Source organism: Protomyctophum parallelum (genome assembly GCF_964188405.1).
Source record: "Protomyctophum parallelum genome assembly, chromosome: 15".
Lineage (NCBI taxonomy): Eukaryota > Metazoa > Chordata > Actinopteri > Myctophiformes > Myctophidae > Protomyctophum > Protomyctophum parallelum.
In genome coordinates this window covers 45082740-45143687 of record NC_139710.1, presented here as the reverse complement: position 1 = coordinate 45143687, position 60948 = coordinate 45082740, and the positions used below count along the sequence as shown (strand labels likewise).

At 41.6% G+C, this 60948-nt stretch overlaps 3 protein-coding genes across 10 annotated transcripts; all 3 read right to left on the bottom strand.

Annotated features, from left to right (window-relative positions):
• Positions 1 to 252: 252 nt before the first annotated feature.
• On the bottom strand, positions 253 to 14975 carry anapc5 (anaphase promoting complex subunit 5). The gene is made up of 17 exons (XM_083784624.1): positions 14464 to 14975; positions 14247 to 14326; positions 12806 to 12912; positions 11055 to 11298; positions 10584 to 10650; positions 10246 to 10347; positions 9804 to 9994; positions 8323 to 8404; positions 7932 to 8024; positions 7642 to 7823; positions 6553 to 6688; positions 6284 to 6358; positions 5573 to 5694; positions 5035 to 5142; positions 4730 to 4877; positions 1856 to 2018; positions 253 to 1225 (listed from the first exon to the last, which is right to left on the bottom strand). Exons 1-17 carry the CDS (start codon positions 14659 to 14661, stop codon positions 1014 to 1016), a joined length of 2310 nt encoding a protein of 769 aa, XP_083640750.1. The 5' UTR covers positions 14662 to 14975; the 3' UTR covers positions 253 to 1013.
• A 5098-nt stretch (positions 14976 to 20073) lies between these two features.
• On the bottom strand, positions 20074 to 32410 carry rnf34a (ring finger protein 34a). Of its 5 annotated transcripts, none has more exons than XM_083784637.1 (8): positions 32278 to 32410; positions 30786 to 31004; positions 27944 to 28333; positions 26221 to 26283; positions 24976 to 25177; positions 24273 to 24302; positions 23512 to 23577; positions 20074 to 22271 (listed from the first exon to the last, which is right to left on the bottom strand). In XM_083784637.1, the coding sequence occupies exons 1-8, from the start codon at positions 32281 to 32283 to the stop codon at positions 22081 to 22083; spliced, it is 1167 nt and encodes a 388-aa protein (XP_083640763.1). In that variant the 5' UTR covers positions 32284 to 32410; the 3' UTR covers positions 20074 to 22080. The 5 variants fall into 5 exon arrangements, with proteins under 5 accessions (XP_083640763.1, XP_083640764.1, XP_083640767.1 ...); XM_083784638.1 differs by having other exon boundaries at positions 20074 to 22268; XM_083784641.1 differs by having other exon boundaries at positions 27944 to 28240.
• A 12448-nt stretch (positions 32411 to 44858) lies between these two features.
• On the bottom strand, positions 44859 to 59070 carry kdm2ba (lysine (K)-specific demethylase 2Ba). 4 transcript variants are annotated; one of them, XM_083783750.1, is made up of 11 exons: positions 58855 to 59069; positions 54344 to 54568; positions 53887 to 54030; positions 52775 to 52861; positions 51950 to 52237; positions 48521 to 49332; positions 48075 to 48241; positions 47567 to 47728; positions 46421 to 46639; positions 46215 to 46300; positions 44859 to 46042 (listed from the first exon to the last, which is right to left on the bottom strand). In XM_083783750.1, exons 1-11 carry the CDS (start codon positions 58906 to 58908, stop codon positions 46037 to 46039), a joined length of 2250 nt encoding a protein of 749 aa, XP_083639876.1. In that variant the 5' UTR covers positions 58909 to 59069; the 3' UTR covers positions 44859 to 46036. The 4 variants fall into 4 exon arrangements, with proteins under 4 accessions (XP_083639876.1, XP_083639875.1, XP_083639874.1 ...); XM_083783749.1 differs by having other exon boundaries at positions 44859 to 46300; positions 51950 to 52228; positions 58855 to 59070; XM_083783748.1 differs by having other exon boundaries at positions 44859 to 46300; positions 54344 to 54565; positions 58855 to 59070.
• Positions 59071 to 60948: the final 1878 nt, after the last annotated feature.

Genomic DNA, 60948 nt, shown 5'->3' with positions numbered 1-60948 from the left:
CAACCTAGGTCTATCAATCAAGTTCCTCCATGATCTGAGACAACAGATCTATTCTGGTAGCATTAGAAAGTCTGTGATAATTGGATTATTGAGTCGACCTGAAATTCAAGGGGAAGAGTTCTAGAAATGTCCCCAGGCCTAATAAGAATGTAATGTAGTTCTGACAGTATTCAGAAGAAATATGGAACAACAGGGGAGCTATGATGTGATGAATCACCTCGGTATAATGTATTGTACACTTTATTGGTGCATTACAAAAAGGGGGGGGGGGGGGGGGGGGAAGCTATTTTACAAGAGTGCCAAAATTGCTTATTGAAGAATAAACCACAAGGTTTCCGTTTCATGAAGTCCAGAATCATAGAGCACCGAAGTCTGACGTCAATATCAGTAGAGGGCGCAAATCCAGACTATCATATATGAGTGACTGACTGTCGCAAACGATACAGAGACACCGCCCTGACAATAACGCAGAGACAGCTCGTTTATTTTTGGACCACAATGCTTATATGAAACGATTTTAAGATGACCACATGTTATTCTCCATAGAGAAATTACTTCCGTGAACCAGGGATAACCAGGGGATGAGCGAGTGAGGTCAGGACTTCGGCGCTCTATAGTGAGCCAAGTTGAAAATATGCCATTTTTGCATAGTGACTTTGTCCAACAACATCTTTTCACCATAGCATTAGACTTTTAGCAGCCTTTTCTTCAGAGGATTGGTATGACAAAAGAAAAAATTTACAATATATTATTCAGCTCTTGAGCAGTCCGCAAATGTAATAGTTTGTTTAACCACGCAAGTCTGACACAGTCACATGACGAAAATAGCCAATGCACACATGTCATGTGAAGTGAGTTTGAAGATCTGCTAATTTCACTGTGCAACACTGGCGTACACCGTGTACTGAATAAATTAAGCATATAGGCCAAGGCTAGATTTGTTTCACCTATAACGACATGCCCAATATAGGGATACCAGGGTTAATGTGGTTAAACCTGTGACGAAGGAACAGCTACAGTCGCATGGCAACCGTAGCTCCTGGTGACTGCAGTTCCAGGTCCAGCAGGCGGAACAGCATGGCACGTTTGTTACGCTGCGGCGTTTGTCCCAAGGCGTGGTAGAGCCGAGCCTGCAGGTAGTATACGTCACGGAGACGCTCCTTACAGTTCAACATGGAGAAATATGACACAGCCTCGTCCAATGTCTCGACTGCCAAACTCAGAGCTGGAAGAACAAAAATAAAACCATGCTGTTCATGTTGTTTAAAGGGATTTGCCCTTCGGGATAAGACATTGAATAGTAACTGGAAGGTGATGCAAGAATAGATGGTTGATGTGCAATACTGGACCCAAAATGGGAATCAACCCAAAGGCATTGTGGTTGTTGTTAGTGTTTACTTAATGACATACGTTCGTAGTCTGTTTGAAAATAAAATGCTTTTAAACAATACAATACTTCTGACAAATTTCCATAATTACAGAATTATTACACCATATAGAACCGGTGCAACAGGTTTCCTGAAAGATTGCACAATGCAGCTCATTCTTTGAGGGGGGGAGAACAAGCATAGTGTAGGATACATAGTAGGAAAGGTATACTGTATGCTGTTTGGTCACTTTGAATGTGACCAAACACAATGGTGTCCAATAAATTGTGTCCAATAAATGTGTCCAATAAATTGGCAAATATATTGTGACCAGGAGCATTGAGTTACCCGACATCACAGAGACATTTTGATATTGGCAGCATATCCTTTTGATTGGTTAATGATAGCTATGTGATAGATAATTGTGCTTGCTTAATGATAGCTATAAGATAGGAATCTGTATTTGGCAAAGCGCCTATGGCTGTTACCTGCTTGACCTTGTCCATTTGGCCTGAACCCAGCCATTGCCATCTGACAGCGGGCTGCCAGCAGGAGAGCTCGGCCCTTGTCCATGACTGCTCCGTGTGCCAGAATCGGCTCCATGGCTTCATGTAAGACACTCAGAGCCTGTTCAGGTACTCCCAACCTCAGCTACAGAGAAGACCATAAACAACAATGTAAAACAAGAAATGATCACATAGTGATATTTGTCAGGTGAAAGAAGCACTGGTTTCTTTATTTAGTAAGGAACACTCCTCTCAACTGGCCGGTCTCGATTATAACATTACGTCACATAACATTGAGTGTCTCTAAAGATTTCTGCTACCTGCTTCCTGTTACCCGTTTCCTGGTCATGTGACCCGAGTAACCAATACATGACAGCAGCGAGTGCGGCAGCCAATCAGGACTAGAACCTCAGTATGACTCATTACTTGCGCAAGCAGAGCGCGCAAGTAATAGTTTCGCCCGGCTCGTATGCACCGTCCCAGCCAACCCGCCACCTTTGATGCGTATGCACCGTCCCAGCAAATTGTGCCTGATTTGCTGGGACCAGATTACATGGTGTGTATATGTATAACTAACTCTCAATGATGACGTAAGAAATATGTGGATTAAAGGACCCAATGCCAGTGTAATTGGTTTTCTATGGTGAAGTAATGACGATATGTTTTAGTGTTGGGAGGATTAAAGTTAATGCTCCTGTGTATACATGTATGTAATCTGGCACCACTGCCGTATCAGGCACAGTTTGCTGGGACAGTTTGCTGGGACGGTGCATACGCATCAAAAGTGGCAGGTTGGCTGGGACTGCGTACGGCGCAAAGTAACCACAGTATACCGCTAATCAACTTACAAATTACATATACATATATACATAGTATATATGTATAGCTCTCAATGATGACGTAAGAAATATGTGGATTAAAGGATCCAATGCCAGAGTGTAATTGGTTTTCGATGGTGACGTAATGACGATATGTTTTAGTGTTGGGAGGATTAAAGGTAATGCTCCTGTGTATACATGTATGTAATCTGGCACCACTACCGTATCAGGCAGTTTGCTGGGACGGTGCATACGCATCAAAAGTGGCGGGTTGACTGGGACTGCGCACGGCGCAAAGTAACCACAGTATACCGATAATTAACTTGTAAATTACACATAGATATATGTATAGCTCTCAATGATGACGTAAGAAATATGTGGATTAAAGTACCCAATGCCAGAGTGTAATTGGTTTTCGATGGTGACGTAATAACGATATGTTTTAGCGTTGGGAGGATTAAAGGTAATGCTCCTGTGTATACATGTATGTAATCTGGCACCACTGCCGTATCAGGCACAATTTGCTGGGACGGTGCATGCGCATCAAAAGTGGCGGGTTGGCTGGGACGTGTGTACGGCGCAAAGTAACCACAGTATACCGCTAATCAATTTACAAATGACATATATACTATGTATATATGTATAGCTCTCAATGATGACGTAAGACATATGTGGATTAAAGGTATTATGACATTATTTATAACATAATTTTAACAACATTAAAAGTCTTGGCCATGGTCCTTCAAACGTGTCTAAAAAGTTTGAACACTCAACTCCACTCCAGTATTTCTTGCCAGGAGTTTTTGTGTATGTGTAATCTGCATCCTGAGAAGCCATGGAAAAACACATTATTTTAGCCTGTAGATGTCGGTAATTCCCCCTTTCCTGTCAACCCAAGATGCGCTTCTTTGACAACTTAGTAGGAACGTCACCGTCAAAAATAAAAGAGTCATCTAGGCCATTTGGTATCCAGTGTAAGGACTTGTGTTGATTGACACAGCCAACAACAGAGCAGATTGATTTTTCTCTAGAAGCCATTATTAGTAAGTATTACAAAGAAACAAAGTCGCGGTCACAATAAGGAAGCGGAGAGGAGAGGGGCGGAGAAGAGAGGGTAGGCAGGGAGCAGAGGGGAGGGGGCGGAGGTTTAGCAGGGATCTACGTATATGCCTGCCGTCCAACCAGATGAGACATTTTTGCATAATTATTCACAAAAGTCCAGACAGCAGAGAATACACTGAATGTTCAAACTTCGTTTTTTTTTTGGTGAAATTGATGTCAAGAAAAGCCAAAAAAGCCAAAAAATCTACAAAAATGTGTTTTAAACAATCACAATCCCTTTAAAGGACCCAATGCCAGAGTGTAATTGGTTTTCGACGGTGACGTAATGACGATATGTTCTAGTCTTGGGAGGCACTGATTGACATATACGTCACCATCCAAAGTCGTCACTTACGTATTCATTACAGCATTATGTTTCTGAAGTGTATAAAAACAATTACCATTGTTTCATTCTGGCACCACTGCCGTATCAGGCACAAGTAGTCATTACTGAGATTTGACAGTTTGTAGCGGTCGAAAGTACTTGCGTGCTCTGCTTGCGCACTAGTAGGCCATTTATGGCCTACTAGTGTGCAACAAGCAAGTATGCACTCGACAGAGTGCAGTTCTAGTTTATGACTAGGTTTATGACAAAAAATACTATTTGCATGTATGTGTGGGAACAATAATAGAATGGGCAGCTCAACGGTACAAAATTAGCCTGGCATTGCCAGACTGATCACATGGAATCACAAACAGGTTCTCCATCGTGGGGAACTTGTGAGTGACCCCACGTGATGATTCACAAGCAATGCCAGGCTAGTAGATAATATCACTAACAGCAGGTTAGGATAATTCAGAAACCCAGAAAATGAGTCAGAAACACACTGGAATATGTTAGTTCAGGATCTGGAAACACAGTAACCCCGATAACAGCCATCCAATAATAAAGATAGTTATGGTAGTTAGACAATAAAGATGCCTGTCTGTGACTGACTTGAGTGAAGGCCAAGTGGAGAATTGTCTCTGAAGCCAGAGCCTGCAGATGGTGCTGTCTAGCCAAAGCCAACGCCTTCAACAGGAGGGGGAGGGCTGTGGAGAAGCCAGAAGACTCCCAGTGGAGCGCAGCAGTAGAAAGCATCACCCTGCAGGAGAGCGCAAACAAAACAAATCAAAGACAACAAGGCAAAGACGAATCACTTACACACTCAATATATTAAAACCCTCAAATCGAATCAGAAAGTCAGAATACACCTATACACCAATACATTTGATGCAAGATAAAGTCTCCTATCCTCTTACCTGATAATCATTTCTGTACATTTTGTCCTCTCACAATGTACTTGTAGCCTCTGTAAAATGCTGTAGGCTTCAGTGGTCCTGTTAAGGGCCTTCAGAACTTGAGCTTTCCTGTTTGACAAAAACAAACACTATTACAAATAGAGCACACATACTTGAAATTATGACACAGCCATCATTACTGATGTGGATTGATGATTTAGGTTATTTTGTGTGTCCAATTATTCTTAATTATTTCTCAGCTTGAGTATTTCATCTACAGATAATGTTCAACTGAATATGAATACTCACAAGATGCATAAAAGACAGTAGCATAAAATCAACAGTGAGTTAGATGGCTTTTCAATGTGGTAAAATAAGCATACAGTTGACGCAAAATTGACCTAGATTCTTGGCCGTTTATTTCGGCACATTTGTGGTTTGAGCCAGATGATGTGGGGCAGATGCAAATTTACTAATCTAAGATTGCATTAAAGGATTTACAGTACAAGTTAACATCTCTCCTCTTTAGGCTATATTTGTATTGGCTAGACAAATATACCTGTACAATCCTTCAGAGTTGTTTAAGGCAGCGATGGCAGTGACCTGCGGCTCTGCCAAGTGGTATTTCCCATCGTTCATGAGTCTTTCAAACTGGATTTTCAGCTCACACAACATCCAAAGCTGTTTAAGACAAAAAACATCATTGTTGCATCAACAGCACTTTTGTGCACAATATCCTTTCAAGTGCACTTCAATTCAAATTTCAGATTAATCATTAATAGTGGTTCATCCCCAGTGTTAATCCCTCTTTTCATCCCCAGCGTTAATCCCACTTTTTATTTTATGCAAACAGAAATGCTGCTACAGAACTATATATAGTACTTTGAAGTCGACTCCTGGCTGGACCCTGAAGACAACTGAAAAGAGGAATTTCCCCGTTTTCACAAAATAAGAGACATAATTATCAAAGTCTGATCAAGACTATATAATACCCAGCACACTCACACAGTCACAGTCTCACTCTCACAGTTACAGAAGACTGGGCACTCCTTGTGAAGATCCCTAGATTAATTTTTAACATGCCATTTGTTGGACATCATTTCAACGCTTTGTTTTTAATGACATAAAACCCACATTGGATGTTTTCAACGTTAATGCTGCCTGAATGAAAAGAAAAAACGTTTTCAGCACATATCTGACCAGGGAGGAGCGGTACATCAAACTGGGCAGTAGTTCTAAGCTCTATCATCATAACATTGAAGGAACTCACCTTGGCATGTTGCGTGTGAGGAGGAAACTGTTCCTTTAGGTGTTTAAGAACCTCTGACACAGCGCCATACAGGCCCTGTCAACAGAACAGCCACACGGACAAAACAAGGCTTACTCTCTAGGGCCAACACTGGAACTCAGCCCAGGGGCTGGAAAGGAGAACTGATCAATGTTGATTACCTTGCAGCAAGGCAGGGGCACACAGACTAATGGGGGTATTGTAAGAGCAGGACAGGAACAAGACAAATGAGATTAAATCAGACGGGCTACCTGCTCGGCATGCAGCTCAGCCAGGTGGCAAAGCGCCACAGCAAAGGCCTCCGTGTTGTTCTGCTGGACGCCAAAGTTGACTGGCTCCAGACTGCTCATGTTCAGAAGGAGCTGAGCCTGTTGCTGAGCCATGGTGCTGCACGAGACAGGTGATGGAATAGGATGAACAATGTGAACCAGCGCAAAGTCAGAGAATATTGTTCAGTTATTATTATCCAGTTGGCCACTCGTACGGTTCACTGGAGCTCAACATACAAATAAAAACATGCTCACTGGTGATTCATAGCCAGTCTAGTGGAGTTGGCTGTCCTATGATAAGCATGTTGACAATTTCCAAATATGATGCAATCTGATTTGGTTTTTCACAATAACCCTTCCACATAAATGTGGAAAACATAAAAATAAAATATAGATTATGAGCTTTGCATTACACTTTTGGTTGATAGCAACGACTGGCATCAAGGTAATGTCTTCTTGGTACCATATATATATATACTGGCTTCCGGTCAACTATAGTTGATTTTAAAATTATTTTACCTCCTTTAATCCGTACTGCGAACTACATCACAAAGGATGATCGGGCCTTAGCCATCCGAGCACCAAAGCTCTGGAATGAGCTTCCAGAATAAATTTGCCTCACTGACTCCCTCACACGTTTTAAATCCCTATTAAAAACCCATTTGTTTCAAAAAGCATTCCTATTAATAACAGTTTTTGTTTTTCCCTGCCTTTTACTGATCTTGTGTTATCTTGATTAGTTTAATGTTTGGGTATTTCTTGTTAATTACGTTCATTATGATAGATCATGTCACTTATTTGTTTTTCTATTTTTCTATTGTGAAATTTTCTTATTATTATTCCTGTGCAGCACTTTGTGGCTCATGCCTAGAAAGAAAGGTGCTATATAAATAAAGTTATTATTATTATTATATAAGGAAATTATTATTAACCAATAAAGTATAAAATACACTTTAGAATGGACAAATGAATCACAAATTAACACCTGCTGGGAAAGATATGAACTGTAAAATACCAATGGATGCCAATGAAGAACCACTGTCTCGGCAAGGCAAGGAAAGGGACACTGACCTCTTGCCGTACATCCTCCATATGGAGGTAGTCTGGGCTAGGCTGATCTCTATCAGCTCTGAAAGACTGTGCTTCCAGTGCAGGATATCTGTGTCCTTCAGTAGGTCCATCAGCTCATGGGCTGTCTTGCCCTGTACCGCCCCCTGCTGGACCAATGACTGAATCCCCAGAGAGGCCAAGTACTAGAGAAGAGAGAGCATAGAGAAGTGTGGGTGGTGGTGTTGCATTTAGGGAGTACAAACTGCCACTGTCCTGAACTGGTGCCGTCTGAATGCTCATGCTTGTCTTACCGGAAGACAGAAATGTGCAGCCATTTTCACAGAATCCTCAGTTAACACTGAGCTGTCAGATCCTTTCATCTGTTCTAGTGTGTAGAGCCAACTCTGAGGCATGACAGCCGGAAAGAAAGAAAATAGTATAGGGAAAACAGTTGTAGACAGAGAAGAGACACACATTAAAAAAAAAAAACGTATTCTTAAATAACGTATTTATTTGACCTTTATTTAATTAGCAGAAAATGTAGTTGAGATTAAAAGTCTCCTTTCCAAGGGAGCCCTAGGTCCCAGCAGGCAGCAGTGCAATTAAAACACACAGGGAAGAAGCAACACAATAAAAGCTAAGAATAAATCAAATGAAAGTAACAAAATTAAACAATAATTAAGACTAAGAGGATCAATTTACCAGACAGTGCTGCAAGCACACATGATCGTTGGACTCCTGGGCGATGCGGATAGCCTCTTGTAGAGCCAGGCCAGCTTGCTGACTACAGAGGTGAAGAAACAAAACTGTATCAGTCACATTTGAACCTGAACGGCCAAGAGACAGAGGCTGACTAGTTAGTAACTTTAACCCATTCTGACCGGGCACCCATTTTGGTGTTAGCATCATGTTATGCTTTAGCTATTTAAAAATAGCAGATCTACAAGCTCATATCGCGCCACCGAGTGGCGCGATACGAGCTTGTAGGTCTGCTATTTTCGAAAAATCGAAGAGCGACTGACATTTTTAGAATCTGATCTCAGGTCAGAATGGGTTCATCAGACCAGTGTGTGTCCGGCGGAAACCTCATATGAATCTGATCTCAGGTCAGAATGGATTAAAGATGCTGGATCTAGCCTATGCACCAGCAGGGGTTGCCACGATCCATCAAACGGAGGGCGGTAGATATAAACCATATATATAGGTATATAATGTAAACTCTGCCATGGAGCCACTGGGAAAAGCACCAAAGCTTTGAACTGAATCTAAGAATGCTGCACCACAGGTGTACCCGCAACAGCTAGGGATGTTAACAATTACCGGTAATCGAAAATGGATTAATCGCCTTCAAGAAATTCTTCAATTAAACTTGAATTCATTAGGCGGTATTCTGTGAATGTAATGTTATCGTATCTTGGCCAATGAAAAAAAGACTACCACACCTTGGTAGTTGGTAGCCACAGAAACGTCTCTGCTTTTACATTTGACAGATTGCACATTTAATTGTATTCCTCATAAAATATGCCATTGCCTGGGTCTGTATCCCAAATGGTCTAATAAATATTTGATTAAGGAAAATAATATGCCTTTTGTATTCTGTATATCAGTAAAATGACATTATTGAGGGAAAATAAGATTCTCAGATAAAAAATAAAAAAGAACGTTGCTCATCATCAACTAAACAGTTGATACCAGAGCGATAAGGTTATCAATAATGAATTAATCGATCATTTGCATCCCTACGGCAGCATTCTGACCTCAGTAAATGCACACGCATTTGTCTCTACAAACATACCCATGCATGTGAAAGGGAGAGTTCAACAGGTCTATTGCTGAGTTCTCACCAAGAGCAACAAAGCAATAAGACATTTACAATGGAAGACAATAGTCCATCTTGAACTGGCCTCAATATTTTTGGCACTCCACTGATAGGGTGAAGGATCAATCAATTGTGTTGCACTGTTTCCCCTTCACTCTCCTCAAATTATTTACCGGTTTGCAATGTCTTCAGCAACTCTTAAATGGCGATTCTGCTGCAATATAGATGGGTACGCGTGGCCGTTTTGCAGTTAGTCTCCAAAATGTGAACACAGCATTTCAGTGTAACATTGACAATAAAGTCTAATCCAAATTACAAATCATCTATTATTCTAGATGAGTATAAATGCTTTCATTATACTCACTAGTGGCCAAAGCGACAGTGCAGACTGGCTAGGTTGAGGGCAGCGTAGCGAAGGCTCCTGCCATAACCCTCATCACCATTGCTCTTTCCCTCACTGCCAGACAGGATGAGGCGGTCAAAGTAATGCAGGAGACTGTGTGTGGAAATGTAGATGTCCTGAACTCGTATGCTGTTCAAGTAGTTCAGGTAATGCTGAGGCAGAGATACAAGGCACAAAGCATCCAATTAAAGACAAACATTTGCCTCTCAGGGTTATCACTTAAACCTACTCAATGACATTTGCAATAAGGATGTTTTTAGTTTTGTTTTTCTGCAGGACAGCAAAGAGAAAATGGATGGTGAGCATAGGAGTAATGAGAGGAAATCCAGTTTGGAAAGTAACAAGCAAACGCTGACAGCTTGTTTATACAGACTATTTAGTTTGTAGATGAGTGGACTCTCACCGCTTCGGCAAAGTCTGGGTTAAATTTCAGCATGTTGTTGAGCTCATCCTGTAAGGCTGCTGGCTTTAGAGATTTGTTCTCATCATTCTTCAGAAGATAGGCCTGGGGAGAAGGGATGATTGAAATCAATGCCAAATACCACTCATTGCTACTGTAAAAAGTCTGTTTGCTCAACAGAACATAGATCATACAGTTTCATCAGTAATTTACAGTACATAAAATGTACAATGCTTTAGTCTCGACATCATCATAGCAAAGTTATAGAACTCCGGTACTGTATTGCAACAGGTGGGGCAGATTGGGTTAAAATGACAAACGATGTGTTGACCCTTGCTTACCTGCCTCGCAAGAAAATACTCTGCTTGTTTTTGTGAAAGGGGACCTCTACTTGGTGCATCATCAGTTCTAAAATGCAGAAGAACAATAATAAAAAGTAAAAAAAATGTAGCATATGGTGTGAACTTTCATCTTGAATTGCAATTTGCAAAAAAAAAAAAAAAAAACATTGACTAATAAAAAAGTCTGTTGCTCTCCCCAGGTTGGCGTGTGTAGAGCCCAGGATTACATTAGTCAATACTGGGTAAGGAAAAAGGGTTACACAAATCGAGGGATAAAAAATAAAAAAGGGAGTTTCAAACCTATTGGGTACTTCTAAACTGCAATGCATGCTCCTTTCGACATTCAAACTTTTCCCCCCCTCGGAACGTCATGTGAAATAACTAAATTTTGGGTTGAAACAGGTCTTAAGTAGTTAGATGTCAACAGCAGATGATAAATATAAATAATGGCAAAAATAGAAAATTGCCAACCGAAGTTCTGACTCATGCAGCGGTGTGTCTGGTTCCTCCTTCTTTATCCGGTCCCCTATGGTGTCCTCATTACCAGTGAGTTCCATGTCTGCGTCATCTGCAAACAATGGCGGTGGCAACTCCACCTGGCATTTAGGCTTGCTGTAGTGGCTGAGGTAGTACTGCTGCAAGGACTTGTAGAGCTTGTACACTTGGCTGAAGGACAGTTTATTGTAGGCAAGAAGCATATGCCTCATAAAAAGACCTAAAACAAAGGATTGGAGAATCATTAGCTTATTGCCTTCATACAATCTGAACCTTTGTAATTTGAAGGATCCTCAGTTAAATAATGGCCACGGACCCCCATTTGATACGATCTCTCTCTGGGAGTCCAATCTACACTGTAAAAATCTTCAGTGTTCATTTAAATTTGGGTTATGGAACCATAAACTAAAGCAGGGGTGGGCAACTTTGAAGATGGAGGGCCACTAAATTTCCACACTCACTCCAGAGGGCCACTACTGTCGTAGCAAAAAATAGCTGATCTACAAGCTCAAAACGCGTTGCAGTGTGACGCGTTTTGAGCTTGTAGATCTGCTATTTTTGCTATATATTTTTTGTAATGTTTTTTTTTGTGGCTTTCGCCTTTATTTTATATTTTTTTATGGAGGGACAGACAGTAGGCTGACAGGAAATGGGGAGAGAGATGGGGGAGTGACATGCAGTAAAGGCCGAACCCGCGGCACACTGCCAGACTGGATTACCAGCCAAGGTGCCTGGACCGCTGAGCCACAGCCCAGGCCTATTTTTGGAGTGGTTCAACCACTCCTACAACCAGCAATGTCCGTGCGTATCTATGTAGCCCGTGCGTATCTATGCATCAGTGGTCATGAGCACGAGTATGTGACTTATTAGTACCAGTAGGGGGCGCCAGAAACGGAGAGGGATAGTGATGTGCCTGCTGCCTGCTAATGAGAGAGAGAGAGAGAGAGAGAGGTGGGAGGGGGGGGAATTGCACCACTCAGTTCACAGGGGTGTGATTTTTTTATATTTTTATTTAAATCCTGAATTTCTTTTGCCTATTTTTGAATTGGAATCCTGAAAAGTAACATTTATTTAATTTCAAATGCATTTAGTTATAGTTATGATGACTTTATGAACTAAATAGAAATACATTGGACATAAAAAGACAGACTGAAACTGTAATTAAAGCGGGTCATGTTGGCAAATACAACATATCAGTATTCTGATATTAACCTGTGGGCCGCATTAAGTGTTGGTAGGAGCCGCATGTGGCCCGCGGGCCGCCAGTCGCCCATGTATGAACTAAAGGGTTTATTTTATTCCTCACTAATAGTATAAATCATTTAGCTAGCGAAACCTTAGAACGCTCTCAAGGACCCTGTACCCTACATTGAGAACGGTAACCGGAAGGCTCACGCCCGAAACACACTTTCCCCAATTTCTTCCGCAAACCGCTCACACTGAGCGGTTCTTGTATTGGTTTTATTGATAAGGTTAGGAATAAGTTTAAGGTTAGGCATAGTTTTACTGAGGTTAAGTTTAAGAATAAAGTTAGGTTTTGCCATACTTTTACTGAGGTTAGGAATAAGGTTAGGTTTAGGCATAGTTTTACTGAGGTTACGATAAGAAATTAATGGTGGGGACCATTCCGAGGTCATCGGATTTGACCCGGGGTGAGCATTCCTGTATTCTTGAGAACTAGCGTTTTAGTACACACAATGTATGAGACAGGTTTCCTGAATACTCACCAACAACACTGGTTTTGTAAGCCTCAGATTCAAAAGCATTGTAAGGTGTGGGGAGGGTGGAAAAGAAACACTCCATGTGAAGAACTCCATCTGTCATTTCCTGTAGCCTTTAACAAATGAAACCAAAAGTTATACAAGTCAAAACGACTGACAGCTGTCACTAGCCCCTTTCGGAACCCTAGTTTACCTTTTCTGAAGTTTGGACAAAGGTAACCCTAGGGTCCCTGTCCGGTTATTCCACTCTCCATGGGATGCAGATTTACATACTCTCTATCACGGAGAGCGGGCGGCGCCGCTTGAATGTTGGTGAGATGTTTCAAAGATACATAACGTGGCTATAGTAGACAACGAAAACGTGGGCGAAACTGCATTAACCGCCGATGCCGTTAAGTATTTTTAATCTTTTTCTTACGTTTTGGCTCTGAAATTTTCTCTTCCTCACTTCCTTGACTTCCCATTGTACCGCCTCCCACACCAGAGTAGGGTGGTCGGTGCGAGGCAGTAGGGACACGCAGCTAGCCAGTCGCCGCTCGGGAGGCGGTACAATGGGAAGTTAATAAAGAAGTCAAGGAAGAGAGAGAATTTCAGAGAAGCCAAAACTTGGCATTGGCGGTTAATGCAGTTTCGCCCACGTTTCCGTTGTCTCCTATAGCCGCGTTATGCATCTTTGAAACATCTCACCAACACTCAAACGGCGACGCCGCTCTCCGTGAAAGAGAGTATGTAAATCTGCATCCCATGGAGTCGAATAACCGATCAGGGACCCTAGGGTTACCTTCGTCCAAACTTCAGAAAAGGTAAACTAGGGTGCCGAAAGGGGCTAAGCGGTCACCTGAGATCGATTGATTTATTAACAGTTTGCAGAATTACAGTACAGCTCAATACAACTGTTAATACACTTGTTTACAATAGGGCCCACCATTTTCAATTCATCAAAACAATTAGAGACGTACAAATATACAGAACTATATAGTCAAAACAGGAAATCATCATAGAGGTAAAAAGGGAAAAGAAACATATATAGTGAGGGGGGAAAGGGGTGGGTGGGGGATTCAGATTTTACGGGGGCCAGTTTCTAATTGCAGCCATCCGTAGGTGCGCTTTGAGGGCGGTTTTGAAGGAGTCAAGGGATTTGCATGTCTTAATGACTGTTGGTAGGGCGTTCCACATTTTGGTGGCATAGGAGCAAAATTAATTTAGTCCCTCGTTTGTGCCGAATCTGGGTTGCACATTAGTTGAACTCCCTCTAGTGTTGTGGGTGTGGACTTTGTTGACATTAAGATGGTATTTAGACAGGTACATGGGTATATTGGTGGTGATGCAGATGATGTATATGGTCTGGTCTGTCTGTAAAAATGGGCCAATGGCTAATTCAACATGTAAAAAATAGAGAATAAAGCGAAAGAAATCTGCAATACTACAGTATCGCCACAGTTTATACCTGTATTTGACGGCATATGCAGTTTGAGGGCAACAATCTTCTACAGTCTTCATAAACTGCCCTAGACTCAAGTCTGGTCCCTATGATGACAGAGCAAGGTGAACACAACTTATGAGACATTCATGCTCAACAGAGGTTGAACATTATGCAATTAACATATTTGGGCTAGCAATTCCACAGATTTTTAAAACAATATTAGAGAGCATAAGTAACTAACCTGTTGTAGAGGCAAAATTAGTTTGTTAAGTCGCCTTCTTTCTGGCAGAGCAATTTTAGATGTGGCCATCTCAGACAGCAAGGCGAGGACAGAGATTTTATACGGCGTCACCCAATCTTTGATGCCAAACACATTGGCGTGAACGACACCGTTCGTCATCATTGGGTTGAAATACAAGCTTTCGTGCACACTCGCCATTATTTCAAGAGCTGTTTCAGGTCAACCTGGCCTTGGCTGTAGGGAATTAGCTGCAGTCTGTCTATCAACAGCTAAACAGTCAGCTAACGTTAGCTTAGCTATCGTAGTAGCTGCCAGCCGTCCATGACAATGTGATGTGACAGAAAGCCGGCAAAACCTCAGTGACTGATGCACGCTGACGCTACCTTGCAAACGAACTGTGCAGCAGCAGGCACTTTTACAACTTTTCACGTAGAAGAATTGGGACTATGTATGTTAATGTTTACATACACCAGTATTTTTTTCTGTTACACTTCGCTTCAAACCGCCCTCCTCCTGTCCACTGAAACATACGTCATTGACCGTCACCACGGCGCGGCGGCGCCAGGCGTCACATCGAACACAGATTACTCGATGAATCTTCTCTCAAATTCTCAATGTGAGAAATGTTTGAATTTACAGTCATATTTTATTTTAAGAGGACCACATTGGATATAGTTGTTTTGTCATGTCGTTTTTGTTGTTTATTTATATTTTGTATGTATTTTACATGTAATAATAATAATAATAATAATAATAATAATGCTAGACAGCTGTGTGTGTGTGTGTGTGTGTGTGTGTGTGTGTGTGTGTGTGTGTGTGTGTGTGTGTGTGTGTGTGTGTGTGTGTGTGTGTGCGTGTGTGCGTGCGTGTGTGCGTGTGTGTGTGTGTGTGTGTGTGTGTGTGTGTGTGTGTGTGTGCGTGTGTGCGTGTGTGCGTGTGTGTGTGTGTGTGTGTGTGTGTGTGTGTGTGTGTGTGTGTGTGTGTGTGCGCGCGCGTGTGCGTGCGTGTGTCAAAACAAAGAAAATCTTGACTGATTGAAAAAGTTATTAACAGATTGCACTTGCAGCAAGGTAGGCCTACAGGTCAATACAAAAACTTCTAAGAGGATAAAACCAGAAAAAGCACTATAAAGACTTGTTTACTCTAGAGTCCTCTATTTTCAATTGAAAATATTTGAAGACATATAGATAAATAATAAACACATCTATGCAAAATCATCACATACACAGTAGGCTATAGAAAAATATAGGAGGGGGACTTTTACTCTTTTACAGGGGCCAGTTTAGAATTGCAAACGCCTGTAGTAGTGGGGTTCTGTCTCCATGTTAAATTTAGTTGTCATTTACAACTCATGTAAAAGTTTCACTTTCAGTACTAATTTGAAGGTGAGGGTCTATATAGAATCATTTTGGTTCGAGTGGCAATCACCAAAATAAAATAATTGGCCTCTAGGGGGCGTAGTCAGGTGCCAACCCCCATCAGCCCTACCAAAGTATGTAAACTGTTGTAACTTTTGATTAAATTATCCAATCTGAACATATGAGATATGTATGGATTCACAATCAGGAGTAGCAGTTGGTACTTAAACCTTATTACACGTATAATATTTGTTTCCACCCAGTATTGGTGTATATCCACAAAAATAGCAGGAAAAACGAGCTAAAAACTAGTAGTGGGGTCCCTAGACACACCGTCATTTACAACTCAACAAAAGTTTAACTTTCACTTCTAATTTGTAGATAATGACCTATAGAACAATTTTAGTTCGAGTGGCAAGTCTGCAAATTAAAAAAATATATATTTTTGCCAAATTTCCAAAATGGCCAAAATCGGAATTATGTTTATTTGAAAAATGTCTTAATTTTCTTATAATGCTGTTTTTTCTTTGTTTTTCTTGCTATATCAAGTCAATCTTGTGTGAGGAATCAACTGGATTTCAAATATTAATGTTTTGAATAATCTGATATAGAAACAAAATAAAGATGGCTGCCAATGTACATTGAACTACATTACGCCTAACTTCTATCCTGTTGAACCTAGAATGGTGATGTTGGTGCCTATATGTTATCATGAATGACTAATTGTATAAAAACAAAATACATATAATAGGACAATATATAATATTTCACACAAATGAGACAATGCAGTACATATGTGGGGAACTAAAGTTAGATATTGGAATATAATACACCACTCCTGTGTTATATTTGTTTATTTTATTTTATTAGTTATACTATGTACTGCCACTATAGGGGGCAGAGTAGCAGGTGTGTCTTAATTGTTCAGACTTGGTAGCTTGTTAGTTATAAGACTAAGCATACTGCAGAAGAGCATGAGCTGCACTGATTGCTCTCTTGTGGTATTGATATTTTGAAGGTAAGCAAAAAAGTTAAACATGTCATGAAGGATCCTAAAGTGTTTTTTATGAATATGGATAGTCATGTGGGATAAGTGGCCAAAGTACTACATCCCAATAGTATGAGCTAGCCTCAACCAAAGTAGCCTGTAGCTATAGCACAGGCTAAAACTATAGCTACAGTATAGCAATTATGCTGAGGAAGAAATTGTGTTTTCATTATTATTACAATGGAAAATGTGAATGTAGAGCTACATGCACTGCTGACTGTTTTCTTGTATTAATATGTTGAGGCAAACTGTTAAATACAAAAGTTATAGAATAATATAGTAATTCATGATATGACCCTAACAGAAAACTAAACCTGTATAAAGTATTTGTCTGTTATGGCTGGGACAACGAAATGGCAGATGTGCATTTTGTGCCAAAAGCAAACTGAGGAAAGACTTGTTTGCCCTCTTGCAAATCCAGTTGCCAGTCGTAGAGAGCATCATAGGCCTTGCAAGTCAGTTCAGAGCAATTGACACTTCTCCCCACCCAGATGTAGAACTTTCAGATGCAGAATCCATGAAGCTAAATCGTGCATCCTGGCATACAACTTGTCCGCATCTTTACAGGGCAACAGCACTTGACAGTGCAAAAAAAAAGGCATTCTGGAGGTGCTGTGGCATTGGCAAGAAGATCATGCCGGACTGGTGCACCTGTTAATCTTAATAAATGTCTCTTTTGTGGTGAAGAAACATATGCAGCAGACCATTCATTCCAGAAGGTAGAACTCACCCAAGAGATAAACGACAAGGCAGTTGCGCTGGGAGAAGACCGTATCGTGGCACTCCATGACTATCCATATTCATAAAAAGCACTTAAGAATCCTTCATGACATGTTTAACTTTTTTGCTTACCTTCAAAATATCAATACCACAAGAGAGCAATCAGTGCAGCACATGCTCTTCTGCAGTATGCTTAGTCTTATAACTAACAAGCTACCAAGTCTGAACAATTAAGACACACCTGCTACTCTGCCCCCTATAGTGGCAGTACATAGTATAACTAATAAAATAAAATAAACAAATATAACACAGGAGTGGTGTATTATATTCCAATATCTAACTTTAGTTCCCCACATATGTACTGCATTGTCTCATTTGTGTGAAATATTATATATTGTCCTATTATATGTATTTTGTTTTTATACAATTAGTCATTCATGATAACATAGGCATAGGCACCAACATCACCATTCTATAGATTCAACAGGATAGAAGTTAGGCGTAATGTAGTAATTCAATGTACATTGGCAGCCATCTTTATTTTGTTTCTATATCAGATTATTCAAAACATTAATATTTGAAATCCAGTTGATTCCTCACACAGGATTGACTTGATATAGCAAGAAAAACAAAGAAAAAACAGCAATATAAGAAAATTAAGACATTTTTCAAATAAACATAATTCAGATTTTGGCCATTTTGGAAATTTGGCAAAAATATATATTTTTTTAATTTGTAGACTTGCCACTCGAACTAAAATTGTTCTATAGGTCATTATCTACAAATTAGAAGTGAAAGTTAAACTTTTGTTGAGTTGTAAATGACGGTGTGTCTAGGTCCACTACTAGTTTTTAGCTCATTTTTCCTGCTATTTTTGTGGATATACACCAATACTGGGTGGAAACAAATATTATATGTGTAATAATATTTAAGTACCAACTGCTACTCCTGATTGTGAATCCATACATATCTCATATGTTCAGATTGGATAATTTAATCAAAAGTTACAACAGTTTACATACTTTGGTAGGGCTGATGGGGGTTGGCACCTGACTACGCCCCCTAGAGGCCAATTATTTTATTTTGGTGATTGCCACTCGAACCAAAATGGTTCTATAGACCCTCACCTTCAAATTAGTACTGAAAGTGAAACTTTTACATGAGTTGTAAATGACAACTAAATTTAACATGGAGACGGAACCCCACTATAGTGCACACAGCGTGTGTACAAATGTCAATTATGTGACAAAACCAATTGTAACCTCAGTCGTAGAATGCAGATGGATGATGGATACCGGTAGGCCTATATGTAATTAATGTAAACAAATATCATAATTAGAAATGAAATATCCAGAATTTTATTTCAAAAACTATAATGACATTAAATGGTAAAATATGATTTCATAATCCTCAATGACACCCTTTTTATTATTTTACACCTTTTGTTTGTGAAATGAGTGTGTTTGAGAACTTTTTCTAAGAACTCCGACATTAACTTATAGATGATTTATTTTGCATTTATTCAATTAAGCTATTTAGTAATGAATATTTGACACAGGTATCGTATCAAACAAACCTGGGTCAAATATTTGCTAATACTTAACGTTGGTGGTTTGCTTTAGCTCACTGCAGTGCCAAATGGTTGGGTTTTGCCACATAGGGCAAAAAATATGAACAATAGGAACAATTACAGGAAAACATTTGAAGTTAATTTACTATATGACTGACAGCCTACACTACCTGACTTGTTATCCTGATGTGGTAAACCCACCCCATCTGGCTATCTGTATATTTAAACAAACACCAAGAACCTAATGCAAATAAGTTTGCTTCTGTTTAAATAATACCACAATAGATGTTATTTGTGTATATTTTGGCCCCTTGGGGGCAGGTGTTGTAAATGGTAAATGGTACATTTATATAGCGCCTTTATCCAAGGCGCTTTACAGAGATTATGCATTACATTCACCCATTCATACACCAATGGCAGCTGAAACCATGCAAGGCACCAACTAGCACATCGGGAGCAATTAGGGGTTCAGTGTCTTGCTCAAGGACACTTCGACAGTAACTCTGGGGGAGCCCGGGTTCGAACTGGCAACCTCTTAAGGTTACCATCCAGACACTCCACCCCTGAGCCACCACCGCCGCTGTAATAGCCCTGATATCACCTCAGTGAATGTGGTAACATTGTTTATATTTGTAAATCTAAAACCAAGTGCTGGTATTATGTCATTAAAAAAAATCCTTTGTACCACAATATATTACTATAAATAGTATTATATGAGAAATGGTTCCCTTTCTGAATGTAATTAGTGAAGAAACTTATACTGTAGGTCTAGGTGTTTGCCAGCATACATGCTATACACTATACAGCTCAAACACAATCTGTACAGAATGTTATGTTGTAGCCTAACACATGACTCCAGCCTTCTTTGACCCAAATGTAAAAGGTTTAACTGAAACCAAAAATAAGGGTGCAACTTTGAATAAAATCTCTTTAATTACCAAAATAAAAAGTTCAACATTCCCAAATACAAAGAACAGACCTTGCACACAACTACACCCTTTCCCAGGGAAAGTGCAACCTGCTGATCTACTGTATTTGTTTATGGGACATCCTTTTCTGAGATAGCAGCAATGTTGACTTTGTGTCGAGTACAGTACAGACTTTGATGTTATGCAATGAGCAGGACAGGAGATCAGATCATGTACAGTAGGTGTAGGGAGCATGTCTCAAACCCATCACTACACAGGCAAACATCGTCATGCTCTGGTTCTCCAATAGACACTTCAAGCAAACCTATGCAGTTATAACACAGTTCAAATCACTTGACAGTAAAACATAATTCTTTAGTAATAAACTAACCCAATCTGAGGGGCCATTTCAATCTGATATTACACATTTTAAATCAAATGGAAAAAATAGATATATACACATCTCAGTGATAATATATGCAACTGTACAGCAAGTCATTTTTTGATATACTATCTATACCACAGGTGTCAGTAAACTTGTTACTATATCTTTGAATATTTAGTTCAATATTTTACAACTACATGAAATAAAAGTCTAAAAGCATTAAGACACTTCAATCCACTCCCAATGATATACCACACAAAAAAGCGGGAAAAAAGTAGACAAACCGCATCCACAACTCAAACAGAAAACACAGAAGATGATTTAATGAAATAGCACCGTTTTCCTTGTCGTCTCAACACTCACATGCTGAAAAAGGGTGTGGCAGGAGAGGTCATATATTGCCGTTAGTGAAATCTTAAGTGTTTTAACTAGTGTACAAATCGAACCAAATAGACCCTTAGAGGTACATTAACACCAAGGATGTTTTTTACGGTGTATGTTGGATTTCAATATCTCATCTCTGTGATACTGACCAGAGGTAGACTTGATTCATAGGGGTAGATTTGACATCATGGACCATTTCTATTAAGTGGATATGAGTGAAAATTATTTGCTGAAGTGGCTTTGTCAAATATCTAGTCTAGCATGTGAATGATGATGCATCTTCATATTTGGATTAATACATTTAGGGAGCAGTGAGCTCACTTTGCTTTTCCTCCTTTGCATAATATTGACATTAACCTTCAAAAAATAAAGCAGTTCAATGTCTAGCAGGTACTCAGGAATAAGATGCCATCATGAAAGACATGCCATCTCAAACACGATGATCACAGGTTATTATACTTCACAGTTGCATGTGAGCGGTGGTGCATTAAATACAGTGTGTGATACTACAAAAGTGCTTTCTGGTAGAACATGCTAAATTGGCGATCAACAGCCACACACACTGGCAACCACAGGCAGATCAGAGAAAGAGAGTGAGAATCATGAAGGGATTTCCCATTATTTGGCACCTAGTTGACGCACCCTTACTCTATTATCCAGTGAAGTTCCATGTGTTTGTCCTCGGCCCTTACTAAGATATGTAAGTCAATTGCAGCAATTGTAAAGAGAAGTGCCCTGCTGGAGATTCTCAGACAATAGAGTAGTGCTAGCTACAGTTCATAGGCAGATCCGAGGGTGAGAAATTGCATTAGACGAGATCGCACATGGACACGTGCAACACATTCCTCTTCAGGTTAGAACACACAGCATCACAGGAATGAACATACAGATATGTTTAGTAATGGAATGAATAATTACGGATAAAGTCCTGGGTTCATTTCTTTTTCCTTGGGTCATACTAGAAAGTCAAAATTCAATGTCAAAATTAAGTTTAATTTTCTCATATTATTTATTATTCAATGTGCAAATAATGTGAGTTATTTTTCAGAGGGTGAAGTGGGTATATAAACATTAAACATCTACAAATTAAATATTTTGGGCCATTCAGGTAAGACGTTCTTGAGCTGCATGGGTGTGTGTGTGGATTAAGGTACAGTCTGAGTCTCCTAGTGACAAGCCCACAGATGCATTTCTTCTGTGAAGAAGTATGACAGGTGAGGGGGTTGGAGCAGTGTTGCAGTGCATTAGGACTTGAAGACATGCACAGCCCTCACCACGTACTGCCTGCATATCGGGCACTCGCTCATCCTCTTGCCACACTTGGTGCATGTGACCATGTGACCACACTCCAGGAGGACGCAGTCTATCACGGCGTCCATGCAGATCCTGCAGAGGTTGTCGTCAAGACTCGTCAGCTGACCCCTGTCACCGTCTGCTATGGAAAACAAAGACACAGAGAGGAATGTCACTATAGTGTCATATACACTATAGTGTCATATACTTATACAGTACTAGTGGTCATCCATTGCGTGTCGAGTTTGAACCTGTCACTTTAGCCTGTGGGTTAAAACACTAGAAGGTCTGAGAGGTCATTTTGACCGTTTTTTAAATATTTTAAAGTTAATTATCTTTGCCCAGGAAGGTTTCAGAAGGTTCCCCTTCCATGACCATCATCAACCATCACCATTCTATCATCTCAGAAATGTTTGACATCTGAAACATTTTCTAAATATGAATTTAAGCACATGCTAGTTTTGCCCTTTTTTCTTCAGACCTTCTAGTGTTAAAGCAACCACAGTTTAATGCTTAATTTATGCTCTGTCATATGATGGAGATTAGGCGATCTGCAAGCACAGAATGCGTCGAATCCGCCAAAGCATTGAGGGCTTGTAAATCGGGTAATTTCATCACATGACATAAGATGAATTATGAATCGGGCTTAAATCTAACAGATTGAATTTCTCATTCAGTTGAGGTGCCATACCCCCACAGGGTATGTGTTTTCTTTATATTTGGTCTTTTAGGAAAATGTACTGTTTCATGCTTTGCTGCAAACCAGATGTACCATTTGGGATAGTAATGTCATGAACTGAAGTAGAAAGCTTGGAACACTGAATGAGGCACAGTGTGAAGTGGAACGAGGTTGTTTTTTTGTTTTGTTTTTTACAACTAAAATAACTTGCCTTAGACAGAATGGCTTATCTTGGCATGGGTGTGCTCGGTAAGCCACAGGGGAAAAACCAATTCCAGGAAAATGTCATCTCATTACAGCTTCATGACAAGGCGTTTCCATGACAACTAGCCAATCTTTATCACAGGTGTGTTAAGGGAGTGAATGGCCCAAAATATATCGCAATTCTGAGCACATTTAACATTACAAACCTAACAGGCAATACACTTATTTTATTATCTCTGAGCCGTCAGATTAAACAAAGGATGGTTCACACAGGACATAAAGGGCCTCTTAAGTAGAATAGGATAATGGACAGTCTATTTCATGGTCTTTTTGATAAGCAATCCAGGATGGCATCACACATGACAACAATGAGCAATGGATCATGGCGAGTACAATGACTGTGGCAGGCAAAGATGGGAAGGTGACACTCGGTGGACAATGGAGTGGGCAAGTCAGATGGCTTAAGCGACGACCACATTCAAGTATTAATAAACCTTACCTCCCATGGCACCTCCATTGCAGATAGGAGGTGGATAGGCAACCACTTGTGTGGTCAACTCGAGTCCTATTTACAAAAATATATATAATTAAAATGTAGCGATCTACAAGCTCACAAAACGTCGCTTTTTGAAGAATTTCCCACATTTTTCTAAATGTTTAGTCTATAATGACATGCCCAATATAAGTATGCCAGGGTGAAAGTGAAAAAGAACAAAAAACAGTCAGTCGGGTGGTCAAAAGTGTATACCATATCCAGTAAATAGTACATGTCATACATATTCCAATGTGAGCTTGAACATCTGCTTCAGTTTAAGGTATAAAGGGAGTGGACTGCCTACTCTCCTACACAAAAAACACCTGATCTATCATGCTTTATAGACATGAGATTTCCTCTCCCTCGCACCAAGGTAATTTTTGTATTTTGTCCTTTTGTAATTAGTTTAGATTTTTATTTCATTTTGTTAGTTTCGTTTTTGTTGTTTAATATATTACATTTTGTATCAGTATTATTTTTATTTGTTTCATTATAATATCGGGGGGATTCGTCACAGCAAGAAAGGACTAGTTCAGAATAGGTATTACCAATACCAACACAGAACTTCTCAAGAAACCTTTCCACCAATGAGCCCTCATGCTCGATATGTTGACAAATTGACCAAAAAAATAAAAGATATAGAAAATAATTGTCTGTTCAGTTACATAGCCCTTCACACCTAGGTTTTAGTTAACTGTCACACACCCAGGCGATCAATCGCTTACCTGCAGTTATAGCACCGCTCACATTTTCCACTGAAGAAAATAAAGAAAAGACAAATCAGATTCTTTGAACGAGTAAACATTAGCTTTCATGCCATACTCAATTATTGTATTAATATTATATTATAAGTATTATTAAAAGTGCTGTAAGTGATATTTTTTGGTTAAGACAAAATGTTTTGTTAAAGCTCTACATTCCAATAGTAATCATTGTTATAGCATGTTTACTTTGTTCAGTAACAGGGGTCTCCCCATCTCTCTATCATGTAACGGTGGGGTTTTCGTGTGTCATTGTTGATACCTTTCTTTTTTTTGTATTGCATTTTGTATAATGTGTTTATTGTTTATCGAGTTATGGTTATTGACACTAAGATGCATGTTTGTCCCCCCATTTTGTAGTTTTCACATTGATTTAATAAAGAGCCTTAAAATCATCAGTTAGAATTCACCATTATTAAAGCCAGGGTCTGCTACACTCCAGATCTATAATAAACATAAAATATATTCACCAATTTCCTCCAATCATGTTGTAGAGAATTTAGCAGCTTCAATTCCAATTGTGTATGCTGTTTGTTTTGTTTAATCAGTTCCTTTCATTTCTTTATCCTGTTCTCTCACTTTAAAACAGTGATTGCTATGATAATATAGAGCTATTCAACACTTTTAGAAAATAGGTAAATGTTACAGGACAATAAGTAGTACCCACTTGATTTCCTGTTCTGTTCTGTCTCTCTGTACAGCCTGCTGACGCGCTCCACCAGCTCCCATTTCTCACAGCAGCCTGAATAGTTGACAAAGTTCCTGGCCAGGATCTCTTTCAGCTGCCGGACCGTCAGGCCCTCGATGTCCCTCAGACTGGAGATGTCCGAAAGGGATGCCCTGGCCCGTCGCCGTGTCTGAGGGCTCACCTGAATAGACGGCACGAGAGCTGGATGAAACGGTATGAAACCTGACTGATATTTTGTTGTACAATGGAGTATACAGTACATACAGTACAGTACATTATGCATTAGGCAACATTGCGAGAAGAGACCCATCATGCACTCACTCATGCATGGACACAGGGTTCCTTAATAAACCCTGAAACAAAACTATATCATTAGTTTTATTGGTCCGTTTAGAGTTTCATGAATCCTGGATTTTGTTATTGCTTTTATTTATTGGGGGGTTTTGCACATTACGGACTTTGTGTAATTTTCTTATTGGGAAGAGGCTGCACTTATTTTGTCAGAGACAAAAGTGTTTCACATGGTCTTTTAACAACATTTTATGGTGATGTGCAATGCAAATCATGTTAGAGGAAGTGACTTTGGGTCTATTATTACTTTCAAACAGAACAAACCAAAGCATTACCATTTAACGAATAATCTTTCTTCCATGTGGCGAAATACAAATTTGCACAAATACAGGTGTCACGAGGACTGTGATTCAATGGCAATCACATTCAATGGCAATTATTCATACACAAAAATACCCATGCATTGTCAATATTGTGCAGAGCATTACTTCTGAGTTCTGACATTAATTTGACAGGGATTAAAGAAGCAGCACTAGTGATCTCTGATCAAGAAACATGAGTATGTAAATTCTGTTGCCTTCAGAGAGGGAAATCGTTGCTGCAGACTACAGTTGTGACTAAGACAGAATACTGAAATTGTTATTATATAGCAGGTAACCTGTGAGCACAACACGAATGCATACAGTATTGCCAGGGATGCCTCTACAAATTATTCTGTGTCTGCATCCATACAGGCCGTTTAGGTGGCTGATTTTAAAATATTACTCTCTGAACAGAATAATTGCATCAGAATGCAGCCTGTAAATTCAAACAATAGATATTGTACGGCAACAATTTTTTTCTAATGTCATACACCCCGCTGTAAGATCAAAGCGGGAACTGTAATACATAGCACAAGTTATTTATTGTGCAGCCTAGTAAGAAACGGATCACCTCAGGAGTATGTTCACTGTGGTCCAAGTTGAGGAGGGATACTGATGTGGCATCACCTATATCCTGCAACAACAACAACAAACACAGATGTTATTGTGCGCTACAAGGATAGCACACCATTTCCTTGGCCAAGACAAGCCAATAAAAGGATTAGGACTAGTCACACCTTGGCTGAGACCATTGGTAGTTGGTACAAGTATTTATAGAGCACTGAAGTCTGACGTGATTTACACATACTACCTGGGTCGCACTTTTTGTCCGCGTCAAATATGATCCCGGGGGTTTTACTCATATAGATATGAAGAATCAACAGACTTTGACTAATTGCTAATGTTACTGCCGCCAATTTAGTTACATTTTCGCTAGAAACCGACTGTATCAAATATGACTGACTATCATAAACGATGCAGAGCCACTCAACCCATCAATATCGCAGAGACAGTTTGTTTGTTTTTGGACCACAATGTATATGAGATGATTTTAAGAAACCCAATGTTATTCTCCATGGAGAAAATACTTCCGGTAACCGGGGGATGAGTCACGCCAGGACTTCAAACCTCTCTCATTCCTTCTCTCTCCGAGTTTCCTACATAGCCTATGTAGCCCTGGCCAGCATTTTTGAGCGTTTATGACTTTCAAGACCCACAGAATAATTTGTTCTATGACAATGTAAACACCAAATATCACAAAAGAAAGAAGAGTGTTTCTACTTTCATCTGGGAAAACATTGTGTAACCGCGATGTTCCGTTCCTTAGTTATTGTCTCTACCAGGCCGAAGGCATGGGGGAGAGAGCATGTTTTGCACTCCATCCGTCCGTGTGTGTGTACGTCCATTACCAGCTAATCTCCGGCACCGTTAACCGGGTCGATGCCAAACTTTGCACACACACTCCCTGGATGCCAACGATGAACCTCTGCCCATTTTCCAGAATGGCCTGTTATAGCGCCACCAGGGCGACTTTTGTAAAACACATTATTTGATATTACTCCTCCAGATTATGTCAGAAAATCCTGCAAATTGTTACACAGCATCTCTATAGTCATGTGCTCACGACCAATATTTCTTATTCCATCCTAATTGGCTAACATTGGTTTTCAAAGTTTGCAGGATTGGCCCGTTTTTAACAAAAGGCCTCAAATCATGAACGCAGCGTGCAATTTACGTGAAATCTTTCACACACTTTCCTACTAGGCTTTGGAATATATCCCACCCTTTTCACATTGGCCTGTTATAGCACCACCAACAGGTGGATTTTTGCAAAACACATTTTTGGAGAAAAATGCCTCAAATCATCCAATTGGTGTAAGAACAAATGGCACCCTTTTCACATTGGCCTATTATAGCACCACCAGGAGGCCACAACCTGACCTGGCCTGGTGGAGACCTGTGCCCCGAGGGGCACTTTTTCTAGTTGATATTTGAATTTAGCTTGTTTTCACCAAAGACGCTGTCTCACCTAAAAACTACAGTGAAAACATTTAGCATCATCTTGCTATTGTGAGATGAAAATTGTAAAAAAGGGAGAAAAAAATCATTCCAAAAACAGATCTACAAGCTCACAACATACCACATCGGGACATCTGCCATCTTTGAAATTATTTAGAGAATGATTTAAGTAGGTCGGGAGGCATGCTTATGCACAAGAAGCCAAAACAGATCGGTCAAAATGACTACAGTGAAAGTAGTTAAAGCTTGTCTTATCCACCCATGGTTCACTCTACCTGGTTGTTATCAGAGCTGTCACTTCTGCTGAGTGGTTCCTCCTGAGGGGTAGCGAGGGCAGACAACTCTGTGGCAGACTGGGCTGCTGATGGAGGCGGGGTGTAGAGGGGGCGGGAAGCGAGGCTGGCCGTGTCGGGGTCCTCGTCTTCCTCCTCAGGACCCTGGTGGCACAGCACCAGGTCCACCAGGTCCTCCTTCTCCCTGCAGGTGTCTGTGGGGATGTTACGCAGCAGCAAGTACTGGCGAAGGTCTTTGACGCGTAGGCGCATGAGCTGCGGCCTCTGGAAGGCTGTGGCCTTCAGCAGGTGACAGGTGGTACAAATGCGCAGATTATCTTGCAGCACGGAGCAGATCGAACAGAAGCTCTTCTTACAGTCACAGCAGATATGCTGTGTAAAACAAAGCAAAAACAATTGACTGATGCTTGTCATGGACGTGTATTATATAACAATAAGTAATTGTCTGCACTCTTTTGCGGTATTTGTCACTGTATATTTGCATATACAGTATATATATAGTTCAGTATAGAAGGCAAGACCTCTGCACACTCGACTCACTAATAACAGGTGCGTCTGCGACAAAGCAGCAGACTGCAGATGCCTGAGGAAGGTCGAAGGACCGAAACGTTGCATTTTGGACAATAAATAAAAAAGCTATTGAAGCAGCAAGTGACAGTGTGCAGGTCTCCCTCCTTCTCTACATATATACAGTATAGTGAAATTAGGTATACCGGTATGCATTTAACCAAGGGACACTTCGACACGTAGACCAGGGCCCGAACCAGGGACCTTCCGTTTCCTTGGCGGCCTCTCTACACTGTACTCAGCTACAGCCGCCCAATTGGCAAGCATACACTTTCTTTTGCTGTGGAATTGCTATGTTTGGTATCTCCATAAATCATTCATGGGAGAAGCTAAGAAGATCACGATTCATTTAACACCCAAAATTAGAACATTTTCTCCTATGAACTCTTCATACTGCTTTGCAGTATACGGTGTACATGACACTGCCTGAGGTATAGAAAACGGGCACAAACAAACCAAGTCCTGTGGAAACATATCGGATGTCAGTACCGATGCCGCAAGCATGTTTTAACCATCCACATCTGCTCTGCTACCCCAAGCGCAGCCCATTTCTTTTAAGTGACAAACATCAAACAGTAATGAATGCATGCTAAGGGATTAGATTCTCAGCTGGCACGAGAAAGTGCAGCACAAGGTTCAGAGTGACAGCAGCCTGGTGCCATATGAACATAATACTGCCCTCCAAAAAGATATTACAGAAATCTGCATGCAATTCTTCTGCCACTGCAATCATCCAGTGGAGCATTCTCACAAAAAATCAGTACACTCAGTCAGGACGTTTGTTAAAGTTACAATCCCTAAGATTTATGTTTGTTGTCTAGTTAGTAGTCGTAGAGATGAACAATATTGAATTTATGCCCAATATCCGATCTCTGATTATTTGCAGGATCATATCGGCCGATACCAATACCGATATATATTATATTGTATTTATATTGAACTCATTGCAGAATTATTTTTATTTAAATTTTTGTTTTGCTGGTGAAAGTTGATGATAAGCACCCCTCCCCACTAACAGCTGACGCTCTTAAAGAGACAGCGACAGGGGACTGGCTGCTGTGCGAGTACTTTATTGCGGCATCAATATCTGTGAAAATAATCAGGATTATTTTTAGATCGGTTCGACACTGACATGGCATTTTTATGGCCGATTTCGATTATATTGTGCATCTCTATTGTCTAGTAGAATCCTAAAACACGGGACGTGATGTTAAGACTGTCCATTGTGCCAATAGACAAAATAAATAAATAACCATTAATACTATCAGTTAAACAGTACATTTCATTTTGTGTGTTTTTTGTTGGCCATAGTATTTCCCACCATTTCGTTATGAATACGTGGAGGCAGCTGTCATGTAATGAAGCTGCAAACTGATTTATGATTGCTGCCTTATACACGTAGCACAGAGAAACAAGGCACATTGTGCACTTCAGGAAGTTGCTGTGGGATTTGTCAAAAAGAGGTCTTCTTGCTGAATAAATAGATTATGAATTGAATAAATATCTGAGCTTTACATCAATACAAATTTGCATTTGATGATGCAATTACGTACTATGCACAGCGTCACATGCAGCAAGGCAGATCTAATGGTATGTGACAGCAAACCTTTCCAACGCATGTATTAAATTCATTCATTCAATACAATACATATTGGTTAAAAATGTTTTATTAAAATAAGCCTCAGATTGTAGCTTTAAATTAGGTTACTTCCTATACTCTTACGAGGTACATTTCTTATCATATGGTTCAACTATATGGAATTAATTCATATGCAGTGGTCAGTGTAGAGCCATGGCCAGACTGTAGTAGCTGAAAGATTATGCATCTCTCCTTGAGTGACTCAGACAGAGGACAAATCATATTACATATAAATTTGTACCATAACCAATTCAATAGAGCTTTATTGGCAGTGTCAAAGTATAATACAAACTGTTGAAAATAGGGCATGTATTTACAGTTGGAGGGGGTACAGCATTGTGTACTGTAAACAGAGCTATGTGACATTGCATCGTTATATACATGTACAGGGTATAACAGGGTAAAACAGTTTTGAAACAAATAGCAGCAGGCCTGGGCCATGGCTCAGAGATCCAGGCACCTTGGCTGCCAACACAGTCTGGCAGTGTGCCGCGGGTTCGACTCCCAATCCCGACGGCCTTTACTGCATGTCTTCCCCCCCCCCCCATCTCTCTCCCCATTTCCTGTCAGCCTACTGTCTGTCCCTCCATAAAAAAAATATAAAATAAAGGAACGTACCTTCCTTCTGAAGACGGAGAAGGCCTGACCACAGGCCTTGCATACAACACTGGGGCTCCCTGAGGTTGTGGGCGGGTATGTGGAATATCCCGCACTGGGGGCAAACCGGAAGGGTCCAGCCCCAGCACCAAACCCTGGCTGCTGGCCTCTAACTGCCCCTGTGCCCATGACTTCGTTCAGCAAACCACAGCATGAAGCCCACATGGACGTGGCCCCTGCCTGTCATTCCCAAAAGACATACCTGATTAATGCATTTAGTACTACTAGTTAGTAGTTACACAACATATTTTTCTTCAATGGGTTCTCGGGTCTCTAGTGAGTTAGATCCAGACTTGAAGATATATGACCGTCACTGGCGTCCTTCAAAGCAGGCCAAAGGGGAGGTAAACTCACCTCTAGTCTGTAGGCCTGGCCTACACTAATATCGTTTTATATATAACCATATTATAACCAATGCCATATAAGATGAAATGGGAGTTCAATGCTGCAATTTGTAAAAATGACAAAATATGACTAACGTCATTGAAGTGGGTCTCATAAAATGTCCCATCTAAAAGACCACCCCTGGGTCCCATTACATTGAGAACTTATTTACATCACCGTTTGTTGATGATATTATAGTATTTGTGTTGTTTTTTTATGCCATGTTTGTTGATTTGAATACAGGATTGCATTATCTTTTTAGACAAATATGTGACTGTACCTTGTGCTGTTTACATTTCTGTCTAATAAAGTATTCAATCAATCAAAACAGTTGGTGAATTGAATATAACAATATATTCATTTCAAGTCTGCATGTCTGCCTTCAGGGGAGTCAAATCTGTGCATATCAAAATCAACTTGAAATGAATGTGTCATACACAGGTTTATATGAGTTTTTGATTGATTGAATACTTTTATTTAAAAAAGCACAGGAAAGTACAGTTCAATACAAGGTCTGCTAAGAGGATTTAAACCCCAAGAAAGCCTATGGCGTGTTTCCATTGGGGTCCTTCATATTCAATTCATAGGAGGAGTGACGACACATATGACCTCATATAAAAGGCAAAGCTGATTGTCAATATTTTGCCAAGTGGTGGAAGAGCGTAATAAACAAAGTAATGACACCCCGGCCCACATTATCGTTAAACACTAACAAAACACATGCGTTTTTGTGTGGTTCTTGAGATGTATTTAACTATACGATCTTACAGGTATAGAAAAATACACTGAACCCTAAACCATCCGGGGATTAGTAAAGTACATAATTCAGAGTTCGAGGCATTATACACACTGACTGATCGGCCACATTTTGTAGACCTTTCAAATGCTTTTACTGTATAATTACTCTATAATTACGTTTACACACCAAGCTATAGCTATAGCTTAATGCCAGCTGGCAGATACAACAAAATGAAGCTTGGTTTGCTATGTTAGCTAACGTTAGCCAACAGTCGAACTCGAAACCATTTAAAGGTGTGCTAAATGTCATATAAATAGAATGGAATCGTACCTTCATTGCACCAACGTGTGTAATGTGTGAGAACAGATTGATAGTCGAATCATTGCAACAAGGAGCTTCACTTCTTTAGATGAACTGTATGTCTTCTTCATTCCCAGCGAGCGAGGAATCGAGGAAAGATGAGTGCGAGAGTGACTTGATGCAAGGAGTGCACCAATCATAACACTGAAAGAGTGACGTCTAGATCCCATCTGGATCCCATAGCCCGGGCTGGTCGTATCGCTGTGATTGGCTATACTTTGTTGACACAACTTACAAACCTCATTATTATAACCATTATATAATTTAATAGTTTCCCCTTTCGTTAAAACAAGGAAGAGAAAGGGTGGTGGGAAGGCACGGGACTATGGGGGCATTAACAGATCTTTATATGACATTCTTGGTAATTGACTACGTGTGCACGCTTGATTGATTGATTGAAATATTTATTAACAGTTTGCAGTACATTACTACAGTACATTTCAATCATAAACTCAATACAATTAAGCATTACACTTGTTTACAAGAGGGTCCACCATGTTCAATTCATCAAAACATTTAGAGACGTAATAGACACTTCTATATAGTCAAAGAACAGAACAGGAATTCATCATAAAGGACGTAAAAAGGGAAAAGAAACATATACAGAGAGGGGGAAAAAAGGGGGGGGAGGGCGGTTGGGGGGATTCAGATTTTACGGGGGCCAGTTTCGAATTGCAGCCGTCCGTAGGTGCCCTTTGAGAGCGGTTTTGAAGGAGTCAAGGGATTTGCATGTAGGCGTTCCACATTTTGGTGGCATAGGAGCGAAAATTATTTCGTCCCTTGTTTGTGCCGAATCTGGGTTGTACATGGTTCGTTGCACTCCCTCTGGTGTTGTGGGTGTGGACTTCGTTAACATTAAGGAAGTATCTAGACAGGTACATGGGTATCTTGGTGGTGTATGATACACCACCAAGATACCCATGTACCCATGTACCCATGTCATCTTGCAATGGGTCTGGTCCACAAGATTCGATACACCGTGTATCGAATCTTGTGGACCAGACCCATTGCAAGATGCTGTACTCTGTCGTCGACCCTAAGCCATTCCAGCCTGTCAAAGTGGGCAAGAGTGAGGTGGGTTCGGGGGGTGAGGCCAAGTAGGAGCCTGACCAGTTTGTTTTGGGAAGTCTGGAGCCTAGTTTTAAGGGCCTTTGAGGTGCTGTGGTACCAGGAGGTGCATGCATAGTCAAAGAAACCTTGTACGAGGGCTCCTGTTAAGGTCTTCAAGGTGTTTTTGTTGACCAGTGAGGAGATCCTGTAAAGGAATCTTGTTGATTTTTTTGATTACATTGGTGGCCATTTTATCACCGGAAAGATTAGCCTCCAGGATGAAACCTAGGTAGGTAATTTCATCTTTATGTGTGATAACATTGTCACCCACTCTAACCAAGAAGCCATTTGCCTTGCTGAGATTACTATTAGAACCAAAGAGAATGGATTAAGTTTTTCCCAGGTGTAAAGATAGTTTGTTATCAGCGAGCCAGGTGCAGATTCTACCGAGTTCAGAACTGAGGGCCTTTTCAACCTGCAGTTTGTTCCTGTCCGAGACAGCAGTGCCGAGTCATCTGCGAACAGGAACAAGTTGCAGTCACAAGCTGATGTCATGTCGTTTACATATACTGTATTAGGAACAGTAAAGGTCCTAGTTGCTTCCTTGTGGAACGCCACAGCTCACTGTTCTCGACGCAGTGTCGCACAAGCACATGCACACGCAGTCTCACACGCACACGCACACGCACACGCACACACACACACACACACACACACACACACACACACACACACACACACACACACACACACACACACTCACACACAGAAAGGTTAGCTTGGGGTAAGCTTTTGCAAGGTTGTGTACAAGTGTTTAAAGGTAATTGCTCTATACAATTCTTTAATTAAGTGTCTACTCTGTAATACTAAAATAGTAGCCTAATCTAGGATCATAGGCGTATTGTCACCTTTCATGAACAGGATCTCAAGGCGAAGTCGTGGCAGATAGGGTATACGGCTCGGTGAGTTAATAAGGGTTGCATCACTGCTTTTTGCAGATGATGTGGTCCTGATGGCACCATCGGTCCAAGACCTTCAGCTCTCACTGGACCGGTTCGCAGTCGAGTGTACGGCGGCTGGGATGAGGATCAGCATCTCCAAATCTGAGGCCATGCATGGTTCTCAGCAGGAAACCAATGGATCATTGTGCAGTCCAAATAGGGAATGAGACATTACCCCAGGTGAAGGAGTTCAAGTATCTCGGACTCGGGGTCTTGGTCACAAGTGAGGGAGGACGGAGAAGGAGAATCGGAGCGGCAGGGGCGGTATTGCTGTCACTGTACCGCACTGTTGTGACGAAAAGAGAGCTGAGCCATAAAGCAAAGCGCTCTACGGAGCAATCTTCGTTCTTACTCTCACCATATGGTCATGAAGTGTGGGTCATGACCGAAAGAATAAGGTCGCGAATACAAGCGTCTGAAATGAGTTCTCTCCGACGGGTGGCTGGCATCTCACTTATATGGTGAGAAGTGCATACGTCCCATTGGGAGGAGACCCCGGAGCAGACCAAGGCACAGTTGGAGGGATTACATCGAACGCCTTTGGTTCCCCCAGGAGGAAGTTACTAATGTTGCTCTGGAGCGGGAAGTCTGGAGCTCTCTGGTGGAGCTGTTGCCCCGCGACCCAACTACGGATAAGCGGTTGAAGATGAATGGATGGATAGGATCATAGGTAAACTATGAACCTATATCAACAGTCTACTCTAGATAGTAGATTAGAATACCCGATAAATCTATTGCTATGTACCGAGGTCACTTAAGTGCAGGAATACACACAATGATTAGGTTGTGTTGCATTTATATCCTTCTCGCTCCTATCACAGCTCCTATCACAAATCTTGCTACTGTGTTTGCACATTCTTGTACTTCGCCCAGCACATATGGGAGTTTTTGTGTCTCTGATATCTTGGTACAGTGGACAGGCGGTTACGAAGTGTAAGTTTCCACTTTATTTTGTGCACAGTGGGTGGTGGTGCATAGTCTGTCTTCTCTAGGGAGGTAGCTATAGGTCTGCCTATATCTCAATCTGAATCTTAAGACTGTGCTCACTGAGTCTGAAAAGGCCCTCAGCTCTGAACTCGGTAGAATTGCACCTGGCTCGCTGATAACAAACTATTCTTTTGTCTTTGTTGTTTTCTTTCTTTTTTATTTGATGTAATCATGGTGATATAAAATGTATGGTTGGTAGCAGCATCAATTAGATGTTTTTTTAATGATAGGGGCAGGTATAAATAAGATTTATCTTCTTCCTGCTCCTTTTCTTTTACAAAGTAAAATTAATATAATCATGTAACACCATAACTGAAATGAAATAAATAAATATGAAATTAAATGAAATCATTACACCTGGGAAAAACGGAATAGATTCTCTTTAGATCAAATAGTAATATACCAGCAAGGCCGACGGCTTCTCAGTTAAAGTGGGTGACACTATTATCACGCAAACAAAATTAAATTACCTACAGTACCTAAGGGTTCCATCCTGGAGAGGCAAATCCTTCCTGTGATAAAATGGCCACCACCAATGTAATAAAAAAAGTCAACCTCTTTGGTCAAAATTGCTGTTCTCCTCACTGGTCAACAAATATACATTGAAGACCCTAACAGGAGCCCTCTTACAAGATTTCCCTCGACTATGCATTCGTCTCATGGTACCAGAGCACATCAGACCCTTAAAACAAGGCTCCAGACATCCCAAAACAAACTGGTCAAACTACTCTCAGAACCCAACTCACCACTGCCAGTTTTGATAGGTTGGAATGGCTTAGGGTTGACAACAGAGTGCAGCAACTTGCAATGTTCCTACAAGATTCGCTACACCGCTAAGATGCATGTACCAAAATACCTTAATGTCAACAAAGTCCACGATCACAACACCAGAGGGAGTTCAACAAATCATGTTCAACCCAGATTCGGCTCAAACAAGGGGTTAAAATAATTTCGCTCCTATGCCACTAAACGCCCTACCAACAGCTGTTAAGAAATGTGAATCCCTAGCCTCCTTAAAAAGAGGGTGGCTAGCGCACATCCAGTTCCTGCCTGGTGCTGGACTAAGTACAGTGAAGAGAAGAGAGTCCGCACTCCGCACACAGGTTTGCTCCGATGGTGTTTTGTTTTATTTAAAACACCATAATATAAGACACGACGTTTCGGCCGAAGGCGGCCTTCATCAAACCTCTTCTCTTCTTTGTAAAAGTACAATCATAAACACAAATCAAATGCACGCATGCTTTGTTGTTCGTCTTCCTACATCTTCACTGCATGTTCAGTGAACGATCCCTTGCGGAATGCAGCATCAGAAAGACATGAGCAGTGACATTCCCTGTCTGGCTGTCTCGAGGAGTTAAAAACAAAAGTCTTAATTTGTTCCATGTAGTGCAAAGGTCGTCTTTCTTGCATGTTGGGGACTAGCTGACCTTTGGAGCAATTTGTCATCTTTCAATCCAAACTGCACACTCACTGACATCTCTGCAATGAACCTCTCACAGGCCATCTTGCTCACCTGTTTACAATACCGGAGGTCAATTTGACAGATGCTTCCACAGCGCTTGAGAAGGTAAGGGGGTGGTCTGTGACCGTGTTACAAACTGAAGGGAAAGAAAGAGAAGGAAGAAATCTAATGTTAGCCAAGTGCTTAGCCCGGATCTTATGTTGGAAATTGGCTGGCAAAAGAAAGCACAAAATGACCATGAGGGGAGGTCTCTCACCCGACAGGTTGATCTCTGAGGGAATCCCTGGTTGTGGTCCCTGCAGGTGTGAAGAGGTTGACAGACTGCATGGTCGTTGATGTGGACGGACAGTCTGTCCTGATGAAGGTCTAATCGACCAAAACGTCGAACTAATAAAGAGCAACATTTTGGCAAGTGTCTCAGTGTGCGAGACCTTTTCTTTGTTTTTCAAAGATACCCTTTTTAATATATACTCTAATTACTTACCTTACCGTATCCGAGTATTTACTCCGCCGCTTCCTGTGGATAGAAAAACCTACTCTAAACACTCACCTACCTCCTGTGGAAAGAAACCCCTCTCTCCCCCGGTGCCCATCTACCTTTAGGGATCCTCGCGCCGCCGCCGACTCCTGGAACCTAGAAGGAAAGAAGAAGAAAGTTAGTCAGTGGTGTAGTTGGTAGATAGCCCAGACCAGAGCCTGAGGCCCCAACACTGCACTTTACCTGTGAACTCACCTTAATGCTCTCCTCTCGTCCTCTGCAGTGGGAACCCATCCCGAAGATAACCTGCTACGTGAAGGAAAGTTGCATTATTGTTTCTGAACTGAAAGTGGCGTTTTATTGTTTTGCGTTCAATAAAACGAAGGGCACCTGCTGTCTCCTGATTTGTATCAGACCTCCCACAGTATGTAATACTTGAAGGACAGAGCTCTGTCGAGGGTCACACCACCGAGGGTCACACCAATTATAGTATGTAATGACATCACATCATCATCACACAACGACATCACAACATGCCCTTTAAAAATGAAAGTCAAATAAGCAGTTGCAGTTGGAACGTTTCCAAATAATTGGTTGTTTTAACTAGGTGCCTAATAAGCGTTTTCTTGTCTAAGAATAGTGATAAATCAGACAGTCCCAGGACACTGAGGAGACGGAGAAGAAAAGAAGGAAAGATCTTGATCATCATGGCACTGGGCGCATGCGGCAAGCTATCCAAATGGATCCTCCTCATTCTCAACACTGTGTTTCTTTTGGTAGGGATAGCCGTGTTGTCCCTTGGCTTGTGGCTGAGATTCAACAAATGTAAAGTTTTCAGCAATGGTGACGAAGTTTACGTCAATGGTGTGACTGTGTCGATTACACTGGGTTCGATGTTGCTGGTCGTGGTCGCCTTTGGAGACTTTAGTACCCACAAGGAGAATCGATGGGGCCTCAGATTGTATGCTGGTCTGCTGGCCCTCCTGGCTGGGTCTCTGGCAGTACTTGGAGTGCTCGCCTATTCCAGAAGGGATGAGATTGTGGCAAAGCTGTTGGACTTCCACAACATAATTTATGATGATCTGTACTGGACATCCCAGGAATCTGGATCCTTTATTGCCACCATTCCCGGCTGCCTTGCCATGGAGAGCAAAGCGCCGGTGGTCATGGGCATCTTCCTCGGAACTGAAGCTGTTCTGCTCGCAGCTCTGACATGCACCGTTATACTCCTCAGAAATATCACGAAAGATGCTGACAGTGAATAGCCAGTTGAGTGTTTGTGCAAACACAAACATTTGTAAACACAAACATTGAAGGGCCGCCTGCTGGCCAAGTGGTCTAGGCGCATGCAACATTGGTTTGGGCCTGAGAGTGCGTTGCATGTTCGAGTCCTGTTCATGATAACCTTTGCTAAGGCAGAAAAAACATGCATTTAGAACCAAAAAACGGAAATAGTAGATCTACAAGCTCATTAGCGTGAAGTATGAATCAGGCATGTGTTGTGCTATGCAGTGTTGATTTTGTCGACAATACTAAGACGAAAATGTTTTGTCGACAACCTTTTTTCACTGACGAACACTAAATGGAAACTAAATAAACTAAGCTATGATGACTAAAATGGACTAAATATATTAACAATTTCGTCAACAAATAAAAACTAGACTAAAATGTTAGAAAGGGAGTGAGCTTGTAGATCGGCTATTCTCAGCAAGTGTAAAAAATAAGTCATTACGAGGGCATCAAGGCCCGCCAAAATACATTTTAGTCGACTAAATTAACTGTAGATTTAGTCGACTAAAATCTTATGATATTTAGTCGACCAAAACTAGACTAACACTAAAACATTCCAGGTGATTCAACTATTCAAGACTATTACTAAAATAAAAATTTGCTGTCAAAATCAGGCTGCTATAATTATTAATTTAATTAACTCCTTATTCATCATCAGACAAATAGCGTTGCTCATACGATATCTACTAACTGCACCCTATAAAATCATATATTATTTTGAGACAGAAAGTGCACAAACTTTAACCGTTTTCCCCAGCTGCCAGTCATTCCAAGTGCCATGGAGAGCAAAGCGCCGGTGGGCATGGGCATCTTCCTCGGAACTGGAGCTGTTCTGCTCACAGCTCTGACGTGCACCGTTATACTCATCAGAAACATCACGAAAGATGCTGACCATGAATAGCCAGTTTTGAGTGTTCCGAACATTGGATGCCATTGACAATGAATGGCCAGTTTTGAGTGTTTGTGCAAAAACAAACATTGACAAACAAGTGGTCCAGCGCATGCCACATAGGCTTTGGCCTTGACAGCGCGTTGCGTGTTCGAGTCCCGTTCATGACGACCTTTGCTGCATGTATGTCTCCCTCTTTCCTGTCAGTCTTCACTTGATACTATATTATAGGCAAAACCCACAAAAAATCACACCTGTGTGAAATGAGAGGCGCTCTTGTCATCGTACATCAATTTATGTTAGCGGACATTTGACATTGCTACATAAGGTACATAAGGTGGTCCCTTATTGGCCAAGCCAACATGTGATTGGTTAGCCGATTTGCTCGTTTACATATGATGTACGTTTTCCCTTCAATGTCAATGACATTTCATGTTTTGATGTTTCATTTACGTCATATTTAGCGGAATTCTGATGTAGGCCTAATTTCTCCGTTCATTGTCAATGGCAAATCTTGAGACGTGTGGACAAGATTTAGCGGACATTTGACCTGAATTCCCCTTTCATTGTCAATGGCAAATCTTGAGACGTGTGGGGAGTCGGGACAAAAGCTGTTTATAGAAACAAAAAATCACACCTGTGTGAAGTGAGGGGCGCTAATATATTAAAGTCTAAGGGCCGATTCATACTCCTATTTTAGAGCCGAATAAAAGTCGGTTCGGCTCTGTAGTGCCTACAATGTGACGTCATTTGAGGTTCGGGGGGGTGGGTACCGTCCTAAAGTCGGCTCTTTGGTGCGAGCCGAGTATGAATCGGCCCCAACTCATGTTGATTAGGTGATGTAAAACAAATGGTGCCAACAATAACATTAAACGCTATTAACAATAAAGAGACAATATGACGTATTGAGTTACATTATGACGTACATTTTCCCATCATTGTCAATGGCGTTTACAAAACAAACATTGAACTAAAGACAAACATTCAACCTTTGTGAGGACGCCAATTGTGATTGGCCAGGCCTGGACGGCGATGATGTTGATAAGAGCGCCCTCACTTGTGTGATTTTTTTATTCTATCTCACGTGTGTTGCTGCCTGCTGTCAGCTGAATACCTTAATGTGTGTCCTGTCAAAGTCGTTGAAGACGCAAGTTTTAAAGACATGCATTTAGAACAAACAAACAAAAAAATATTGGTGATCATTCATTTAGGACATTTTATCATGGGTTCTGATTTGAATAAATATAAAAAAAAAAAAAAATCATCCATATTGTCTGTCTTTGGGTTTGAATGGCTTTCGAGGCCATCTATCTGTAAAGGTAACATTTAAATAAATGAACAAATACATTTGTGTAATAAATCAGAACAATCCAAAACAAAAATTATAATAAAATATTGCATCGATGCACCTGGGGGACGTATCCTCAGTGATGTATCCCAAGGTCATCAGGGTTTCGGGTCTCGCAACAACATACCCCTCACTCAGGTGACCCAGCCGCGCTGATCAATTCCCCACTTACGTCCCAGTAGCTATACCTCCATCAGTCCCATTAGGAAAAGACCAGGGCCACACAATCCGTTGCTCCTGTCTGAACTACTCTGCCGGGACTGGGAGGTAGATCAATCTTGGCGCGTGGAAGGACTAGGCTCTGTGGGTTGACTCCACTCCTGCCCTCACCAGGTCCACTCCTGCCCTCACCAGGCCCAGGACCTGTGCGTTGCACCAGGCTCCCAGCACCAGGCACTTCATTCAGGAGTGGTGGATTCTTGAGCTGCAATGGTTCTGCAGGCTCCACCTGGGCAACAGTGGTACTGCAGGCTCTGCTTGTGGCTTGAATGGCCCTCGGGCCCTCCTAAAGGCCTCACCGAGGGTTGTTGGGCAGGGCTTCCTCAAACACACAAACAGTTACTACTTACTATATCCTGTGTGTGTGTGTGTGTGTGTGTGTTGTAGAATGGGTCTATTTCTTTTTTTAGATATTTTTGGGGCGTTTTTGCCTTTATTGATACTGGGTACAGTAAATTAGACAGGAAAGGGGGAGAGAGACGGGGAGTGACACACGGCCTCGGGAGTCGAACCCGCGGCACGCCATCCGGCTGGTTTGGCAGACCTATGTGCCCAGACAGTTGAGCTAGTCCAGGCCAGCATGGGTCTATTTCTAAAGAGTGATGCATGCTTCCCATCAACGTGTGATGATAGATGATAGTTGTTGTAATGTAGGCCATCTATCTGTTGTAGGGCATAGATAGATCGGTGCATTTATGGATGACATGGATGCCACACCACAAGCAGTTGCAGCGTTTTGCCTCTGGAAGGCAGTGCTGTGCCTTTGTAGGCTTTTTTGTGCTGCAGTTTTGATTGATTGATTGATTGAAGTGTTTATTAACAGTTTGCAGAATGGGTACATTTCACATGAAAAGCACAACTCAATACAAAGACTGTTACTGTGGACGACACACTGATAAAGCATTGCAGCCGCCCCATGCAGTCCTGCTGTGGCCTCCATCCTGGCTCTCATCTCTCTTCTGTTGCCTTTGGTTGATTCCATGTAAAACACGTAGATGGACAAAACTGCATTCTGGGCATGTATTATCTTAGGTCACACTCCCAGCCGTCCCGGGCATTATGCTTCCGTCCACAACGCCAGCACCGGTGTCCATCCACAATCCAATCATGCTTTACAGCCACAGTCAGTCGCTTAAAGTTATCACAGCGGTTAAGAGTGTGACTGTCGTTGCAGTACGGACAGTAGAATCCAGTTCCACTGGTTTCTGTTAGATTCTGAAGATGAGTCTGAGCTGGGGATTGGTTGACAGATCCAAGTAATACGGCAGGTCTCCGATATGACTGCTCTGCCCTGCGTGGGTGTCCCTGTGTTGGGCTTTTTTGCTCTCTGTGTACCAGTCCACAGCCTATCTTCAGCCTGTACCTTGACTTCGAATTCTAACCATTCAGCTAGGTTCAGGAGAGATGGTAGTATGGTACGCTGATTCCTTCAGGGTAGATGAATTTCCTGAAAGCAGTTTCCAGATCAGGGGTCAATCTTCGCAAGAGTTGTGTGACGTGAGATCCACAACGCAATTCTGCCTCGCCTTCTCTCCCTAGCTGCTCTAGATGGCCCACCAAGGCGCGTATTCTTAGAGCGAAGGTCCGAAATACATTGTGTTCTCCACTAATGCTGGGTCCATTTGTCAACTCATCAATTCTCTGAAGAGCCACCTTGTGTAAGACTGTCCGAAACGCTCCTCCAGAGCTTTCATGGTAGCCGTGAATGGGCGAGGTGAATTGGCATATGCTTCAGCCAACAGACAGGCTTGTTCTAACTGAGTCTGACGATATCCGAAATTGAAATCATTCAGTGACATTATGAGGGAACGTATGTTCTAATGCCCTCTTCAATGTGGTGAATTCCCTGCAGGGTTCTGCAGATGTGAGAATGGGAGTGACGGGTACCGGCCCCCGATAGATCTGCTCCTGACCTCTGTTTATGTCAGGTCCATTAGATCGAGATCGATGTAGATTTGAGTTCCGGTTATCCCTGGTGACTTTGGTAATTGTCCTCGTCTAGAATGGGGGTACACCGGTGAGTGAGATCTATGTCTGGAGTATCGGTGGCCATGTGACGGAGAGTGAGAGCTTCTTCTGTAATGTCGCTGGGGAGAGCAATGTCTTCTCCCGGAGTACTTAAGTTGACGCTCTGAGGTGAGGCGCAAACTGAGCAATAAGATCAATCAATCTGGGAGAGGGGTGATGCTGCTGTCCAGGCGCATGGTGATCGGAATAGTGGCATCCACTCTTGGAATAGGTACGCTGTTGTCTAGAATAATGATTACCCGAATAACTGTGCCGCGGTGGAATGGAGGGTTCAAGACAAGTGGGTTCAAGTAATTCTGAACCAGAACGCCCCGATGGACGGAAGGCCCTGGTGATGTCCATAAAACACTATTATATGTAGGCCAGGCCTACAGACTAGAGGTGAGTTTATTGACATTCCTCTCTGTGTCTTTGTTTTCCATAGCAGACGGTGACAGGGGTCAGCTGACGAGTCTTGACGACAACCTCTGCAGGATCTGCATGGACGCCGTGATAGACTGCGTCCTCCTGGAGTGTGGTCACATGGTCACATGCACCAAGTGTGGCAAGAGGATGAGCGAGTGCCCGATATGCAGGCAGTACGTGGTGAGGGCTGTGCATGTCTTCAAGTCCTAATGCACTGCAACACTGCTCCAACCCCCTCACCTGTCATACTTCTTCACAGAAGAAATGCATCTGTGGGCTTGTCACTGGGAGACTCTCTGGGCTGTATTTTGCGTGTATTAAGTACCAGGTCTTATTCCCTAACTTGAGTAAACTAAAGACCTGGAGGCGTGATCAATGCCATTTGGCTATTCTGAGTGGCCAAAGAGCATTGATCACGCCTCCAGGTCTTTAGTTTACTCAAGTTAGGGAATAAGACCTGGTACTTTAGACACGCAAAATACAGCACTTTTGTAGTATTGTAGCGCCGGCCGCAGCTAGAAGAATATGCAGGCTTTAGACTCTCTTTATAAGGATAGATGACAAGGAGTTTATCATTGGAACGCCACCGGTCGCTCCGTTTATTATTATTTCCCACCACAACTGATCACAGCCAACCCTGGCGCATCACAACCCTGCGTCATCAAAGCACGCCAGCCTTCAGGCAAAAGCAAACGATCCTCGAGCTTACAGTATCACACACTGTAGACCACTAATGCACCACCGCTCACATGCAACTGCAAAGTATAATAACCTGTGATCATCATGTTTGAGATGGCATGTCTTTCATGATTAACCTGACGCTGCCAGATCCAAGAAGCTTGCATCTTTCCTGAGTAGGCCTACTTGCTAGACATTGAATTGCTTTATTTTTGTTATATTTTTTGAAGGTTAATGTCGATATATTTTTGAAGGTTAATATCAATAATATGCAAAGGAGGAAAAGGATTTTTTTCCCATTTGATTTAAAATGTGTAATACAAGATTGAAATGGCCCCTCAGATTGGGTTGCTCATTGCATAACATCAAAGTCTGTACTGTACTCGACACAAAGTCAACATTGCTGCCATCTCAGAAAAGGATGTCCCATAATCAAATACAGTAGCTCAACATGTTGCACTTTCCCTGGGAAAGGGTGTAATTGTGTGCATGGTCTAAGTTGTGTTTTTTGCATAATTAAGTGATAAAGTTGCATACCTTTTACATTTGGGTCAAAGAAGGCTGGAGTCATGTGTTATGCTACAACATAACATTCTGTACAGATTGTGTTTGAGCTGTATAGCATGTATGCTGGCAAACACCTAGACCTACAGTATAGGTTTCTTCACAAATTACATTCAGAAAGGGAACCATTTCTCATAAAATACTCATTGCGGTACAAAGGAAATAGATTTTTAATGACATAATACCAGCACTTGGTTTTAGATTTACAAATATAAACAATGTTACCACATTCACCTGAGGTGATATCAGGGCTATTACAGCACAACACCTGCCCCCAAGGGGCCAAAATATACACAAATAACATCTATTGTGGTATTATTTAAACAGAAGCAAACATATTTGCATTAGGTTCTTGGTGTTTGTTTAAATATACAGATAGCCAGATGGGGTGGGTTTACCACATCAGGATAACAAGTCAGGTAGTGTAGGCTGTCAGTCATATAGTAAATTAACTTCAAATGTTTTCCTGTAATTGTTCCAAGTCATATTTTTTGCCCTATGTGGCAAAACCCAACCATTTGGCACTGCAGTGAGCTAAAGCAAACCACCAACGTTAAGTATTAGAAAATATTTGACCCAGGTTTGTTTGATACGATACCTGTGTCAGATATTCATTACTAAATAGCTTAATTGAATAAATACAAAATAAAACATCTATAAGTTAATGTTGGAGTTCTTAGAAAAAGTTCTCAAACACACCACTCATTTCACAAACAAAAGGTGTAAAATAATAATAAAAAAGGTAAATAAAAAGGGTGTCATTGAGGAATATGAAAATCATATTTTACCATTTAATTTCATTATAGTTTTTGAAATAAAATTCTGGATATTTCATTTCTAATTAAGATATTTGTTCAGATGTTTATTACATATATCCATCATCCATCTGCAACTGAGGTTACATTAAATTGGTTTTGGCACATAATTGACATTTGTACACAGCTGTATAAAGGCAAATTGATAAATAGGATGATACTCAACACTTGCTGTAATGTCTGGAAAGAATGCTTAACAAATTGTTCTCCAGAAGAAGTGTGAAAGGACATTGTAAACTCTTGAAATGATACTTGTACAAAAATATTTTCTTTTTCCAGAAACAGAAACCAACAAAGTTTAAGTCATTCTACAAGCACAGGTCTTTGTAAAAGTACAATCATAAACACAAATACACGCATGCTTTGTTGTTCGTCTTCCTGCTTCAATGTTCAGTGAATGATCCCATCCTTTCAATTGATGAGTCTGTTGCTGCGGATTGCAGCATCAGAAAGACATGTGGTAGAGCAGTGACATTCCCTGTCTCTCCTTGTAACTCGCTTAGTGTGACATTGAGTCAGATCTATCACAGAGGAGTTAAAAAAAAAGTCTAATTTGTTCCATGTAGTGCAAAGGTCGTCTTTCTTGCATGTTGGGGACTAGCTGACCTTTTGGAGCAATTTGTCTTCTTTCAATCCAAACTGCACACTCACTGACATCTCTGCAATGAACCTCTCACAGGCCATCTTGCTCACCTGTTTACAATACCGGAGGTCAATTTGACAGATGCTTCCACAGCGCTTGAAGAAGGTAAGGGAGTGGTCTGTGACCCTGTTACAAACTGAAGGGAAAGAAAGAGAAGGAAGAAATCTAATGTTAGCCAAGTGCTTAGCCCGGATCTTATGTTGGAAATTGGCTGGCAAAAGAAAGCACAAAATGACCATGAGGGGAGGTCTCTCACCCGACAGGTTGATCTCTGTGAGGGAATCCCTGGTTGTGGTCCCTGCAGCTGTGAAGAGGTTGACAGACTGGTCGTTGATGTGGTTGCAGTAGCTCAGGTCCAGTTTGGACAGCGAGGGCATCTGTCGACAGATAAGCCGCAGGGATGTGTCCGTGATGTCCAGCCCGGCTAGACGAAGGTCCACCACGTTTCGAAGCTTACAGCGGTTGTCCAATTGGCCTGAGGTTGGAGAGAGAGAATCATTCCCAACTTTAGCTGTAGTTCTGCACAACTGCAGTTATGCTAATAGGGTGCATTTAGCATCCCAAAATGCAGATTATTGATAATGGACCCATCCGTGGACCTTTCTGGGGGTCCCATGAACGCACTAATGTACTTGGCACTGTACTGTAATTTGGTGCCATTTAATTGACTTTATGTTTGCATATACCATACTTTGCACTGTTGTTTGCATAACTGTTTGGAAGATTTTGAATTGTGTTTATTTCTTTCAGATATATTTAATACATGAATATAACCATTTTATAACCATAATAGATGAAATGGGAGTAAAATGCTGCAATTTGTAAAAATTACAAAATATGACTTCTAACGTAGTTGAAGCAGGACTCATAAAATGTCCATCCATGGGACCCATCTAAAGACCACACCTGGCCCAGGGGCCCTGGGTCCCGAGACCCATTACAGTGAAAACTAATTTACATCGCTGCAACTGTGGCAAATCATTATAGTGATACCGATTATTCATCTAGTCACAAGTTGACATTTTTAACAGCATGAGGTGTTGAAATTAAATACTTTGTGATATTAGTATCTATGGTAGGTGGAGTATACATGCTGGTGGTTTGTAAGCAAAGTTTTGTAAGCAAACTAGTTTTGTAAGCTTCAGTTCAGCAACCAATAACATAATTTGCTTTCATAAAACAACTATTGTATCAAACTAAGCATCTATTTAGCTAAAATGAACATTGTAATATGTCCATTTGTTGTCCGTGCAGTCACACCAAAACTAAATCATGGTTCATTTAATTGCATCCAGTAGGGGGTGCTCCAATATATTCTCAATTGGTCTGATTAGTACATTCTTATTAAAGCAGACATTCACAATCACCCCAAACATCCAACACAACAAAACTGAAGGACTACCAGGTCTGTTGTCTGTGGGTGGTGAGAGAAGGTCCCTCATCTGAGCATCTTTGAGTCCCTCCACCCACTGCACGTCCAAGGTGCGCAAGAGTGGGCAGCTGGAGGTGCAGAGAGCAGAGACAGCTACCCAGGAACAGCCAGAGAGCTTAAGGATACGCAGACCTGGAAGATAAAACAACACATTGGTTTAAATGTGGGACTCGAACATGGATTGGGAAGTACCAGTTTTGTATCAAAAACAAAGATACAAGCTCTCTTGAGTCCATTATAATCCATGAGGGAAAATATCAGATTTATAGCTGCCAAATACTGTATGTGTAGACTCGAGAGAAAATGTATACATTATTTATTGTGGTTACAGTGTACACACATCAACAGTGTTCAGTGTTTTTTTAGACAATCCTATCCAGACAGAGTAAAGTTCAAGGTCATTGGCATGAGCCCTGGTCAACCAAGGTGGTGGAGGAATGAGAGTAGCAAGTCATGCACCCGACTGTGAATAACACACCTGGCAATCTGTTAATGAGCCAGCTTAGCTGTTTCTTGGAGATATTGGTCCAGCTGAGGTCCAGGGAGACTGGCTGTCGACGGATGATGCCACTGAGCATGATTGGAGTGACTCCACCAGTGCAGCGGTTCAGATCTATCTCCACCCAAAGTCTCTTATCACAGCACCTGCCACGACAAATAGACAACTCAGTATTGCTAAAGTTAGCTATGCATTTAATTTTGGGATTAGTATGAGGCTATGAGCCTTGTTATTTTATTTAGTGCCTTGTCACAGATATTTAATGGCGAAGAACAATTATTTCTACGTTTTCACAGCAGAATAAATAAAAGGGTACAACAACAGTATCAGTATTTTTGCTGCTTTTTATTTGATTGTATTTGAAAAAAAGAAGACTTGTTCAAAATGTCATCATTACAAAAGTCAAAGCAAACTCCTGTTCTTACCATCTGTTCCAGGTCTTGGAAACTCTCATGCAGACACACATCTCCTTGTGTGAGAGATAGCCAAACACCTTCATCCACAACTCCCGCTGTAAGACATGGGTCTTCCCATCTCTCAGGGGCAGTCTGTCAGGCGGCGGGCTGATTGGGGGCGGCCGAATGACGTGGCGCTCCATTTGGACACACTTGGGCGGAGAGCGTGGCGGGACTGGGCGAGTGGTCGGGGAGCTCCTGTTGAATCCCAGCGGGGTGATCTGACTGGGATAGAAGTGGCGGAGCTCCCATGGGGTTCCGTTCATCTCCTTGGTCCTGAGGTGGGGCCTCTGATCCCCCAGCTCGTTGCCGTTGCGGAACACAGACCTCTTGGGCTCCTCGTTCTCGCTCTCAGGCTCCCCCTTGAGGGGCTGCCGGTTTTCGTTGGCCAGGCAGGCCTCTGTATTCTGGATCTCCTGGTTCAGTGCTTTGCTTAGTTCTTTGCTCAGTTCCTTGTTGGGTAGGCGCCGCTTGCGGCGAGCTTTGGGTCGAGGGCCTTTCTCTTGGGTCTCACTGCCACCCTCACTGCTGGGGCCGGCCTGCGGAGAGCTGCAGAGAGACTGGTCGCTGTCTGCGACAGGTGTCTTAAGGGCAGGATTTAAGAATTCTGTCTTGAAGTCCCTGTCTTCTGTGTCTTCCTCAGCCTCACCCAGGCGCCCACTTCGCTCTAAGCCAAGCCGGAAGTCAGCCTCATGCTCTTCCTCGTCCTCCTCTTCGTCGTAGTCCTCTTCCGTCTTGATTTGATGCAGGAGTTTGGGAAAGAAAGAATCGTCTGACCTCTCCTGTAGCATTAAACAAAACAAAAACAAACACAAACTAAAACTCTTACACATTGCTTAGAAAACTCAATGCAAATGCAATTATTTCTATTTGTACATGCTGGTTAGCCACAAGCTATGTTAACCAAGTCAGGGGTTCCCAACCTTTTTATTGTCACGGACCGGCTGACAGTTCATAAAACGTTTGCGGACCGGCACGCGCATCATCGTACCAAAACACGTTTTCTCATGGATGACAGTTGACTGGCCCTTAAATACCTGCTGCTATATTATTATATCACAACATAATGTTAGCCTATATCAAATATCATTGACCTAAATGGCGTTATATAAACAATGAAAAAAATGTTAGGCTTTCTTTTCATTTTTTTATAAATTACTTTTGGACATTAAAAACGTTAAACATGCGCGAGTGACGCATTAGCCTACTTTACCTAGGTAACATCAACTTCTGATACATACTTGACATGAAATGATAATCCTGTACTGTCACCGTGTAGCGTTTTGTTTCATTAGCGCAATCGTGATAAAATAGGCTGCAGCTGTTGTTCCACATATGAGCGCACATATGAACGGGTGAAGATCATAGTAGGAGGAGAAGAGTCAACTTTTCACGCCGATTTTCCAAACAGTTTCCCAGTTTCTAGGAATTACATTTTGGGCAGGCAAGATGGGTGTCCCCCGTCCCCCCCCCCTCCCCCCACACAATCAGAAGCACAAAAGGTTTTCAAAGAGATATACCTGCCAGACGAGTAGGATACAAAGGCTGCCTGAAAGGCACGCATTTGCATTCCAATGGGTGATTGAGGGTCGCGCTCTATACTACGCGCAACGGCCAATCCGCTGCCTGTGTTTGTCCTTTCTTGTGTTTTCAAATGGATTTGAAAATACGACGGGAAAACTTGTGATTCCCTTCTCGCGTACCAGTGGCAGTGACTGTGGCACATGTCTGGTCCGCGGACCGGTGGTTGGGAACCTCTGATCTAAGTCACAATAGAGCGTCAGAGTCCTGACGTCACTCGCTCATCCCCTGGTTCACGGAAGTAATTTCTCTATGGAGAATAACATGGGGTCCTCTTGAAATCGTCTCATATAAGCATTATGGTCCAAAAATAAACAAGCTGTCTCTGCGATATTGTCAGGGAGGGAGTATCTGTATCATTTACGACCGTCAGTCACTTAAAGGACCACTTCACCACTTTTCAACCTATCTTCATATAATAGGTCCTCACTAATAATCATGGTAAAATGGTGCAATTTTTTTCTACTCTGTGTCTCATAGGAGGGCTTCCAGTGACATCATCGATGGGGAATACAAGCTAATAGAAACTGCAGGCTTTCTAGTCCTGAAAAGTTGCAATGCGAAAATGGAAGCCATCGTTCTCACGATAATGAAAATCTAAATATTTTTGTAAAATAAAAAACAAATCTGCCTAATGATGATGTCACTGGAAGACGGTTTCTAAACTGCCCACAGCCGTCCTATGAGACACAGACTGAGTAGAAAAAAATCGTGCCATTTTATTCATGATTATTAGTGAGGACCTATTATATGAAGATAGGTTGAAAAGTGGTGAAGTGGTCCTTTAAGCAATATTACACAAGAGGGTGTTCTTTAAAGTAATTAATGCACGCCTTCGGGACCGTAGGAACGCGCCCACAGGGTGAGTTCCGAAAGGTATCGCAGAAGTGCATTAATGACGTTAAAGAACACCCTTGAGTGTAATATTGCAATAATACAACAGTTTTGTCAGTTACCCTTAAAACTAAGAGAATCGCTGATCACTACATCTGTGATTTTTCAATCACAGATGTAGCCACTACGACCACAAATGTCCCAAGAAACTAGCTAGCCTAGCCACCGAGTCTGCTGTGCTCTGAGAGAAAAGCACGGCTGAATTGTTTGTTTTGATTAGCCGGTGAAATAACGTGGTTATTTCAATGGCTAGAAGCTGTTTCAACCAATCATCAAAACGACCTGTTGTATAATCATATTTGATACAGTCTGTTTCTAGCAAAAATCTAACTAATTCAGCAGCAGTAACATTAGCATTTTCTCTCAGTTGATTCTTCATATCCATATGAATGATACGGCCAGGATGACATATATATTTTTCAAACACAGTTCCTATATGAGGCGATCTAAAATCCCCCTATGGGGATTACAATGCAAATAAAACGTACATGAACCTGTGGACTTGCGCCCTCTACCGATAATTGACGTCAGACTTCGGTGCTCTATTCAAAAACATACAATATTGCACTTGCATGGACAGCTTGTGTTATCTTGTTTCCATCAAGTCTTTGTTTCATATGAATCCAACAACAACTTTTTGTCAATAAATTCTATGCAGTGGTTATTTTATGCTTGTTTTCAATAACTGCTCGAACACACAAAAATAATTGAAAAGAAAGTTGCTCATAACATGGTGGATTTTTATGAAACAAAGACAACTCAAGCTGTCCATACAGGTGCAATATTGTTTCCGTTTCCTAATTTGCTTAGAGCAGTAAAATATGACGTACAATAGTGTAGCACAACATCAAATCAGTTTCAGAGCTGTACAAACAACAAAACCCATCAATAATGACTAAAGGCCGATAAAAAAACAACACAGACCTTTTTCCTTACACTGAGATCCTCCTCCTCATCGTCATCAAAGAGCTTTCGTTTCTTCCTCAGCTTGTCCTCGGGTCTGGGTCTAGGCAGGCCGCTGGGGGACAGCAGCGGTGGCTGTCTATGGAAGGTTTCCTCGGCTCTGTACCTGGGGGTCTCCTCTCTGTCGGGCCTCCTCTTGGCTGTAGACGGCATGTCACCCTCCTCCTTCAAAGGCTTCTGCTCCCTCAGCAGGGAGCCAGGGAGGTTGGAGGCGTACTTGAACCCTGGACCTCTTTTTTGCTTACATACCAAAAGGGACAAAATAGGGGGAAGACAACTTTATACCTTTAGCCTATCGTAAGTCGATGGGCTACAATGCATGACACCCTGCATGGGTTTGCCAAACACTGCTATATAATAAACAGTTTCCTGTCCTTGTGACTGACGGAGAGAGAAGATTCATATGATAGAAGTGACTACTAGAATGTAAACAGGAAGTGGCAACCACCTGACAAACTTTGAGAAATATAAATACATCATTTACACAAACAACTGTATACACAGTAATTGTTATTTTAAAGTGTACAAATTACATTTACACAATCTTTAAGAGTTACAAATGGATAAATTAACACCAAGGGTTTTTACGGTGTATTGTGAGGGTCAATTCATGTATATGTAGAGGTTGTTTCTGTGCTGTTGTCGTTGTTTAGACCACGTAATGTGCAGCAACATTATTTTCAGAGTGAAAATATCTTCATCTCAGACACATTCAAGACTTTGAACCATTAAGCTTATCACTTAATGTAAATGCTGCAGTTCTTAAAAGTTTATATTGGTACTCACTTTTCCCGTTTTCCCAGCATGGTTACACTTTGGACATTCCCAACAGTTAGGAAGTTCATCGTTCACCACCCCCGAAGCATCGTTTACCTGAAACGGCAACGAAATGTGAGACACAATTGGACGATATGTAGGTTTCTTTTTTTTTTTTACCAAATAACTAAAAAGGGAAATGAAAGTAGGTGTTATCACTTTAACTGTAACACATCCCCCCTCAGTAAGAACTCACTGAACAGAATGTGCAAGTATAAACCAAGTTGTTGTACAATGACATTGACATGTGCACTGTAACATGGGACGTCAGTCAAAACTTCAACTTTCGAAGTGTCCAGAACACTGAGTGAGTACAGACCATTGTTCCTCTCCTGAGGATAATCCAGGTGCTTTTTGGAAAATGTGCAATTAGCATTTACGTCTTTCAGAGATAGCAGATATTGCAATGTGCCGCTTGCTTCAATGACTGATCAAATTTGACATCCTCTATATACCCTACTGCAAACCACAATACTGAAGCAGTTATGTGTTACATGACACTGTTGAAGTCTAAAAACTGGTTTGACCAAGACTAAACCAGTAACAACTTGCTACATTTTGACAGAATAGTTACCAACAGGGTGTGTACTGCTTTACATTTTGCTTTGCATTTGGTTCATGAAATGCCACTGTAACGACCTACTTAGTATCATGCCATTTCCTCTGGCCCAGGCATATCCTCTCCAGCAAATATGAGTCATGCTAAACGTGCCATTTAGTGGATGCTTTCATCCCAAATTTCACACAGGACTATTATGGCATTATGGTTTTATATGGGTAGCAAACCAACTCTGGCAGTATTGGTGCCAAACCATATACTACCCCAAGAGTTATTATCCAGGACTAATGCTAGATGCTAAATGAGGGTAGAGAAATGAGTGGTTTCAGTGCAACATAAACAGGAAGTAAAACACTTGATGCCTCATCAAATCGTATTTCACCACCACAGTCGAAACCACTGAGTCATTAAGAAAGTAAAATGGCACTCCAAGTGCATTCCCGTAGCACACATGAGTCAGCCATGTGAGTCACCTGACTCAGGTGAAGCACTGCTCGCTCCGCCTAGTTTGTCCTTTCCTTACCTTGAGGCAGTTGGGGTGGACGATCTCATTGCAAATGGAGCACTCCATCAGCATGAAGTTGAACTTGTCCTCCTCTTCCTCTAGAGTTTCCTCCTTGCCTGCCTCTTTACACACCACACACACAGCTGTATGGGGCAGGACTGGCTGCAAAGAGCAAATGGATGTTTGTTTCAGGAAAAACTAAATACTGTACAAAGCCTACAAATGCATTAAAAGGTTAAATGTTTTCTTCTTTAATAACAGGAACTGTTGGAAGTGCATGCATTTTAATTGCATACATTGCAGAGTTTCAAAAATTCTGGTACTTCTTCAGAGTTTGAGTTTTGCGATCTGCTCAGCTAGTCTCTAGAGTTCGGTTCCATTCTATTCTGGATGTTTTGTACAATAGGTCAGCAAAACATTACTGTATATGCAAATACATTATAATAATATTAATAATGTAATATGACTGACTGACCGCAATGCATTGTCTCATGATGCAGGACTGCTTCATGCGGCCTGGCCCCCCAAACTTCTTCATGTCTTTACAGAAGTGACATTCCCCACACTCCGTCCGCAGGCATGCCTCACACTTCCGGCAACGCGTCCTCCTACGCCGGGCGCCGGACGAGCTCCGATTGGACGGCAGTTTGACCGCCGCAGACACCCCCATCTTGGGCTTTGGCCGGTTGGCAGCCCGCTGCTGAAGAGAGGGAATCAGAGAAAGACTTGGTGAAATGCTGGTGATCAAAGGGACTTTCTTATAACCAGAAGGTTGCAGGTTTGATCCCTGCAACAACTGTATCCATCCTGTCATTGAGCAGGACAAATAAAATCGGTTACACCTCCAGGGGCACTGATCCTAGTTGAGGTTGTGCTCTCAGGTTGAATGTGTACAACTGTACATGTACGTATGCATGCTTGTGAAATATACACAAACATAATTCAACAGTGATATGACTGAGCAATAGCAGTGTATGCAATGTTTATGTCCCGTTTAGAGAATCCAATCAACATCAGTTCAGTGACAACAGATCCACATCGATGAGCTTTTCAAATTTATCTCAATTCTCTTGCCAGCTGCTATGCAAGAACAATAAATCCACAAATATAAGACATTTCATAAACCATCCATTAATCTGATTCCTGCTGCAGAAACGAAGGTTACCTTGGCAACACGCTTGCTTTGCTTGTGGCAACAATTTGAAGAGGGTAATGAAAAGAGATGGGGGAAAATAGGTCTATAGATGGGGGTCAAGTATGTGTGAGTATTTTATAATTTCATTGTTATTTTTGCATTGAGAGAAGATAGTACATCAGGAAAAATATATAAATACAGTGCCTTGTTTATTAAAACCCTACCTTCTTTATGTCTGACCATAATTATGACTCCATTAAGCCATTCTGACCTGAGATCAGATTCTAAAAATGTCTTCTACATCCTGACAGTTTTCTGAAAAAGCTATGTTTCTATGTCAGTCGTTCTTCGATTTTTCAAAAATAGCAGACCAACAAGCTCGTAGCGCGCCACTCGGTGGCTATGAGCGCTAGCGCTTTGGAATGGGGGGTCAGATCAACATATCCACATGGGTGACAGTAGACTGCTAGGCGAGCTCTGGTGCTTTGGCATGGGGGGTAAGATCTTAATTTTCAGGCCTGTTGTGAACTCTAGTTTTCGCCGGCTGCCGGGAGCGGCTGCACTAATAACTTTGGGGCAGGCCCGTCTATGGACAGCTATCAGTCAAAAGGGAGACATCGATGAGAAGATAGCAGTAAGGAGGATGAGACTAGCTGGCCACTGCCACCGACACCAAGAACTCCCGGACAAAAAGCTTGTACTGTGGGAACCAACACAAAGGCATCGATCGAGAGGACGTCCCACACCTACCTACGTGGACGTACTAAAGAAAGATGCTGGTGCAGAAAGCACAAATGAGCTGGCCAGATGTATGTAGAACCGAGATGACTGGAGACACCGATGGAGGGCTCGTCTGAGGACGACGTAGAGAGAGAGAAGGATGGATGGGGAAGGATCAACATATGGAATGTCAGAACAGGTCAGCTTCATATATGGAGATCTAAGGTTTTGAGGTCAGATGTAGAGTAGCTGGCCAATATTGATGACATCAGGGGTCTCCATCCCTGATGATGTCAGCCCGACCAACACACTGACGGGAAATGCACGATTCCATAGTTAACTGCGAACTTCGGTCAACAACAAGTCCCATCGCAAAACAGGGACTGAAGCTAAGATGGAAATGCACCACGGCATTCCAGGATAATCTGTAGTAGTTTCAGAATTATAGGACCTGTAAAGAAGTGAAGCTAGTGCAGAATCTGATGATTTTCAACAGAGAAACCTCTCTGACTATGTCAAACCTATTTTTATCCCTTCAGTTCAGACAATACTCAAAATCCTGGAATTGGTCGTAGAAATAGAATATGTTTTATGGATAGTTACAAAGCAAAATGTTTAACTGTAGATGCAAAAACAAATTATGTCATGACTGAATCCAAAACCAAAAAGACTGCCTATTCGGAGAACAAGATTGCTGCAGCATGGCTAGTGCTACCTGTGCCTTTTTGAGCATTTCCCAAAATTAGGCTACATTTTAAATCAAGCATTAAATCATGGATGGAAATATCCATCAATATAGAATAGCATGATGGTTTAAATAAATAAAAGATCAATGATTTATTCACAGCACCCCTCTCTAACACTCTCTCACAGTCATTATGTAATATACCAGCACATTCCATGAGGAACGGATATGTGTAATAAGAACGCAATAACTGCTGAAAAGCCAGAGAATTTGGGCACAAAGCTTAAAATCACTAGTGAGTTACAAAGAACAACATGTTCCTTCACGTTTAGCAGAACACCTCCTTCGCAGAATTGCTTCATAAAGAGAACTTTTGGACAGAGAGAGAAAGAGAGAGATGTTGATGTCTCAACTTTGGCCAATCTCAAGCTCATTATCTTAACCTTGGAACCATAACAAAGGTTGTTTTCAAAGTTAAAGCAGATGAGATGGGGCAAAAACGGGGCTTACATGTTCTGTACAATCTGATCAACTGTGGTGGGCATAATATCAGGAAGACATAAAAGGAAGAAGTTACAGGACCTACAGGTATAACTTACTGTAACAACATATTACCATCCATGTTCAACTGTGTATACGTCATTTAATTCCAGGATTTGTCTGACACTGTTGCTATTTGGAACCTATTGCTAGGGGACCTCTGAACAGATAAATGGTGCATTTATATAGCGCCTTTATCCAAGGCGCTTTACATAGATAAACAGATGATTGTGAGACAGACATACTTCACTAGCAAAAGAGGGATAAAAAGCTACTATATGACTTGACATTATAGAAGCAAACAACATGCACCATCATGTAGCTCACACAACCATGTGACAATGATGTATTGTGACATCATTCTATTGGAATTCTGTTCTATCATTAAAAGCCAAAAATGTTCACAACACCCACAGAAGTGAATGTTTATCTATGCAAGTAAAATGTGTGAATGCTATTACACATATTCATGCACTTATTTGACAGAAGCCATGTATCTTCTTTTTAGTACTTCTTAATGTTTCATTCCCCAAAGACCATGAGATTCTATTTGCTGAATGTTTTCTGTTTTAATGGACCCTTTGTTTAAAACACTGACATAATACAACAGATTACGGCATCAAATAATTGCTGTTTACAAGACAGAACAATCCTGACCTCTTTGGTGCAGGTAGCCTATAAAAGCAAAGATCAGTTGACCAGCATTTACTGTAACTTGTTGAGTAATGTGTCAAGAATTCGCGATTGGTTTGCTGCCTAGGCTCCATGAACAAAAACATGGCCATATGAGTACAGCCCTCTGACTCAGACTCAGCGTGGATTTCAGTGGGAGGAAGTCACAAGGCTGCTTGACTCCAGTGGACCTTGTTGCCACACTGGCTGCACAAAAGAGAGGGAAATGTTTAACATCTCAATCACTCTGCAGACTAGAGAAGAAGAGCTCGGAATAGTACCCCCCCCCCCCCTTCCCAACGACTGTGGAGCATTGTACTTGTTTAAGCACAACAAGTAGTTTCCTCAACTGTTTATTCAAGCAGGGCAAGTATCTGTCTATAAACTGCCAGAGAGAGCCAAGTTAATGCCTGCTTCACAAGTCTACACAAATCAAAAGATTTCTGAGAACCTGGCTGGTCAAGTGGGCATTGGGAGCCCCGTGGAGAGGCCTGTAAAAGTAGTCCAACAGGCAGGAGCGGTAAAGTGCTGTAAGAGCCTCCTCATTGTTCCCTCTCCCCATCCCCCTCCCCAGTTCCTGCTGAACAACATCGCCTAAAGCCTTCTTAAAGGCACAGAGACTGACAGAGTAGGGAAGTTTGAGAAGTGAGAGAAAATTAAGATGGGTAAAAAGAAAAAAAAAGCAGCCTCTCAGAACACGTAGAGGGAGAGAGTGTATGTGTGTGTAGTGTACAGACAAATCAGAGCTTTTATGGGGAAGAAGTGTAATGTTTACATGGAGTGGAGGCTGCACTACGTTTCTCATTCTCAAGCTACAATGTTCGGATAAATTGCATCGTCTGCCTGCCACATTTAATAAGAAATGGGTCTATGAAAGGCTAACATAACAGATTATTGATATTGGATCCACCGATGTAGGCCTAGGGATGCACACAGAGATCAAGAAATTCCGTTCGATGACCAACTTGGGCATTGCATTCAAAACAATACATGATAGGTGACACTAAAACGAAAGAATAATGGTAATAGGCTTTTCTCAGACACACTGCGCTGTCTCTGTTCCTTGCTACTAGAGTATATAAGGGCAGAGAGGCAACGACAGAAGGTGATTAGGGAACAAAACAGCATTCTTCTCAAAAAGGATTAGTGATTCACCGCACACGCTTGACAAATACAACAGCGTGTCCAGACTCCAGAGAACACCACAAAAGCAGAAAGATCTGAAAGCACTGACCTGTTCCGATTCTGAATCATAATCCTCTTCGTCTCCACTCATTGACAAGGCCATGGTTACTCCTCTCTTCTCTCATCATTTGTCCACGGCACAGAAAACTGACATGGCTGAAACCTCCAAGCTCCTGGCTGCTCTCTCTGTCTGCTTGTTTCCTCCTCTGCTGTGGCTTTGGGCCGCCCCCCTCTCCCTTCTCCCCTCCCTTCTACACACACACACAGTCACACACACACACAACAGCAGCTGCACACACACACACACACACACACACACACACACACACAAGGCGTCAGGCAAACCTCATGAATATGCCTCTATGCGTCGTCGGGAAGGTCAGGCAAAGAAGGGGGCAGACCAAGCCAATAGTGAGGCAGATGGCTTTCGGTTACAAGGTGGCCTACAAAGGGGGCGCCCAGAAGCAGAGAGGGGAGGGATCACTGATAACTATGGGTGGGACAACAGAGCAGAGCTAGCTAAGGAAACAAATAAGAGTCAGGAATAGCTCAGCAATGTCACACGTCACAGGAACAGTAAATTATTATTATTGGTATTTGGTAGTATTAATATTTTTCTTTAGCCTTAGTATTGTTAAAATTCTGTCTCCAACTTTGTGCCGTGATCCTGTGACAAACAATAATGATAATCAGGAAGTCCATCAGTTTCTCTGGGTGTGATTGCTCTGTTTTTAATACCCACCATGCCCCTCGGCTGTTATGGTTACTCACAGGATGATGCTTTATGACATTGATTCATCCCACAGTTATGCAATAGTTATGCAGTTATGCAATTAAATGCATCTATCCTGGTATTATCATTCCAGTTAATTACTTCACTTTTCAGTCCCTCTTAAATTTCCATGAGTTTTTGTATGCAGTTTTCAAATAGTTCAGTTGTCCAACTTGTCCTGAAATAATACAGTTTGTTTGTCCCTCATGAGTTATAACTAAATATGAATAAATTATCTGAAAGGTCATGTCAATCACAATAAAACAACTAGTAACTAGTCAGATGAGTAAAGAGAGAAAGAGATCAATTACGTACTAGCCATGATTCATGACTCTCGTATTCATACGAGTCATGACGCAACTTCACCCTGGTTTTTGCGAACGCTACATTTACAAAGAATTAAAATATATAAACATTCGCATTTCAAATATAAAGTACTCACAAAGTGTCCCACGGGTGTTAGTTAGTAGCAGCGCCAGCGATTAGAATTTCTGCATCCCGCGTTGTTTAATAAAAAGCATTTTTATCCGAGGTGTTATTTTGCCATTGGCTTTCAACTACGCGCCCCTATCGGTCGGGAGGAGGGTGGCACTCGGTGTGTTCGATATAGGTAGGCTGACCGCCCTGCCAATACAGACTAATAGGCGAGTGCGCTCCCGGTGTGCAACTGTGGATTTCCCAAACGAACCCCGTTTGAAAAAAGTAGCCGGGGAGCTCGGACAAAAATGCTTTTTATAAAACAACGCGGGACGCAGCAATTCTAATCGCTGGCGCTGCTACTAACTAACACCCGTGGGACACTTTGTGAGTACTTTATATTTGAAATCTGAATGTTTATATATACGGAAATCTTGCGAGCGCATAAAACAGGGCAAAGTTACTGCATGACTGTCATGATAATCATCATGGCAGTCATGTTCCAGGGCTAATTACGTACCAACAGATCAGTGGTTCTCAACCTTTTCAGGCCGTGACCCCCCAAAATAATCATATTTGGACTGGAGTTCCCTTTTGTTTGACTCGGTTCCAAAATAGCAGATCTACAGGCTCAAAACGCCTCGCAATGTTTGCCTCTTTCTTATATTATTTGACAATTTGGCCAATGTTTGACCAGCTTTTATAGTATAGTTTGTTCATTTATTTTAGTGCAGTAATGATATTTTCTGTTTATCTTTTTTGTGTTAAAAAGTCCTTAAATTGTCGCTCCACTCACTGCTATCAGGGGACCCCAGAATTCTATGGGAGACCCCCCCCCTACAAAATCATGTGGGGACCCCCCTGGTGGTCTTGAACCACACGTTGAGAACCACTGTCCACTGTCATAGATGATGAGACATAAATACACACTGCAAATAATTATGTATTGAAAAT

Excerpts from the sequence above, each read along its gene's own strand:
- anapc5 (XM_083784624.1), bottom strand. The coding sequence starts at position 14,661 with ATGGCGAGTGTGCACGAAAGCTTGTATTTCAACCCAATGATGACGAAC. Across the intron at positions 9,995-10,245 it reads ACCCAGACTTTGCCGAAGCG|CATTACCTGAACTACTTGAA; the intron begins GTGAGAGTCCAC and ends TCTCTGCCTCAG. Across the intron at positions 5,143-5,572 it reads AACTCTGAAGGATTGTACAG|GAAAGCTCAAGTTCTGAAGG; the intron begins GTATATTTGTCT and ends TTTGTCAAACAG.
- rnf34a (XM_083784637.1), bottom strand. Across the intron at positions 28,334-30,785 it reads TCTCCGTCTTCAGAAGGAAG|CATATCTGCTGTGACTGTAA; the intron begins GTACGTTCCTTT and ends TGTTTTACACAG. Across the intron at positions 22,272-23,511 it reads CAATGGAGGTGCCATGGGAG|CAGACGGTGACAGGGGTCAG; the intron begins GTAAGGTTTATT and ends TGTTTTCCATAG.
- kdm2ba (XM_083783747.1), bottom strand. The coding sequence starts at position 58,908 with ATGGCCTTGTCAATGAGTGGAGACGAAGAGGATTATGATTCAGAATCG. Across the intron at positions 54,031-54,343 it reads TCATGAGACAATGCATTGCG|CCAGTCCTGCCCCATACAGC; the intron begins GTCAGTCAGTCA and ends TGCTCTTTGCAG. Across the intron at positions 52,862-53,886 it reads TCCACCCCAACTGCCTCAAG|GTAAACGATGCTTCGGGGGT; the intron begins GTAAGGAAAGGA and ends TTGCCGTTTCAG.